The sequence below is a fragment of the Antennarius striatus genome, chromosome 19, assembly GCF_040054535.1.
Source record: "Antennarius striatus isolate MH-2024 chromosome 19, ASM4005453v1, whole genome shotgun sequence".
NCBI classification, from domain to species: domain Eukaryota; kingdom Metazoa; phylum Chordata; class Actinopteri; order Lophiiformes; family Antennariidae; genus Antennarius; species Antennarius striatus.
The window spans coordinates 8,584,767-8,649,252 of NC_090794.1; the positions used below are offsets into that span (position 1 = coordinate 8,584,767).

Consider the following 64,486-nt stretch of genomic DNA (forward strand, 5'->3'; position numbering starts at 1 on the left):
TGCATGTCCCAACAACACACACATCCTTTTTTTTCCCTCAAAAAAAAACCCTCCCACAAAGTCCAAGCAAAGATCAGCATTTAGATTTGTGATTAGTCGTGATTAGTTATGCCCATTATTGTGATTAACTCAATAACCTTTTTAAACCAATTGACACTACTAATGGGAGTACCTGTGACGATCTTGAAATTAACAAAAGGAATAGCAGACATCAGAGCAGAATGCTTATTATTTAACTAGAGTTTGTGAGTTCAGTTTTTACAGCACAAACTGTTTTTGTGCATAACAGAGGATTTTTTTCAGTTTAAATCTAATCTCTCAAATGGCCTGGACAGTTTTTGTTTTGGAGTTGCATCAGGCTATTCTTCTCCTTTCGGCTTTTCCCTTCAGGGGTCGCCACAGCAAATCAGTTGCCTCCATCTAACCCTGTCTTCTGAATCTTCTTCTCTCACAACAACTACCTTCATGTCCTCCCTCATTACATCCATAAACCTCCTCTTTGGTCTTCCTCTAGGCCTCCTGCCTGGCAGTTCAAAACTCAACATCCTTCTACCAATATATATATATCTCTCCTCTGGACATGTCCAAACCATCTCAGTCTGCTTCTCTGACTTTATTTCCAAAACCTCCAACATGTTCTGTCCCTCTGATGTACTCATTCCTGATCCTATCCTTCCTGGTCACTCCCAGAGAGAACCTCAGCATCTTCATCTCTGCTACCTCCAGCTCTGTCTCCTGTCTTCTCCTCAGTGACACTGTCTGTAGACTAAACAACATCGCTGGTCTCACCACAGTTTTGTACACCTTTCCTTTCATTTTAGCTGAAACTCTTCTATCACACATCACACCTGACACTTTCCTCCACCCGTTCCATCCTGCCTGGACACACTTCTTCACCTCTTTTCCACACTCTCCATTGCTCTGGACTGTTGACCCTAAGTACTTAAAATCCTCCACCTTCTTGAACTCTTCTCCCTGTCACTTCACTCTTCCACTTGGGTTCCTCTCATTCACACACATGTACTCTGTCTTACTGCGGCTAACCTTCATCCCTCTCCTTTCCAGGACAAACCTCCACCTCTGTAGCTTCTCCTCCACCTGTTCCCTGCTCTCACTACAGATCACAATGTCATCTGCAAACATCATAGTCCATGGAGATTCCTGTCTAACCTCGTCTGTCAGCCTGTCCATCACCATAGCGAACAAGAAGGGGCTCAGAGCTGATCCCTGATGCAGTCCCACCTCCACCTTGAACTCCTCTGTCACACCTACACACACCTCACCACTGTCTTACAGTCCTCATACATGTCCTGCACTGCTCTAACATACTTCTCTGCTACTCCAGACTTCCTCATACAATACCACAGTTCCTCTCTGGGCACCCTGTCATAAGCTTTCTCCAGATCTACAAAAACACAAGGCAGCTCCCTCTGGCCTTCTCTGTACTTTTCTATCAGGAGGCGCATCAGATGCCCAAATGAAACTCATAGCAGAGCGTCCCTTCTCCCTTTATGTCCATTTTCCATGTTCTGGGAGGGGAGGACTCACATAAACATTCAATTTTATTCAGTTTCACTTGTCATCTGTGAATCATCCAGACACATAATTGAGAAACAGTATCTTTTTTGACTGAGGTTTTGCAATGTTATACAACAATGCAAACTCACTCCTCAATGATACTTCCAATGGTACGTTTTATTTCTTATAAGCAAGTTAAACAAGCAAGGGCACACTATCAACTGGTGTGCGTGGTGAGGTTCTTTCTTGGTCATCTGCAATGTGCACCCAAACCCTCTGGCAATGAATGCAAGCATTAAGATGGGGGAGGGCAGGAGGGCAGGTTAACACCTGTGCAGCTCATGTTAACCTTGAGATGTTTTCAACAAAGATAAGTGGTACGGCTTGCCATGGCACCACCACAAAACGTAAAGCTCAGCAACCAACTAGAGAAAATGTGATGAAGTCCAAATCCCCCCAAAAATAACATATTACACTTACCAATACTGGTGACCTGTCGGGGGAATGAACCTTCAGCTCCACTAGGATTTCCTCGGAATTTCTTGAAGGTGTAGATCAAAAAACCTTGAGGCTGCTATTATGTTATGAAGAGTCAGACATGCTCTAAACTCTGTGTTGACCCATGTCAGTCTATTCATCAGAGAGATCATCCACTCCATCTCACATGACTGAAAGCCTGACTGTGAAATAATGTAAGACAGTCAATAAAAAAAATTTGCTTCAGTGTGCAAGCTGGGGATATTTAAATATTCGTTGCTGATCTTATCGTGTACTGAGTTTTTAACTTCATGCTGTCAGTTGTCTATTCTACTCATTCCATTCTAAACATTATAACTTGCACACACATGTTCCAAACAACTCCACCTGCTGAAAATACATACTCCTACACACATGCGACACCACTCAAATCTCGCACAATCTTAGTTAAAGTTATAAACATTTTTTGGATTTGTGTTTTTAAGTAATTTCTAACCAGCCTCGTTTAATTATTTGAGCTGCTTACTCTTAATTATGTATTACAGTAATTATCAAGTGAGAAGGACATGGAGTATCTGTCAGCTCGACGTGTCACAGGTACGCTCTCACGTTGACATGGGGAAAGTGGAGGGGGTCTTGTTCTTCCCCTGATGAGACACACAATGGCAATCTCAACTCAATTAACACTTTCTATATATACAACTGTGCATGCATGCAGACACGGGCGCACACACAAACAGCAGGGAAGGTAGTGAAGAGGATGTTTTTAAGTCTTTTTATTGATCCTGTGAGTTTGACAGCTACACCTATTGTCGGACCTGTGAAATTAGACAGAAACGCCTTTTCGACTTGAGGGGTTTGATGCCAATTAGTTAAATGTTTTTCCTTCTCCTTGTACTTCGCTGAAGTTTAACTGGAGAGAACAAGAACATAAGTTTAATTTGAGGGGAGAGGAGAAGTGAGAAGACAGTATGTCTTTTCACACAAGGATCAGAAAAAAAACATTATCGGAAACACTTTTCATGATCAAATTACAAAATGGCTGTAAGAATGAATGAAAACAAAATGAGTTTGGATGATTGTCAACTGTCAAAACTGAATTATTTAATGCTTGAATTGCACATTTTCTGCATTACTGTACACATGTATAAATCTGCTCAGTCTGGCTGATATTTCATTTCTAAATTTCCTACATGGCTACACAGTTGGCCTTCCTTTATGCCACACCTGATCTACTTTTACAGGGGCCAGTCAAAGAAATCCATCTGAAGTTATTTCTAGTACTTTGTCCTTCTGCTCCCCATATGCCAATCTGCTTTTTTCTCCTTCTTTTTTTCTCCTCTTCCCTCTCCGTACCTCTTTCACCGTCTGAACTTGCTTTCCTTGATGAGTTCTAGCAGGGAATCACAGGCTTGGAAAAAAGGTAGGGGCTTGACAGAGATTGATGTCTGAGCGCTCCCCCTGATTCGCTGATTAAACCCATCAATCAATATGCAGAGGAGGTGTCCAATGCAAATGGATCCAATCAGGCGGAACGGAGGGGTATTGTCTGTGTGTTGTGGCTAGTGGTAAAGTTAGAGGTGGAGGACAGGCGCACTAGACCCGTTTGTCTCTCTAGGACAAGGAATAAAAATGGACCCTGCTCCCAAAAGCTGAAGTGGGACGACAATTTGAGATAGTTAAGCGAGAGACAGGATGATTGCTGTTAATTGTATTCCAGCAGAGATTCAATGACGCCATGATCGTGGCAGACGTTCACTCAAAAGAATTACATTGTGGAGCGCGTGATTACTGACTCTCCTGTTCTCTGATATCACAAACACATGCATACTCCCTCTCCTCTTGTGTAAACAGAAGAAAAATGGGCTCATCCAACTACAGCTGCTAATTTCGCGGCACACGAAAGCACACACCAACTCACAACCCGCACAGGCTTGTGTGCATACATCATCAGGGCAGCATTCTCCTTGCGCTGTCCCCATCAGCTCACACACACTATCATATTTTCCGTGTCTCCATCTTCATCCAATCTTTCTGTAATGGTACAGCAGGGACTGCGCCTGGATCTCCCCTCTGGGCCCGGCTGCTCCCTGAAGTATCTGCCTGGCTCTCACTTCAACCCTCATTTGAATACAAGTAGCATCCTTGGTCATTATAGTGGGAGTGTGTGTCCTGCTTGCTTGTCATTGAGATTGGTGTGTGTGAGAGTCTAGATGATTGTGAAAGTGACACAGTCGGGATGGATACCATTGTACCCACGGGTCATGTTGGCCTCTGAGAGCAGCATGCAGATGTTTCGACTTGTCAAAAAAACGTAACGTCTGTCTCATTCAAACCAATGAGCTTTTATTTCTGTCCGGTCCAAGTTCATTATTCATGATTGTTCCATCAGTGTTCCATCGCTATCATTGGGCAGACTCGCCCTCCTCATTCAAACCCCACAGAAGGAGAAGGCTGGTCATTTGTTTCAGTAAATGACACAGATGCCTCTCACTCTGCTTATAGACTTATTCCTCCCCTTTTTTTGGGTAAGGGGTGGGGGTGAAGCGGTGGCGCATGTGAGGGAATGATACCATGACACACTCTTCCCTTCTTCTCCTCCTCCTCCTTTCTCACTCCTATCCAGCACTCTATCCACACACACACCCCCCACACACACCCCCCGATTCTCCTCCTTCACCATCCCCGGCTCCAGTAGGAGACAACGATCCCCCAAAATGGCTGCCTTGGTGCCAGGGGGACCACAGGCTGCTCTCCCATCTCCCATAATCACCGGGGCGATGCTCGGATGCCTCCCCCATTTGCATAATGCCATCCTGACACTTTCACTTCCGCCATCCATCACCGGCGGCGTGAGTCCCGCGGCCTGCTCCGTCGCTCCGTCTCCCCCTGATTGCGTCCTGTGTTTATCTGCCCAAGCACAAAAGATTGATTCCCCGCTGTCTCTCGGCCTTATGTTCAGCAGATAGGGATTTTCGCCGAATGATGAAGCACCCAGTCAGCTAATGATAAACAGAAAACACATATTCAAAAGGACGGTCTCCCCCCTCTCTCCAGCTTTACTGTGGCTGCCGCTTGCCTCGCCTTCTCCTCTACCATGTGTGGGGAAGGGAGGGATGTCAGGTTAAGGAAGTGAACACACTCTGCAGGGAGTTCAATTTGAAACGCAATTGTTTTCCTGTCAGTCCTTTTACATTTTTTCTGTTGATTTGCTCCAGGGGTAAGGGAAAATGAAGGACCGGGAGGAAAGGGAGATAGCAATTAAAATAAAACTGTCGTCTTGATGGCTGCTCTTGTTCTTCTACACACCACAGTGCAGGCGGATCTGACAGACCGTGCTTTAAGAACATATCCTGGCTGAAAGATAAAAGCATACATGAGTGCAGCCCAGTAGCTTTTAAAAGGATGGAATTGGTACAAGAGGGTCCTTATACCACAACTGAAAAGGGTACAAACCAGAGTCAGGAAGTGTATTATTCATTTAATTACTAAGCATCTAACATGATACTGAATTTAACCTTTGAGAGACACCGTAACATCCAATGAGTGCATGTTATAACAGAGGCACGTTACATTAATACATCCATTAAACCAGTAAATAAGATGTTTCCCTCTAATGAAGTGGGCTGGATTCACATTTCTTTAAATGTACTTGTGCAACATTCACTATACAAAAAGCATGCCTTAGTATGAAGACAATGCTGCGGTGTGCTGCTGCTACTGAATGCCAATGCATTTCAGCAAGTGTGCCAAGTCTGCAAAGTTTCACTCCACGATAACAAAATACTATTAGCTGCTGTCACGTACAGGAGAAGAGAGATTATTTTATTTATTGAAATGAGATTGAAATGATAAATCTCTCTCCCCATGATAAAACACTGGGACTCATAAGCCAAGTGTGGGGGATAGGGATTAGAAAAAGATGGAGGCGAGGAGGCGAGAGAGAGAGAGAGAGAGAGAGAGAGAGAGAGAGAGAGAGAGAGAGAGAGAGAGAGAGAGAGAGAGAGAGGGAGAGGGGATGGAGAGAGAGGGAGGAGTGAGAGGGGAAGAAATTCATAATGCATAATAAAACAAAAGGTGTCGTGGGAAACATCACTGATATTAAAATCAGAGGCAGACAGATCTATATGAAAAATGCAGATTTGAAAATGTAAATAACCATGGCCCAAGGGGGGAGGGGGAGTGATTCAAAGATAGGATGACAACATGAAGAGAAAGGCATTTATATGGGAGCTTTGATGTTTCTCACATCCAAATTTATGCTGCTGACGACCAAAATAATGCCACTGAAGGGGATTTTACACAGTGCACTGCTGGCCCTGTTTCATACCATGATGATATAAAACACATTATGCTTCACATTATCTCAGTGTGAGAATGCCTGGTAATGAGATGATTCACATTCAAGAGGGATACTTAAGACTGCTTTTCAACATTCCAAACAACAACATGTTATCTTCACATTAGCACACTTTTTCCAAAATAACGGCGTTTGATCCATGCTCAAATGTGTGTTCCTGCACGGAAAGATCCTCGTGGCTTGCCTAACCTCAGCCTTTGTGAATGGCCCTTTCGCTTCGACACATATGCACCACAGATTACTTTGATTTTCTGCTGGAGGAGAGCTGTCAATCAAAATCAGGAGGAGAATGAACCCCCGTGTCTGAAATATCCCTGCAGCGAAGCTGACTTTGTCGCTAAAGGGTCAAGAGAAGGTCCTTTCTATTCTAGTGACAGTGCAGTTAAGCCTAATATGAAGGTGTTGTAGTGTTGCTGTAACATTTGTGCTGTCATTTTGTTGTGCATCCTCTGCAGATTCAATAGCTCCACAAATGATCCTCTCCAGCGCTTCTTCCTCCTATGGCATCGTTGCATTGCCAGAAGGTTTGTGGGAGTGTGAGAAAACTATACCAGGACACCGTTTTGACTATTCCACATCTTTTATGTGAAGAAATGCCAACTAAACCCCCTTCCCACCCATATTGTGAGGTAAAGTGTAGGAGTTTTTGGCCATTTCCCCACGTACATCCACTGCCCAAGTCTAGCCTTGTCGTGATGCTTTATAATACATAGCATTACCATTCGGGAGTTCTCTCACAGTCATTATTTTGAGTATATCATTATTCTGGCAGCGCTATCACATCCAGCTCATCACCATTTTTCTCTTTTCTTTGTTTTGAATAGATAAAAGCTTCATGAGAAAAGAGAATCAAGTCGGCTGAAACACTGAAGCCTCAATAGCCAGATTTATTGGCTCTTGCGCTTTAGAATATGTTGTTGAATGCCAATCTACATCTTACTCGCTTCAAAATGAAGGATCTAATTTAGTGCAATTGTGCCATTTTAAGAGAAAACATAACAGTATATGTTAGTCCTTTACATTTTGTGAAGGTGCAGTGCTGTAAAACAGAACATACATATTGATTAGTTCAGATTTATCACAAGTTACGTCTGACTTTGGTGGCATTATTAATATTGCTTATTGTGATGTTATTCTATTCATGTGTATACCTGGTTAACTTTAGTTTTACATAGTATTTGAAGCAAAACAGTAACTTAATAATTAGTGTTGTTTACAGGTTGAGTAACAAATGAAGGAAAAGGGGAAAAATATTAAAGAATTGCTCATTTTTTAAATAATAGAACAAGCTTTAGTTGATTTGAGCGTGGATCACTTCCATTACTAAAATGTTTACTGCTCACCAATTCCATTGCTCTGTCAAGTTAGCATGACAGTTAGAGATTTTCAAATGCTCTTTTACTGCTATTTGTGTGCAACTAGCTTACTTTGGAAACATATCCACCCAGCTTTCTGTGAAACTGCAGGTATGTTCAGTGTGAGCATATACATGATTTTGTAATAACCTGTGTTATGCAGGCTGTTATTCTGATGTTCTCCTGAGCCGTAGGCTGTGCATGTGTTGGGCTGTGGGGAAGTTGGAGAGATTTGGGAAAAGAAAACAAGAGTTAGTGAGTTAGTGATGAGCAGGAGTTGTGTCTCTGTTTGGAGTTTCTGTGTAGAGATAAATAAAGCCAGATAAATATTGTCAATGAGTTCCACCTCTACTGCAGTTATAATTAACACCCGGATTATTACAGTGTTATGTGCTTCAAATGGTTTTCTAGTGATTTTCCAATATTTGTGGAAAACAGACGTGAAGTCGAGTGAAATAACTTAAAATAGATTTTTATTTTTTCATGCTTTTTTTAAAAGTGATATAGTCAAGCATTACTTAACTGCAAACGACCTGTATTTGTATTTTATTTTACAATGTGTTGTTTTTATGTCCTGTCATTGTTTCTGGTAAGTCTTAGGAGATAGTACTTTTGTATGTAGAGTAGTAATGGCATTTAAATGGCCCCAAATGGTAATTATAGATTTTAATTTAATGACTCACCAACAATTCAGTTTATGCACAAACTCTCTGAATAAATTGTGTTCATAGGTTGAGGACTACCCACGTTTCTTTACTCACAATTTTTTTTAATATAAGACTTACTGCTAACATACTCCTTTGTAGAAAGTGACAGAAACAATATGAAAGCCAGCAGTGATATTATTGGGTAACCCCACAATTACAGTAATTGTCCCACCAAATTTCCATCATCTTACAATTCATTAGGTACTTATGAGGGATACGAATGGACAACAAACAAAAAGCAGAATACAGTGCGCCCTCAAAACTCGCTACTTCACCTCATTGCAGATTTTTCGTAGGCAGTCATGTGATACCGTACATGCATTCTATTGGCTGACGGCATCCGGAAGTGCGCTACGTCCCGTGAGTCTCGGACTTCTGTGATACACAGAAGTGCTTTAAACAGTCAATAAGAGTGTGGGAAAAGGTAATACAGGTAGAAGGTGGTTTAATATCAGTATAGGGAGGATTCAAAAACGTTTAAATTACCGTAAATAATAACATAAATAGTTTGTCGCTATATCGCTGAATTTGCGATTTGCGTGTGGTTCCTAGAACACATTAATCGTGATTGCGCACTGTATTTCCATTACTAAAATCCTTAACATTTTTTTGCATTTTCTACAAATACCGATTTACAGAGAACAGTTTCCAAATGAAGGCTATCCAGATTCTTTGACCACTTGCAAGTGTTTCCATGTCTGATCCTGTTTTAGAGATGCCGTCATGCTCGCTGACCTCACCAATTTCTTCAGTGAGCACAAGCTATAATGAAAACAATAGCCAAAACAACAAAAATAAAACCCAGTTTTTTTTTTAATGAATGGGAATTATCCTTTTAAAGTTTAATCCAACAAAGATTCATGGGAAGTATTAGAGGGATTAACCGTTGAGCTGTCAGCTTGCTAACGTGAATCTTAGCACTTCCACGTGTGACTCCGCTGAGGTCAGTCTTCCAGCTATTTTAAAGAATATTGGGCCTTCTCCCCCACCCACTCCACAGCTGCTTTTAGTCAGGGCCTGAGGTCCCTCCGTCCTCTCCCTCCTTTTCCTCATCCCTTTCCATCCCTCCTGCCCCTCAGCTTTCTGTTCTCTTGCCAGAGCTGTAATCAAGCCTTCAGCTTGTGGCTAGGGCTTACCCCCCTCCCAGCCCAAAAAAGCCACCAACAGACTAAACTATGAGAGAAATGAGTAAAGACAGAAGGAGGCAATCTGGGTGTGAGAGATAGTCATTAACACTGTGCCCTGTATGCTGACAACACAAGCATAATGTTTTAAATACAGGGATTGCTGCAGTTTGTTTGGGCCAACATTATTGTTGAAGGTTCTGGCACCATTAAGGATGGCAGAACAGGAAGAGTACACGAGTGAGCACTAATCGGAAACATGTGGACCTTAAATTCCTCTCATAGCATTGTTTGATTAAGGCCTTTGTCAGGTTTTTTTTTTGTTGGTGGCAGAGGAGTGAGAGTTATGAATGCTCTGTGCATAGTCAACATCTTTCAGAGGAATTAGGCGTTCGCCCTCCAGGGGCCACGTTGTAGAGCCTGACTGCAAATGCTTTTGTGTCCTTTCTACCTTTCCAGTGTCATTTTCCATGGCTGGAGGGGACGATGTACTCGCCATGGTCATGTCCAAACAAACCCCCATCATATTCTTCAACACAACACCCTCTCAAATGACAGAACTGCAACAGCAGCCCATTATTCTGGACAACCTTTGGGTTTGCTCAAGGATGTGATGTTGTCAGTGCTGTCTTTCAGGGCCTGCTCCATGTACGATCTGTCAAGGCCACAGACAAACAATGCTGAGGATCATTACACAGATATGCAGGGCCATTATCCATTTTTTTTGCATCCATGCATTTTGAATACCACATATTGCCTGGCTGAAAAGATGAAGATTGAGAATATAATCATAATAAAAGAATAATTTTTTCATAATAAAGACAAGATTTATTTGAGAAAAAGTAAATTCTAGAATGAAATATTTCACATTAAGTTCAGTTTCTACTTCAGAAGAACCCTCTTCAATATTTTTAGCATCTAAATATTTGTTTGCCTTCTTAAACCGAATTTAAATAAAATAGGTTCACTTTATTTTCTAAAGACATTTGTAAAGGAAAATCCATGGCAGGAAATCCGCCCAAATCCTTGGAAAATCCAATAATATTTGCATAGAGCTTAAAACATGCAAAGTCCCTGCGTATGAATTAAGCTGGAAAGGAAAGCCCTGCTGGTTATGCATTAAAATGGATTGGAAGCAGGGTTTGACTCCTACAGGTAAAAGCCCTGGAGTGACGACTGATTCTGCACTTTGAGGAGACATAAAAACAGAGATGTCCCATCGCTGCTGTCCAACTCCTCACTATGCCACTGGATAATCTGTTTGGCATCGCTACTTACTGCTCTGTGACCCTCTTCAGCTTTCACGTCTAGCTCTTGAAGAGGAAAGAAGAGCACAAAGAAATGTTGTGTAGCAGAAGGCCATTGATGATTGCAACAGCAACGAGATGAGAGACAAACTTGTGCACAATAGCCTGTGACTATGTTAAGTTTAAGAGAGGAGAACGTGGAAGGGTGTTCTTTAGTTGAAGTTCTTCCAAGGCCAGTGTTGATTACAGGACACAGTCTGACACAGTATGCCTGTGTGCTGTCAACTCAGAGAAAACAAACATGGAATTTATAGCACATTAAGAATTCAACAGGCAATCTATTCAAGCAATTAATGGCGTATGAAAATAAGCTCTGTTGGCGTTGAAAGCACTCCAACATGAATGTAGGCCACGACTGTTGTGTGCTTTTCTTTTCCGCTGATTCGCCCTTGAGGATCACAGTTCCAGAGCTCACACACTTCACAAAGCTTCCCTGCAAGTTGTTGTTCCCCCTTTTCATATTCTTGTGTTAAAGCATACAGCATATCTGCAATTACAGTTCCGGCTCTGTTTGCACACAATGCAGTCAAGGTGATTCTAATTATACTAAACAATGTATGACACTGTCAAGATATTCAGGACATGCTATCTTTTGTTATCTCAGAATTGGAAAATTACACTAGTTTGAGCAAGCTGTCATCTGACAGTTGAAATGGGCTAATGTGAGAAATGTAAATACGGCATTTGGATGTTATTGTAGTAAAACAGTAAAATCATTTAAACTGGAAAAAGTAAAATTACGGACATGTAGCTTTTAGCTTTAAAAGTATGTCATACTTATTTAATTAGGTGTACAGTGTTTACTTTCTACTGCGCTTATTATAAGCAACACAAGTGTAGCTGTTTAACTGTCCTTTTGCATATTCCACCAACAAAGGATATCTGAAATTAGGAGACAGTTTTTCTTAGGATTTTTTTTTTTTTCTTAGGTTTTTCTTAGGACAGGAATCCCGCATCAGGTTTTAATGAAATGTATATGTGAGAGGTTTTTGTGTGTGTGTGTGTGTGTGTGTGTGTGTGTGTGTGTGTGTGTGTGTGTGTGTGTGTGTGTGTGTGTGTGTGTGTGTGTGTGTGTGTGTGTGTGTGTGTGTGTGTGTGTGTGGGTGTGGGTGTGGGTGTGTGTGCGTGCATTTGTGTGTGTGTGTGTGTGTGTGTGTGTGTGTGTGTGTGTGTGTGTGTGTGTGTGTGTGTGTGTGTGTGTGTGTGTGTGTGTGTGTGTGTGGGTGTGGGTGTGGGTGTGTGTGCGTGCATTTGTGTGTGTGTGTGTGTGTGTGTGTGTGTGTGTGTGTGTGTGTGTGTGTGTGTGTGTGTGTGTGTGTGTGTGTGTGTGTGTGTGTGTTTGTGTGTGTTTTGTGTGTGCCGCCGCAAAACACAACAGCCATGAATGATTGGGACTTCTGAGCTCCACACATAAAACTTATCAGGTGATGCACAGAGTTAATGTCAAACACACAGTTGTCAGAGTATCTCCACTTATATATTTAGAATGTCTCAATTTGTATATGTACATTGAGAAAATAAATGTACATCTTAAGTCACCTCATCATTTGACGTGATTCATCGCATATCTGTGATGCCACCTCTGCATACGTGGACACACTAATGCTAAAGATCATATATATATAAATGTCTCAGAGTATCGAAGCACTTCACACATGCACAACATTAGTTTCACATGTTGTAACCTCATAAAATGATTCTCAAGGAGAGGCTGGTACAGATTAACAGAGTATACATTATAGACCACTGATGCCTCCCTGACATGTGACCAAAATTAATCAGATTTAGATTCAAGTGATCAAACTGTAATTAATCATGTGAAAAGGGAAATGATCCTTGACGCGGCTCCAGCTGCGAGATGCCTCTGTTTGGTCCCGTGTGCCCCTCTTACAGGGGGTCCACCGGGGCTACATTAAGAAGCTTTGTGCCAATGTCACCTAAATTACAGTCACTTAACACAACAGATGTACTGAATGTCGAGCAAATGATGTGCTCGGGTTGGGGTGGTACTTTCACATGCATGGAATAAATTTTACTCAGTGTATCAAACGTGTTTTTGTTGCATCCTCTCCCCCTCTCACTGAATTTGCATTTCGCTATATGCATAGCATGCTCCACTAACCCTCACTGTCTTGTATATCAATCTCCAAACAACTCCATCTATGCGTCTTTTATTTGCCGGCCTTTACTCCAATGCGGCTTCTGCATAGGTAAATTAAGCGTATTTATTTCAGTGCATCAGTTTGAGGAGATTTTCTCTGCTCTTATAGACTCAGCAGTGGATATGCCAGACAAGCTTAGTTCAGAAGATTATTTTTCTCTTTGTGTGTCAGACTCTTCAGCAGAGGCACAGGCAGATACAGGTATTGAGATGGGAGCCAACACGGACCGGGCCATTGTGCATTCCTCCACGCAGGAACAGAGCGTTCTGGCATTGCGAGTATAGAAGGGGGACAATAACCTGGGGTTGCAGGCACAAATTACATTCATCAACTTTATCAATAGCTAGTCGGGATTTAAGCCAATGAGCTCACCCTACCAACACCTCCTCCCCGCTCTCCATAAGTCTGGCTTTCAATGCACAAGTTAATTCTGCATACACTGAAAGAAATGATCTGCTCACAATTATGCCGTGGATGGATATTTTATGAAACTGACACAGCTTCTTCCTCTACTCTGGCAAGAATCTCTACACATAGGTTAAGATCTTATTTCTGTGTATAAATACTAAAAGCAATGCAACGATATTATCGCCCCTCTTCTCATATGACAGAGAGAGGTAGAGAAAGATTATAGGCAGTTTAAAAGATGACACCCTTCAACAGTCTGTAATTGTACTTCTGCTGGGAGAGAGAATAAAGTAAGAGGAGATATATTCTGAAAAAATCATAAGCCATTATGCTCCAAAAAGGGTTTGTGGGGCGGAGCATATATCCACATAAAGCATTGCTGAGAACCTCCAGCAAATTACCCCGCAGGCCCGTAAGGAGGGGGAAATATCGCTAATTGCCCTCCATTCTGTCAGGTCAATTGACTCTAATTGGAAAAATAATAAAAAGCGTACTACCCCGGGAGCAGCAAGCTATGAAAACGACAGGGTCCTTTTCGGAAAAGAGAGTGAAGGGAGAAAAAAGCTCAAATTCCTCAGTGCAAAAGTGGCATCTGAAATCTTTCTCTTCCTCTGCCATTCCTCCCTCAAAAACAATTACAGCGTGCCTTCCTCTTGCCACTTGGTGGCTTTAATTACAGGAAAAAGAGCATGGGTTACATACCAAGAGAATTTTAATAAAATGGCATGTGAATAGGAATTAATGTGCACAATCTGGCTCTTTATGTGTAACTTTATGTGTGATCTTTGATAGTATTGAGCATGTCTGCGGACATGTGTGTGTTTTCCTGTGACAGGGAGGGTGTCGTCTGGTCTGCTGCTGCTGAATTTCCTCCCTGGAGGGCTAAAAGCAATGCAATTTGGCAATTTGGAGTCAAACGAGTATCGTGGTGAGGCCAGGCCACCTACAACATTGAGAATATACATTAGAAGAACAAGGACTTTTTGAATATGAGCTATGCCCCAGGTGTTAGAGACAAGAGGGAATAGAGCTAATCTACTATCTATATTACTAAATTATTGGAGATGAATCGTTGTGCTAATATAATCTCCCACCCTGGGGGGATGATCCTAAGATTAAGGGTCTGACTCAGTATTCATTATGGCATTCGGGCCTTTGAATCACTGAAATTTATAATTTTATTTAAGCCCTTTACTTACTACAAACCAAACTAAAAGTCATTCAAGTCACCATCACTTTGGAAACTAAACAGTTCATAACTGTTTTTCACACTTCCTCTTTGCAGGTTCACGGTGGTCATATACACACTGGCTATTGTTACCAACTTCCTGCATTTGTCCAAATATGTTATTGTGATAACCTTTATTACCAAGGTGTTACATGCGTACTGTGGTTGATTTTATTGTTTAGTAAGTTTAGAATTTTTTTCTTTCCATTGTTGTGCTATTGTGGAACAGAAACTGACCTGAGCTGAACTAAAATGTGATCTCCTTACCAGTGACTTGAGTTTCCATTAAACCCTATCAAAACTTCTCTTAAAACAATTTTTTTTTGTGTGTGTCTTGATCTGGATTCGGTGCGATCGCAGGTCTTGGAAACCTTGTGATGAATTCACTGGCATGTAAGGCTTTCGGATGACAAAGACATTCTCCTGTGAGACCCGCTGGCACATCCCCCGCCAGCGACGTCTTGCCCCTAGAGACAAACGTAGGATAAAACAATGACAGGAGCCCAGCGGCACACAAGCCAGTGCCAAACCGCACACCCACCTGCTTATGATCAATGAAACCTCACCGTATACTATCTCTGCGTACCATGCCAGCCACTGATGAAAGGCCTCGTCGTTAGTGACCGTCTTTGATCGGCTCATCGCCTGTTTTGAAATGTAAATTGACGGGAAAAGGAAAGGGCTCCGTGAAGGAGTGGCAAGCAGAGGAGAAAAGGGGACCCCACCCTCTGGGGAGATTAACGCCACCCCAGTCAGACATGTGTCAAGTGGGGCTTGATGAATCCTGGGAAAATAAAAAAAAAAAGGTATAAAAAAATAAGACAGAGGAAAGGAAACCCTTTCTCTTCCCTTCTTGCCTCCTTTTGCTCATGTATGCCTCTCAGATCATCATCTCCCGCCCTTATTCTGTCAACGCCCTTCTTGATGGTTACTGTCAGAGGTGCGCATCTCTTTTGTAGTGTGGTGTTTTGCTCCTGCCACTGTGGAGATGCTTCCTTCTCTCTGCATATGCACAAGTAGGCATGGGCTGGGTGGGAGGGTGAGGAGTGGGTGTTGGATGAAGCAGGGTTGGCAAGGCAAGGATGTCAGTGGTATCTGCTGATCTTGATACACCTTTGGGAACAAGAAACCAAAGGACAGAGGGAATACTTCTCAAGAAACAGTGGGAGCACAATATCATAGAGGGATTTGGTTGCTGCTGAGGGTGTGGGCTGCTGCAAAAGACAAGGCATACTGTATGTCTGTGACATTGTGGATGGTAAGGTAGGAATGACAGCTAACAAATGTGGCAAAACCTTAACAAAGGGGGGAAGGATACAGACAGGATGCTTAAAAGTGTAATCACAAATCATATTTGGTCACTAGATGGAAAGAAAGACAGTGTAAGTCATGAAACGATGGGATTCCGCTTGTACATGTCCTCCGGTCAACCATTCTTGTGAAAAGGAATGTCTCTCTTGTCACATAAGGGTGGATGTGTCACCTTGTCTGTCTGCCTGTGCCTGAAAAGACGTTTGCATCATTTGAAGTGACGATGAAATAGAATAGCTAAATAACGTCCCAGCAGGAGGCTGCTTACAGAGGTGATACAATGCGCACGGCCTGCAAACTAATGGCCAGCTGTCTTATAATGAGCTCCGGCGATCCAGGCCTGCTGATTACTCCCCTCGCCCCTCTGCCGTCTTCACTGTGGGACATTACAGGCACAAGAGGGTATTGAGGAAAGGTGGAAGTGGAGCAGAAGAGCAGAAGTGGAAGATGAGGGTGGGACTGTCCCTCTCTAACACCTCACACCCCCCTAAGCCCTCCATCACTACTACTGAGCACCAAACCCTCTCAGTTAACGAACCAAGAGTTGTCTAATTAGAGCTCAAAAATTCATGAGGGTCCTCATTAATATTGAATATCTGTTGTGGGCCACGACTTCAAAATAAGTACTCGCATATGCAGATGGAAGGTGAGAGATAAGGAGGGTGCCACGGAGGGAAAGAGGGAAGGAGTGCATTGTGCACCACCAAAGTAAAGGGAGTGAGGTAAAGGTGGATGGAAGGCGGTAGCAAGGATCTAAGGGGATAGAGAGTGGGAAGTACATGAAAAGAAGGGCGATGGATTGGAAGGCAGATGAGGAGAGGAGAGTAGATGGAGGGAGAGCAGACGAGAGAAAAGGGAAAAGGATGAGAAAAAGTGAAGGACCCCAGAGAGCTGTACCTGCGGAGAAGAGTTGTAATGTTGGAGGACTCTCCTGGGAGAATATGCATGGTCTTTAATGAGGAGGGTGGAGCGCAATGGCGAAGAATAATAATAAAAAAAGAAAGAAAAAACATTCTGCTCTTAATCCCTCGCTGAGAGTGAAAACTCTTTCAAGCAGGTTTGCAGAGGTATCACTTTTTAAGTCCCTCACTCCTTCTGTTTTACTCTGGAAAGGGTACACAGATAAAAGATACTGTCATTTGAAGATTGTCTGCTACCAACAACCATCATTTGCCTTTGAGATAATTCTGGGTTTTCCACTTCAGATTTAGAGGCATATGGGTGATGCAGAGGAGGGAGGGATACACTACATTAATTATACGTCAGCCACTCTGGAAGACATCAAGAAAGTCATTTCATCGTCAAGAAGAAATAAAGCTGACATGAATAAACAATCTCTCCTAAAATTGCTGTACTAGTCTTGTCTCATTGCATCATGCAGGTACTGAACCAGTCCTCAGCCTGCAATAAGAACCAAAACCAGTAAGTGTCCAAATATAATATCTTATTAATATATCTTTGTACATGTCTTTGTTAGCCAGATATATATCTGCCAATCACATCATAAATGGGATGAGAGTCTATCTTGGGTTGGCTACATCCACCTGCTCCAGTATAAAGGGGTAGTTTCGCACCAGAATTTGTTCCAAAAATGACAACATAGATGCTAAAAAATTAAGGTTAGCCAACCAGCCAGTAGATAAAGTTAATATGAGTCAAGATGCCGCACATCAGTTTTTAAGATCTGATCAAAATCAATCTTTAACTAATTTTATTTCAGTCAAATGCATTTTCCTTTCTTCATATTGGCTAGCTGGCCTAACTGTGAAAGCTGTACATAGTACATAAATTAGTTAATATCAATAACTACTTGTGTACTATGGCATGAGTGGAAAAGGCCTGTGTGTGCGATCATCATATCAATAAGTACTGATTGATCCTAACACTTACAGAGAACTCCAGCTCCAGCAGTTCCTAGAAAACTCTGTAGCAGTCGGTTAGCTTATAATAAAGTTGAGAAACGGGGTGAAGCAACTTTGCAGGCTCTGTCAAAAAGTATTAAAATCTGCCAACCAGCATCTCTACAATGGAATTACTGCCACATTATATGTTAAACTGCATGGTGGGATATGTGTTGCATTACTTCTTATTTAGAGATTGAAACTTCCAGGAAGGCGGCATAGTGTCGAAGTGGGTAGCGCTGTTGCCACACAGTGAGGGCGGTTCCGGGTTCGAGTCCCGCTCTGTGCGGAGTTTGCATGTCCTCACCGTTTCTGCAGGGGTTCTTTCCGGGTTCTCTGGCTTCCTCCCACCTCCAAAAGCATGAGCCTCAGGTTAACTGGCCGTTTCAAATGTATGAGTGTGAGCGTGCGTGGTTGTCTGTCTTTGCATGTGGCTCCGCAGTGCACTGGCACACACAGCTCGCCATGACCCACTGCGACAGATAAAGCGGTGGAGGACAATTAATGAATAAACTTCCAGGAGTCCTGCTATCATGGTGATGCAAAAAAAAAAGGGCTGCATTTCTTCAAAAGTCTGATTATACCTTCTAGGTGTGTGCACTGTGTAGATGCATGCATATGTAAATGTACATGGACACATTAGTAGATGCATATCTGCACAAATGAATTTGTGTGAGGGCAAGTCTGTCAGCTCGAGCATCTGTTTACCCATGTGTGCTCAGCGCTTTTCTTGTGTCCATGTGTGTATGTATTTGTGGCCAAATGTACTGTGGTTGGGGCCATCCTGAGTGCTCTTCCTTAATGTGTCTGGGAGGTCCAGGGGAGTCGAGGGCTTTGAAGGGCGTGGATGTGTCTGTACCGAGAGATTTATAGGCTTCAGCCAGGATCACTCTCTTTCACTGGTGCCAAGTTAAGCAGTAGCATAATTAAAACCTCAGAGGAATCCTTTTGAAGTCAACAATGGGCTCTTAGACTAACCTTAACACAAACACATTCAGTACACACGCACACACACACACTCACACACACACGCACGCATGCACACACACACACACACACACATTAAATCATGCACCCACTTGCGCTCTCTCTTTGCTCACACACTTACACATATTCGACCACACACATGCGCTTTGTGTCCGTGTATCTTCACACACTCTGGAAAGATGCAGGGTAGATTAGATTAGAGCTCTATTTGTTGTCGAAGAGGAAATTCATTCCCACAGCCAGCCAGTTGCAGATACATTCATACAAGACAGTTATTACTCTGGCACATGATTTGACACAGACCAACACACCATCACAGGCAGAATGCACTCATAACAATGAGACATTTCACATAGAAAGTCTGGAGACTATTAAAGGTGGTGACAGAGTAAGAGGCAAAACTCAGGATCAGTAGTAAATGTAAGACTTAAAAAGTATGTGAGCCTATACGAAGAAATTACATACCCCTAAATGCTTTCCCTGACTGTGTACTTACTATATTTCTCTACACACACACACATGCATTCTGTACAGAAGAATTACTCACATTAAACACCAACAGATGCCATCTTGATTAAATTTGACCGTAGAAACACAAATGAAGGCGAGCGGGTCTGCGTCAAGGGTTCCCAGAGCATATGCCATGGGGGTCGCCAGGAGCCCAGGAAAGGGAAGGATCTAAGACCGCCTGCTGTTGTTGCCTTGCTGACAACATGCCGTGGAAAATATCCTCAGAGCCCAGACACCACACGGACCACGACCCACCACCCAGCCCCGCGACAAGATTTGGCTGAACTCTGAAAGATGTAAATAGGGGAGGAAGGACTTTGGTAAATGTTGGTAATGCACAGTGTGTGGAGGTCTTGACCTTGTTAAGTGAACAATAGAATGGCTGTGGAGACATAAGGTATAAATTGAGCATTTCAGAACATTTTCTATAATGAGCTATTTCTGTGTTTCGCAGCTCTTGGCTCCACATCAAAGTGAGAAATAATATAGCTTATGTGTCAAGGTTGCAAAGTCAAGTTAGATTCAGGCCCTGGACCCAGACACAGCCAAGATCAAAAGTATTGGGCCTTGTAATATGATCACAGTGGGAGTTCACAATGTGAGATAACTTCTTCTTCAGAGGTGGAGGGATGTAAATAAATGTGTGATCCTTATCTGTCGTTGCCCACAACCCATGCAGGCATGGTTGTGGTACGCATCGATAAACTCATAAACAAACCATAATTACTAGCCCATTAGAGTCAGACCCTCACCAACACAGGCTCATAATCTGCACACAGGAAGGATGGAGGCTTGTCGCTCATTTTCATGTAACCCACTGAGCTTAAAAGAAGTAGAGCAAAATACTTAATGATTTGTGACTGGGGACAAACAAAACCATTTTGATATAAGAAGCTTACACACTCTCAAAAGAGATGTAGCAACGTTGACGCTCATTATCGTACACGCTCCCCTTGTTTGAATTGGAGCTGAGCTTTATAGGGTTGTTGATCAGAGAATGGAAGGGAAATTTGTGTGTTATTTGAGGTGGATAAACACGCATTTGTCTGCAGGGAGCAATCAACAAAATAATCACTGCGGCCTCAAAGACAAATGTACTTGAGTGACTTTCGGCTTGATGTCTGATCTGGACCTCGTGGAGAGCAGAGTGATTTCTTCATATATCTAGACACCAAGTTCGTTGGTAGTACAGACCCTGCTTTCTCAGACATCCCTCAAGTCTGGGGGGATTGAAAGCAGGACCCCCAAGTTCATTCATTATACAAGACTTGTCTCTCTCTGGCTCTAGATGTCACTCTGCAAACCTAACAATTGTGTCTTGAATGATACAGTGCTTTTCAGTGACATTTTGGACATTGATATTGTTGGGATTTCTTAAAGCCCCTGTCCATACCCTATGTATTTTCATAGATTCCTTCAAAGGTGCTGGTCAGGTCCTTTAACCTGGGATATTCTGGGCTGTAAGACTTTCTCTTGCCTTCTCGTTGGACAGTACGGATATTCTATGATCTGCCAAGTGTGTTTTCATACTCACACTAAATCTCTCTTACGTCTAACCTTCAGTGGATGGAGTGATCAAGTAGATCAAGGCTGCATCTACCTCAGCTCTTCTTCGTGGTGACATTTTGCCAAACCTCAGACAAACCTTACCATCCTGATCCTCTCAGCCCATCTTTATTCAAGAGAGATAGGTCAACCTGAACCTGGACACAGGTTCAGGTTGATGACACAGACAAAGAAACATGACTTATGCTGTTATCAGTAAAGGTAGCGATGGGGCAGACAGTGTGCATAATTATTTAAGGCAAAGTTATATATGAGCTTGTATCCTCTGATGCAGGAAAAAAATGCAGATATGTAATTTTCAAATTTTTGTTGGGTCACTAAAAAAATTAATGATTTCCTCAAAGGAAAAAATAATTGTCTACTCATTTTAATTCCGTAAAAACCTTTTCTATATACTCTCACTACCGACTATAAATATGACAAGAATCTCTTCACGGCCGTGCCTTGAGCATTCAGTCTTTAATGCAATCTATTTTAATTATTGCCAAAACAATTAGCTGATTATAAGATTGATTTCTTACATTACCATTGAAACAATGATGTTCATCTTTCTACATTTGATCTTCTGAAGTTAGATGATTTTCTGTCAGGAAGTTTTTGTACTGCTTGTCAAACTAAAAGAGCAAATTGAAGATGTCACTACGGTCTTTAATATATAGATGAAGGTATTACTCTCATGAAACAAATGCATGAAACAAATCTAACATGTCAATTTTCCCAACGTATCACTAATTTCCCTGCGGGGATCAGTATATAAAATTTTAAGAAAAAAGCAAAGAGGGATGATATTTGGTCTTTATTTTTCTTGTTTTTGGGAACTATGTATAAATTTACAAATTGTAAATATTCCTCAAACATGGGCAGGGTGCCTTCTGTTATTTTGATTTATTTTTCTTTTTTTTTTGCTTTTCCATGGCAAAATCTGTTTCATCTGTTGATCTTTTCTCAAGAATAGATCTCTAACATGTTACTGAAAAGTTGTTTGTTAATTGAACGATACAATTTTCATTTAAGAATATTTAAAAACACTGAAACACTGCTAAGTTCTCACCTTTTCTTGAGCTGAAATTAGCTAGCAAAAGGGTAAAGCAACTGCATACAGCCATAAACCTCCTGAGGTTTATTAAACAAAATTAAAAATGATGCTAGCACTCTCCTCTTAGCAGGAATAAAATGCCTTTTGATCCCATGTAGTAAATAATAAGTTGTAATGCTTGAGAGGTAGTTATTAATTATAGTACCTGGTGATGTGTTCAAATGAAAGATATTAGCCTTAACGGGTTGCTAATGCGGTCGGTGTCTGACCGGCACTGAGCTCCCTAATATGTCTACAGGGACGCTAGAGGTTCTAATTAATCCTGAGCTGACAGCCAAGCCAGGACACCCCCTGGGACGCAATGAGGAAAGCAAGGAGTATCAGCACACTTATCCTCAGATTAGACTCAACACCCTCAGTGGGATGCTCAAAAGTGACGCTGGGCCAAAGGTGCTATTGTTCTTCTCTCACCTGGATAAGTGAAAAGACAATGCTTTGGTAATGTTTTTGAAGGAGGAAAAAAATTAAAACAATCCATGCTTGTGCTTACATCTTATCTGTCAGTCAAAGGAGAACCTGTCATCGGAGTGACGCGCTGATAAAAAGAGGAATATTCATGTCTTGTCTGTCTCTCTCAAAGTTTTCTCTCCTGAAAAGGTTGTCTGATAGAGGATGAATCTCATGCATGTTTGTCAATATAATTTGCTTTCTCCTTCACCCTTGAGGAACATGCCAGTCCCTTAAGGTTTCTGACTCAAATGCCAACATCTGTCTGGCAACAGAGCCAGAATGAGAGAGTCTAGGACCCCTTCATCAGAGGTATTCTCTGGATGACAGAAGCCACAAGGTGGAATTTCAGAGATGAAATAATGGACGAGCTGAAAGCGCCTTGGTTATGCAAATCCCCCACTGCACCCACCGCTGTCTTAAACAATCCATCTTGATTAATATTTCATGTAATGAAAATCTATTAGTCAGGAAAAAGCTGAAACTTATCAACCTCCCCAGATCAGTCCTTGTTTTTTGCTTTTTTTCAATACCTGTGTTTGATAACTTTTTCTGGGTGACAATCTTGGAAAAATTGAGACAAAACATCTTGTAATAATAGACCGAAAAGAACCAGCTTCTCTTTTCAGTCTGGAGCTCATGATAGTCTGAACAAACCAAAGCCAAATGTGCTGAAAGTCCAAAAGCATTGAGATCCACGAACAATTTGGCATGGCTGCTCACACTTATCCCCATTCACAAACCTTCTTTTATGTACGTTTTACTTGGCACCATCAGCCTACCCTCCTCCTGCCCGCGCCCGCCCGACCCACCGAACGGAGTGGGTGAGAGTAGCACATCACGCTGCCACACTGCTCTCTACCACACCACTTTCATTAAATTGTCGTTTTGAATTATCTGCAGCGATGGACTGGCAGGGATGACTGACACATTCCTGCGAGCAGAGCAGCTACAGCCTGGCTCTCCAGCATGTCCTGGCAAGCCCCGCATCATGCCTTGCCAGACGAGAGGGGGTTAGCCAAGTTTCTGGCCAAGGGGCTGCACTAATACCGCATAAATACAGGGGGAATCCCCTGCCGCCACGCTGGCTGTAAACAATACATCTATGTTGAAATGGAAGGTGATATACCTGGGCAGACATGTGTTCATCCTATGATTAGATGTAATTGAGAACATAAAAAGGCTATGATGCAGAGATGGCAGGGTGATTACATTTTAATATCAGCACTGTATCCATTACCAAATGTCAATTTTGAGTCAAGTGATAGAAGTGAATAAAACAGATGTTCTCTTGCCAGAAAAACGAAGCACTATAACTAATGTGTCAGTAAAAATCTGAACCGAGGAGGGGTGACAGAAAAGATATCACTATAAAATGCGGTTTTAGCAGCAAATTAGATCGTGGAGCAACGGATTTCACCATGATTTGCATTTTGCATGTAAGCAGTGTTGAGCCAAAAATACTTGCCGCAACACCACTGCGGGAGTCTCAGAGGGCTTAACGGCACCGGCAGACATGGGGGAGAAAAAAAGAAATGTAGGAAGATGATGAAAATGAAGAGGAGGGGGCAAAAACAAAAGAAAAGACAGATAAAAATGCTTCCAATACAGCAGGGTGGTGTCCAGGATGAGATATCGCAGGGCATTACATTTCAGAATAGCCTGTGATCCACCATCAACCAGTTAGCAGTGGTTTTACAGCTATTACTCTGTTACTCTGTGGTGAAAACCACTTTGTTTCCTTGAATGTAAATTACGTGTTCATACAGAATCATGGGCTTTGACACCAAAAGGATCCAACACACTGATGGTCTATGTTTTTCACTCACCAGACAGCACTTCAGATTTGCTTTACACCCCCTCAAATAAAAAGGTACATGTGCGTCACACAACTAGAAAAGTCTGGGCACTGTTAAAGATTGTCTCGCCCAGTTATGTGGAGCTGAGACAATGAACATGAAGTAAGCGCAGCCTCACTCGTTGCTGCCCCGTATCTTTAAACTAGAGAGAAGAGGTTACTCACTGACTCTCTAGTTGTATTTTTATCAGGGCTCTTTAAAAAACAAAAACATAGTTAATCTGATCTCCTGTGGTTCACACAAAAATAGTTGTTAGTGAACTTCTAAACAGCCCTGTTTCTGTTGATTTGTCAAATAGATTTGAGGCAATTTGTTAGTTTGACAACCGAGACCAAAAGGTTAAGATGTGACAGCGTGAATTTGTTTGAATGATATTCTTAAAACCTGCAGCCTGATTTGTTAATTGGAAAAAAAAAACAGGCATAAATGAATAAAGGAGACATTTGGTGAACTAAATCAAGAGCTTCTGCTGAAAAGTGATTTTACCTTATCTTTCTCCGCTCCTTAGATATTCAAAGACATCCAAAATTGTGCTGATCTAAACATATCTGTTATCAGTGATCAGTATCCAATGGTGGTAGAGGCAGAAATATTTCCACCGCAAGCCACGCTTGCATCGGTTCCCTGCGCCCTCTGCAACGAATATTATGAAATCCTTTACTAATTTGTATCGGGGCAATGCTAGAGAGGGATTGGTTGCAGCTCATTCGATCCACATTATCTTTAACATATCTTAGCATGCAGACAAACGTGCACTGACTCACACACACACACACACACACACACACACACACACACACACACACACATACACACACAGAGTAAATAATAAGTAGATACCAGCCCTTGTAAAAGAGCTGCCGGGTCTTTTGCATCACTGTGTGATTCTCTCCAGGGCTAAGCCAGGCTCTCTTCGGCCTACAGGCGTGGAGTTGGACCCCAAATCAGAGACAAATACATTCACACAGTGTCGCAACTTTCCCTGCTTGTGTGTCTGTGCATGCTCGGACTTCTTCCTCATTGTTGGTAAGCTTTATTTTTTTGTTTTTGTTTTTTTGTAAATGTTGGCCCATCAACCTATCCTCACCTCTCTGAGATTCTTGGAAGCTAATCAGACTGGTGCCAAACTTCTTGGAACCAGGTTGAGGCAGATGGGAAGGGACAACCAGTCATTTATTCCATGTTCCCTAGGGCCTGTTGACTAAAAACATTATTCAGTGACGGAGTTAAATTAACTGCCCTTTGGTTTAGGTGTGAAAAGACTTTCTTTTCACCTACTTGAATTCAGTATTACAGAGATTACATGCTAAAGGCCACGACTAAAATGACGGAGAACTGGTTGCTTAAAGTAACTGCCCATAAACATCCTGACGCCAGTTAATTGCTGGTTTGAAGATCTCCCCCCACCTCCTTTCCCCCTCTCAACCTTTCTTTGTTTCCCTCACACCCTCTAAGGTTTTCACCTTTATTCATGTCAAACAATAGATGCAGTTTTTGAAAACTTGAGAGGGAGTGAAAGAGGCATATATATCCACATATTTAAATAGAGAGAGGGAGAGAGAAAGAGAGAGTGAGAATAAATGGGAGAGAGAGCAAAAGAGATTGCAGTCAGAAGTGGTGTGAGAAGGGGCGTATGGCACCCATTATCTTGTTTATTAAAAGCAAGTTTCTTTCCTTCTCTCCCTCCTCCCCATGGAGCTGACCGCAGATATTTCCAAAGGCCTTGCTCTGCTGTTTTGTGCCTACTTCACAGGCTGCTGAAGGGGTCACAGAAGTTGAAACCAGAGAGTGTCAATCGCCTGTTTCGCTTTCCTGAGCTGGCGGACTGGTTCCACAACAGCTATTCGGGCCTGGAGGAAGAGCATGCTTCATATAAAGCAACACAGTGTAATGCAACAACTTTTCAATTTAATTACACTCATACCAAACCAGCGTTGACAATGGTCGGAACTCCTCTAAGGGGAAAGGCAGTAATAAGAATCATGCATGCATGTATGAGCCGGCTGTGTGTGTGTGTGTGTGTGTGTGTGTGTGTGTGTGTGTGTGTGTGTGTGTTTTCATGTTTATAACGCAGTGTGAATCATGTGTATCTATGCACGTATTGATGAAGCCCCTATGAAATAAAATATCCCTGGTGTGTTGGTGTTAGCATTAAGGCTGCGTTCAGACAGAATTCCTTCCGTATCCGATTTTTAGGACTGATCGTCCACACTATTTTTAGCAATTGTCCAAATGTGGTCTTACTCCGTTCAGATTGGGCCACATTATTGGCCGACCTGGCAGGTGGCTGTAGCAAAGACGTCGGGGCGGAGGCGTTAGCCACGTGACACTCATTGGCTCTTGCAGCGCATACAGTGACGTCAACGGATAATCACTGTTCAGCCTGATACGCATCTGTCGAAATGCAATGAGAAACTACCCCCCGAATGTGGTTTCAATCCGTCCCTCAAAGATCGGATTTCATGTGGTATATTGTATGACTGCAAAATAGACATCTGATATCAATCTGGATGGGCTAAAAATCAGATTTTGGCAACCAGTTTGAACGCAGCCTAAGTTACAGTTCACATCTAATCGCTGGCTGAAGCAATCACAATCAAAGCAATGAGGCGTTTCCTTATAATTGTGTTGTTTGTGATGTCAAGGCTTGCATCACTTGATGTAATTGAGTACAAGGTTTTCCATTTGGCATGAATGTGTAGATAAGTTAATGCATTATTAACGCATGTTAAAGTGCTCCGCTTTAAACCTTCGAACATCAAGCTGTTAATTTATTTTTTTTTGAGGAAGGGGTGCAATCATCCTGACGTTTTTAAATCATATAACATCCACTTTTCATTTGTAAATGCTCAAATAAAGCATTCTTCTGGTAAATTTAGAATGAAATTTAGCAAATTTTTAAAAAAAGGAAAAAAAAGAATGCAAGCCCTGCCTCTGTCCTGGGCAGGTGACAGGTGACACACAGAAGCATTCTCTCAAGGGTGTCTGAGAAATTCCAGGATGCTCAGTCAGTTTGTTGTCTCTAATTAGCTTAGCCACTTACTGAGTTTGTGTAGACTCCAAACACATGAGTGACAGCACTGATATGTGGCTCTCCACATATGAGAACTGTGTCTCTTCACAGAGTTTCCTGTTGACAATCTATAGTACAATACAACAAAGTCTTAAAAGGTATACCGACATAAAAGCTTAAGAGTGTTTTATTGTTTTTCCCTCCCGATTTCTGTGTCTTACTTTTCTCTGAACCTCTGTTTTTTGTATTGTTTTGTATTCTTTTGTTTGTTTGTTTTTCCAAAAAATGCACACTTTTAGAATGATTTTATACGCAAAAGTTCTCAAGACTATAACATTTTTCTTTTGCGATTCCACTTATGTGCGATTAGATTTTCTCCCACATTAAGCATTAAACATACATTTACCTGTTCAACATTGCATGTGTTTATTTTAATAAACTCATTTCATTGACTATCATTTCAGAAGCATCTCACTTTTAACCCGGGGTCAGTTCATTTTTAATTGACATTTATTCATGTAATTGGCTCATAACGCAGCCCAGCAGTGTGATGGGATTTCTGGCTATTAAGGGTGTTGTAATATATCTACCTTTTGTGATTAGGATTTCAGCAGAAGCAGTCTACTTGGGCTCTAAAACAATTAAGAAATTAGTTGGGTTTTTTCCTCTCAGGGGGAGGCCATGATGTCATAATCAAATTGTATTTAATTTTGCACTTTGTCTGAGTTACTTGTGCACTATCAATAAAAAAAAATTACAGCAAGGCAAAAGAGCCCACCAAACACCCCTGATAATCCAATCAAGCTGTTCTGAAATGCGAACAATTGGCCCTTGACTGCTCGTCTCATCGTTCTTATGATTGACTTCAAACTTGGGGTGAGATTTGCAGAGGGTCATTAAAAGTGCATCTGTGGGGGTATGGAAGCATCTAAGAGAGGTGGCTGTACAGTTTTTGACTAGGTTGTTAAACAGAATTCTAGTAGGTGAAAAGATATTCGAGGAATGGAGGAATAGTGTGTTCATGTCCATTTTTGAGAAAAAAAGGTGATGTGCAGAGTTGTGGGAACTAAGAAGGAATAAAGTTGACGAGTCACAACGAGAAGGTCAGAATGAGTTCAAGGTACAGCCCCTTCCAGTGGTGATGGATCAGTTGACAGTTGAAGTTAGACTGGAAGCCCCATGGACCATGGTGTTCACAAATGACATCGTGATCTGCAGTGAAACAAGGGAGTAGTTGGAGGGACATTTAGAAAGGTGGTGGCATGCGTTGGAGAGGAGAGGAATGAAGATTAGTCTACATAAAACAGAATATTTGTGCATAAATGAGAGGATTACAGAAGTAAGAATGAGGCTACAAGGAGAAGAAATAGTGAAGGTTGATGACATTAAATATTTGGGGTCAACAGTCTAGGGTAACGGGGAATGTTGTAAGGAGGTGCAGCAACAGATCCAAGCAGGCTGAAACAGCTGAAGGAAAGTGTCAGATGTTTTATATGACAGGAAAATCTCTGCTAAAGGCAAGGTTTATAAGACAGTTGTGGCACCAGTCATGATGTACAAATTAGACACTGCAGATGAAAAGAAGACAAGACGCTGAGCTGGAGGTGTTAGAAATGTTGAGGTTCACTCCAAGAGTGACCAGGTTGGATATGATTAGAACTGAGTTCATCAGAAAAACAGCCAAGGTGAGATGTTTTGGAGACAGTTAGAGAGCAGACTTTGGTGGTTTGGACACGTCCAAGGAGAGATTGTCTCTACATATGAAATTTTCTACTTACGAAACACCTCAACAGAAATATATTGCCTCTAGTTACAAAAGAAATTTTGAGTTACGAAAGGTAAAAATACAGTATGGGCTGCTACTTGCAGTTCCCAACGGTTCCTGAACGCAACATTCTTATTACTGTAATTCACTCTGTTGTTCGGCATCGTGAGGCAAGAGGGCATGATCCAAAGAGGGCAAAAAACAATGACAGCAGTTAAAAGGTAAATGACCGTCATTTTTATTCTTTACTCTATTCTTTGTTTTTTTAAATTATGCACAACTCTCATTTATTGTGTAATAATCTAATTGTAACATGTATTTGTTACATGTTTTGATGCATTTTTATGCTTTATAAAACATTTATGTCAGAATTTTGGGGGGCTTGGAACGGATTAGGGCATTTGCATGGAAACTCGTCTCTACTTACGAAATTTTATACTTACGAAATTTCTTCCAGAACCAATTAATTTTGTAAGTAGAGGTACCACTGTATTGGTAAAACGGTGTGGAGGATAGAGCTACCAGGCAAGAGAGCAAGAAAAAGATGGAGATGGTTGATGAATGTAATGAGGGAAGACACGAAGGCGGTTAGTGTTAGAGAAGAGGATGCAGAAAATTGGCTGACATGGAAAAGGATGACACGCTGTGGCGACCCCTAATGGAACAAGCCGAAAGAAGAAGAAGAACAAGAAGAAGAAGAAGAGCAAGAAGAAGAAGAAGACGAAAAGAAGGAAAAGGAGACATGATGTTACTTTATTGTTTAACAAAGAGCTGTTTGGACACAAATGTAAAACACTAGAATGAATGCCGACAACTGAATTAATTGTCGTAAATTTAATCCATATCTGGAGGACTGTGATTTAAAACGTCTTATTAAATACGAGAGATTCATTGCTCTGCTGTTTAATTCAGTGATATCTATGTCTGATGACGAAACATGAAAGTGTTGAGGTTTAATCTTTGATTCAGTGAGGATGACTCGGGTATGTTGTCACCTGCAGATGGTCTTCAACGTGGTTTACCCCATGGCTCCAGACCAGCGGCGCCATGTCAGCATCAACTCTGCTCCCTGGCTGCCGGATCCGGGGATGGTTCTGGCCTACGGAACTGGATTTACTTCCTTTCATCTGCATCACATGATCTGTAGAGATGTATTTGAAAAAGAAGCTCCAGGACGGTGATTAAATGGACCTTTGGTTCAGACTGTCAGGTCTGTGTAAGCCTGTTGTCAGGAGGCTAAGAGAAAAAGGAGAAGAAGGAGAAGAACAAGACGAAGACAGTAAATTTCTAGAAATGCAAATGACCACTATCCAACAGTCAATAGACACATTTTATTTCTGAATTGCTGAAGCACAGAATCATCTTAGAGGGGAGAGCTTATGTCAATGTATTGAGTAAAAGAAAAGAAATGAAAGAAAAAGCTGTGATGGACTTAGCCTTGGTCTGTTTTATCTAGCAATGCCAAAGTCTACAAGTCTCATTAGTGTAAACGTGCTCTTCGGTCTTTCTGTTGTCTTGACACTTATTTTTCACTTGAAGTGCTCACAGATGTATTTGTAAGACAGGACATGTCCAGTTTGCAAAGCTCATAGAGCTGATACATCTTTTGGTCTCTGTCATAGCATATGTTTGTGTTTAGCAGTCTACATTAGTCTACCCCCCCCCCCGCCCCAACCAAGGTGGGACCCTACTGACCTGGTCTTTATTCAAAATCCTATTGTTTCTCCCGTATTAGAAAACATGCATAAATATGTAGGAAACCAATGCAGGGTATGGATGGAAAGCTTTTTCCTTACTTACTTATGCCTTTTTAACTTAAAGCAGTTTCTGTGAAATAAATATAGGTCCCAGAAAATAGCCTATTATTTCTGCCAAGGCCCTCTACTGAATGAATCTATCCGTGTAGGGAAATAATCATAGCTTAACATCAGACTGCTTCTCCAGCTGCTGCTTTAAAGGAAAGCAAAAATGTTAAATACGCTTGAGACATGTAGAGACAAGTATTTTCTTACTGTAGATATTCAATATGGTTCAGTTTCTGAAATCTGGCAGTAATCCTCACAATAAGTAATAATAAGTCTATCCATTCATTCTTGGAAAAATACTATCAGGAGCGAAGAGGTCAGATCTAATTGAAAATTAGCCGTCTCTGATAAAATCCTGTGTTGAATATGCATTTTTCAAACTTGTCTGGGACCTGTTCAGTTTACCATCAGTCTGGACTCTTTGTGTCCAGTGTGACTCATCTATTTAGAGGTTAACTCACATGTTATCCAAATGCTATCTTTATTGAGTACCCACATAGCGTCTTTGGTGGTGTTTTATTTTTTTTTTCCATACCGTATCAAGATGACCACATGTGACCCAGCAGATGCTGCATGTTACTACTGTATGTGAAGCGAGCTAATTTTACTGCTGGTAAAACTGTCTGTAAAACATCTGAGGCATTTCTCTATATCTTCCATCTTCTGTTACAATAAATGCAAGTAGAACTTCAACAGCAAGAATCCACCCTGAAACAAAGTTCATGTGTTTTTCATTGGCTGTGCTCAGTTCACAGGATGAACTGTGCTCATGAATGAGTTAATGCTGCAAATAAGGCGAGAGGCACTCGTGACGCCAATTGTATGTTCTGTGTAGATGAAGTGTCGACATTGGGTAGACAGTTCTCAGGGTGATTTTCTTGTATTGTGGGTTTCTTTTGAAAAACTGTTAACGCGACACAGACTACAATCATATTGTGAGCGATCAAATATGGTTCTGCCAGTCACTGCAGAGCATTCTTGCTATAAACATAGCAAATTAATTCTCATGTGTGTGGTTTAAAGTTTGTAGAGGCTTGGTCATGGTTGCACACACACAGATTTAAAGTGTCATGAGGAGATCATTAGAACGAGTATGGTTAAAGTCTTGTTTTCAAGACACAGTTGTACCCTAAACCCTGATGTTCTGGGCCATCATTTACAGCTGGGAAGCATTGTTTCTGTCTGCATTTGTCTATTTTTGTCTTCTTTATTAAATGAATGCAGAATGTGTCAGATAATATATTTCTTTATTTGTAAAATCTTTTTTTTTTTTTTTTTTTTACAAAAATAATGCGTAAATGTCCATGCAAAGTGAATTTATATTTATTTTATTAAAATGCAATGTGTGTTTCTTATTTTTATTTTTTTCTTCCCTTCACTTAATTTACTAGAAAATGAAAACTATTTCTCCAGTAGTCGTTGATACTGTGGGTTTCATTTTATTGAGATTAAAAAATATTTATATCATTTTCATTTTATTTCATCTTCCTGATCGTTGCATCCGCTTGTGCGGGTCACGGGGATCTGGAGCCTATCCCAGCTGTCTCAGGGCGTGAGGCGGGGCAAACGCCAGGTGCGACGCCAGTGAACCATGGATCTATACAGAGACATACAAACACACACACTCACTCCTACGGGCAATTTGGAACGGCCAATTAACCTGAAGCGCATGTTTTTGGAGGTGGGAAGAAGCCGGAGAACCTGGAGAGAACCCACGCAGACATGGTAGAACAAACAAACTCTGCACAGAGCGGGACTCAAACCTGGAACCGGACCTTGCTGTGCGGCGACAGCGCTACCCACTGCACGCCCAAATTTATGTCAATGGGGAAAACACTTAGTTTTTTATAACACGATGCTGTGGGGTCTGTATGACCCTGAAAGTTTTAATTTCAGGGTCCTACAGATCCTTTACTTTGAAATGATGACAAATTAAAGAAAATGGCACCCGATCACATACATTAATTATCTATTATCAATGAGGAAGGCAAATCCAAAGTCAACCAGGTACTGCTAAAATGCTCATGTCCTGGTTTTTGTGTAGTATCTAACACATCTACAGCAGGAAAACAGCCGTTATTCAATTTGCACCAAGTAACTCTCTAAGGCTGTACAAATCATCAGGACCAATTACTGATACAAAGTGCTGGAGGTTATCTCCACTCAGCCAGCACTGGACTCATTCAGACATAGAGCATCAGCTCTGTTATGAACCAGGGCGCTGCCTGTCTAGCTGCACAATGGCTTCATAGTGCAGCCAGAAACCGGGTGGTCCAACTATCTGACACTGCCCAGCACAGGCTGCGATGTAAGTACAGCAATGTTTAAGGGTGCTGATTTTAGATCAGCATGCCCCAAATGAAATCCATATTCATTCTGCAGTTGGAAAGTGATACAGATAAGAGATCAGCACCAGGAAAGGCGAACTTGCCGGCAGCCACAGCTCCACCAGGTCTGGTCTGTTGGGTTGTGTTTGCATGTCCTGCTTTGTGATCCCCTATAATTGGCCATCATTACACCCCACATTACCCTATCAGGGCATGGCTAGAGGGGGAAACAGACCATATTGGTGGATAGTACGCTTTGGTAAGTCGGAATTACACAACATCAGGGCCATGACTAATATTGGTGCAGTAGATAACTGCTAATGTAAGCAATGGAACAGATGCCCATGGTGGAATAACAACAAATATAGTCCAGTTAACCTTCTCGCAAGGCTGCCTTTGACCAGTCAGAAAGGCACGGGCTCGGTCAAGCGCACATGATGGCTCTCATTCAGCTGTGATTGTGTTTCACTCTGGTGTGTTAAGTGTTTATTAGTTTTAGGTGTTTGCTATTGTTTATCCAGCACTCAAATTGTGTGTGCGTGTGTGTGTGTGTGTGTGTGTGTGTGTGTGTGTGTGTGTGTGTGTGTGTGTGTGTGTGTGTGTGTGTGTGTGTGTGTGCGTGTGTGCGTGTGTGCGTGTGTGCGTGTGTGCGTGTGTGTGTGTGGCTGCAAATGCACTTGTTCTTTGTGGTCAATTGATGGGATTTAATTATGGCCAGTCTATGAAAGCATATCTCTCTCTCTCTCTCTCTCTCTCTCTCTCTCTCTCTCTCTCTCTCCCTCCCTCCCTCTCTCTCTCTCTCTCTCTCTCTCTCTCTCTCTCTGCCGCAGTATTAAAAACGGAAAAGCAATCCTCTGTGGTAATAATCCTCAGCCGAACAAACTCCAGTGTGTTTATACAAGTAAACGCACAACGAGGACCACTTGAGATGCTCCAAAAGTAAGATAAAGATGAATAACTACAAAGATTACTCCCATACTTTTTGTGACTCATGAGTTTGTTTGTTTTGTGTTTGGAGAGTCTGTTTATGTTAATTATGCTTTTCTCCGTTTGAGAGAAATTAGAATCAAAAATAGTTTTGAGCTCAAACACAAACACTTTGACAGAATGCAAACATGGGTGCATACACTCTCTCTCACACTCTCTCTCTCTCTCTCACACACACACACACACACACACACACACACACACACACACACACACACACACACACACACACACACACACACACACACACACACACACACACACACACACACACACACACACACACACACACAGACAGACACACACACATTCACACCTCTGAACTCTGCCACTCACACACACTGAACGATATTAAACATCTGTCTTTTCTTCTGCTTGCTTCTGCAAAATCTGGCATCTTTTAGTAATTTTTCTTTCTGCTTCTTTTTTTTTCCTGATCAGGTCTGGGATTCCCTTTCTACAGCCGAATTTAATTTACTTTTTTTTTTTTACTCCAACCCTAACCCAGTCCTTCTCATACAGCAGAAGCCAGGACTGAAGGCCTGGTCCAAACCGCTACAGGACGAGCCTCAGTCGTCTTTAGACCCGATAGATGAGTAGCCTTGACCCATGTGCTGAGCTGCTGGGTCGCTTGATTGAAGTACACCACACTTGAGAGCATCAGCGCCTTGCATCCATTGAAATAATAAGCTGACCCAGAGAGCTGCTCGCCTTTGAGCTGCAGCCAAACCATCTGAATCCACTCTGCCCAAATGAGGGCTTATTTTTCAAAGCGTCTTTCGCATGTGCTCCGACCGACCCTACACCCATGTTCTGTGTGTTATATGTGCGCACATTAGAGTGGAAGGATGGCGGAGGCCGCGTTGGAAGGGAGCAGATCACGTCTGTGGCTGAACGGTTTGTTCGGTGAGTCACATGTTCCTGGAAAGTTGTGTTTCCACAGTTTGGCTAAGTTTTTCTTTCCAGTCACATTTTGTTTGGTGTTTGTTCATAACCTTGGAATCATAAGGATACAACTATCCTTCAATGTCTTTTCTGTAAGGGCATACAGGGGACGTTCAGATGAAACAATTTGAAACATAATGCATTAAAAATATTCCAAAAGTTCACATTTGAAATACTGAATTTTGAGGAAATTATTAGATTTGCAACCAAAACTATGGCAATCACGCTGAATTAAGGGTTAAGGAGATTAAGAGTACATCTAAAAGATGATACAATGATCAATACTATTAAACTCCATAGAGTAACTATGTTGTCAAGGCGCTGGAGAAAAGAAGTAACCAATCTATAGAATAATGATGAAATCCAGTATCTGCAATTTGTAATTATATACAAAAATACCGTCTAGCATCAATAAGATATGACATGTATTGGTTTTTGATTTTTTTTTGTTGTTGTTGCTTTTTCTATTTATTCCAGTGAATGTATATTTTAGTTCTACTAGAATGACTATTGATACAAGGTGGGGGAGGGAGGGGGAGAGAAAAGCACAAACCAACAAAGAAGAGAGACTTTTAAGACTGCAGGAGCAGAGAAGAGCTCATTCCATGCCATTAATGGCCACTATGATGTGCATTAGAAGACAATATATGCATGCTTATATTAGAATACTTACATGTTCATATTTTGCATGGAGGGCTAAGGATTTGCATAAGGACACAAAATGTGAATGATTTGCCCTCCAGTTTTGGAGAGGGAAAAAAGCGTCTGGATGAAACATTAAAATACTGAAATATTAAATGATGTAAGATAACATTAGATGTGGAGGATTATTTTAAAAGACAAAACTCTTCTTTCCATCTTGTGACTGATGACCTGATGGCTCAGTTATGAATGCCTTAAGGTCACAAATACAGACTCAGCAGAAAAATTATCAGGAAATTTCATTATTAAGGAAAATTTCAGATTTGTTTACTTTGAGACTATGGGGGAAATTGTGTCTGTGTATTTTATATTCAATATTTGCTGGTGTGAACAAGCAAGAAAATAGAACAGGTGAAAATGTTCAAATCCTGTGGAAGATTTGATTAGACTGCCGGAGAAGATGAATGTGAGTGTTTTAACACTTAAATACATTCAAATATATACAATTCAAATATGTACAATATAGAAAACTTAGTATACATTTGTTTTAGAGGCCATACAAAGCTTTAAAAAAAATTCCTTCTATGCTCCCCTTTCTACAAAGCCAAGAATTTATTTTTTGTGAACCCATCAGGTTTGGGGACCTAAACTGGTCATTAAAGGTCTGTAATAGTTAATGTCTCCTTTCTCATCGAATTAAAATTCTCCATGATAAAGTCAGGGACAGATTTGGACTCAAAGATGTTCTGAATGGGTTCACAATGTGGTTTCCATTTTCAAATCAGTAACGATCACTAACCAATGTCTCCTTGTGTGTCTCGCGTTATCCCTCCCACTTTGTTGCGCCTTTATAATATTTGACGTGTTCAAATTCAAAAGGTCAGAAGAGAGTGATCTTTTTCATGTTCATCTACCTATTTTCATTGTTTCATGCTTTATTCTTTTTGATCACTCCCGATTAGATCTACTGGAGAGCCATTGGCCCTCTGCAGCCCATAGTCTGCCCCACCTACAGGTTGTGTCGGTCAGATTACATGAACGGCGATTACTTTGGTGAGAACTGCAAGACGAAGTACCAGATAGACTGAGATGCATGAAAGAAAAGAGAGACGTATCAGTCAGTGGTCATTTCCAACGGTAAAGAGGAATGAGAAAGAAGAAGAGCACAAGAGGAGGACAACTATGGAGAAAAGATGTCACAATGCAATCTGCTCCATCAGCACAGTGTCTCAGATGTGGTCTGGCACCTAGTTCACAAAGCCAACCAGATCCACACATTGCCTTAATATCTCTGAGTGGTGGTGTTGGGGGCCGTGATGAAGAGTGGGATAGTGGAGAGAGAGAGAGAGAGAGAGAGAGAGAGAGAGAGAGAGAGAGAGAGAGAGAGAGAGAGAGAGAGAGAGAGAGAAGCGAGAGAGAAAGAGAGAGAGAAAGAGAGAGAAAAAGAGAGAGAAGTGGGAGTGCATGATGGGGGAGAGGGTGATGGTGGTGTTGAAGAAGAAGAAAGGGAAGAGCAAGTCTTTTCTGTTTACTCACACCGAGTCGCTGCCAGAAACTTTAGACCACATAATCGATTCACTTTTGTCATCTTTGCAGTCCCATGTAAAAGATTGATGAGGGAGATGATGAACTAAAATAAACCAATCTCACAGTCAGTCACACAGACAGGCAGCCGGAGATGGTGGGGCAGACAGACAGGCCCAGATTCTCTGTGGCCGACACTTTTCTTTAAGAGGGTCTAGCTGGTCAGAAGCAGCCTGCTGCCCTCTTTTGTCAATGTTATGGTTGCACTGAATAGATATTAATTTAGAGAAAAATAAAACCTCATTCTGCTAAAGATTTGTGATACCAGGAGAATAAAAGAAATCATAAAATTATATTAGCAAAATCCCTTTTAAAGAGATATTTTTATTCAAGCACTAAACCTCATTCATTTTAAAAAGAATCATGTGGTTTATGTCAAACATTAAGTCTTTTTTTTTTAAATTTATAGTCTCTTCTCCTTACCAGAATAATAATGTCATATTAAATAAAAACACGTGACAGGATATATGGCACTGCTTTTTCCACCAGTGCTCCTCTGTTGCTTCGGCAGCATACAGAACTGCAGCTTTTATGCATCCATAAAGTGATGTCTTGCTTTAACGAGAAAAGAAATTCATTGCTACCGTAATTGGTAAGTGCCCAAATCATTAAGCCCTAATGTGGGGCATTTCCTTTGGAGGTAGTTTCCATTTAAGAGACAAGAGTCTAATTGGTGAGTTGTTGAAAAGCACCAGTACCTCCCCAGAGATTGTTTCTGAAATCATATAGAGGATAATTCCCTTTCAATTAAAAGCTACAGTATTCCTGGTTTTATTTAATTGAATGCATTTATTCAAATCATGGGGGGGTGGGGGTGCAGGCACCATGATTCCATTAAGGTTTGTGTAATATTACCAGGCCAGTGTGAAAATATCACTCTGTCTCAGGGAAATAGAGCAATACCAGGAATAGATTGCTGAAAAAACAGAACACTCCAAAGAAGACGGCGGCCGGCACGGGTGCAGATTGAATAAACAATGTTCAGTGCAGAAAGCATTACAGGGAATAAAGATGACCCGCTGCTGCCGCCACTGCCGCTGCCACTGTATTTGAATATTATGGGAATTGATTTGTCATCAGATAGTGAGCATCAACTATTTGTAAAGTAGGCTGAATAGATCTCCCACAGTTTTCAAAGTAATATATTTGCAGACTATAAAGCGGGGGAAATGTTTCTGTGTGAGTTCGGTGCTCCAGCTGGGATGAATCATGGTTTAAGCGACATGGGTGGCGACCAGTGAATAGTTCAGTGTGTCACCAAACACAAATTCAATCCTAACTTCGAGAATAGGACTAAAAGAGATTTGATGCTGAGTGAAATCGTGAATGTAGCCCCTTAAACTGAGGTGTTATCTCACTCTCATCTCTAGGTTCTTTTTACTTTCCTGCAGCAGCCCCCCCTCCTCTCCTCCTCCTCACCTCCGTCTGTCTCCCTGGCAGGTGTCACACCCACACTGTGGCCTCTGGGCCGCAGTAGCAGTGCAGTGCACTGAGATAAGGGCCGTACAGAGACAAGCACACATCCTGTATGAGGTTAGGGCCCATCAGCACAGCACTCCAGTGCAATGTAGATTTGTGCATGTGTGAATCTATGTGTGTGTGTGTGTGTGTGTGTGTGTGTGTGTGTGTGTGTGTGTGTGTGTGTGTGTGTGTGTGTGTGTGTGTGTGTGTGTGTGTGTGTGTGTGTGTGTGTGTGTGTGTGTGTAACCGCACCTCCTCACCATCTCCACGCCAATGAGGACAAAGCCTGCGGTTGCCAGACACAGGTGTGTGCGTGTGTGTGTACGTGTGTTTGTGTGTGTGCGTGTGTGCGCGTGTGGCGACAAAGAGTGAGAAACTCCGCCGTGTTGTGATCTCATGGTCGTTTTGATAAGTCTCTAAGCAAACAAGGTCAGAGAGGGTGAAGCGGCTCTGCCGTTATGACAGCGGTCTACAGATGTTATGAAGTCACTGTACTCACAGCTTTCAACTCCCCTCAGCAAGGCCTGTCTGCGGTTTGAGATTACCTTGTACAATACAAAGGTTTCTGTCTCTATTTCATTGTCAGATACCCTCACTGATCTTTTTTCCATGCTGTTTGGCACTTAGTCGGGGAGGAGGCCTGTGAAACGTGTTGGTGGTCCAGGATTGAAATTCAAATCGGAGTTGCAAACCCATTTGTCAAAGACAATGTGCAAATAAGCTGAACTTTGACAGTAAAAAAAAAAAAAAGCAAGTTTATTCACACTTTCTTCAGCACATCTGGGCCTGCAATGCCCTCTCATGGCTGCACAGACGCAGACACGGTGTGTGGTTTAAATGGAGAGGAAAAGTGAAAGCAGGCCTCATATGGCGCAAAGCAAGATATGGTGTCGGATGAGGTCGAACATGATCAAGTAGAAATATCACGTGTTGACAATACGGAGAGGATTTTTTTTTTTTTTAGCTTTGTGCTCTGAATTGTTCTGCATTCATCCAAGTCTCTCTATGAGGAAAAGGAAAACTAACATGTGCATCATTTCTGCCATTGACGTGTGTGTCCATAAAAATAAAAAAATAAAAAAAATAAAACACTGTGTGTTTACTGGCTTTGTGTGAACTTATGAATTTATGTATGTGCACATGTGATAACAAATTTTCCAATATTCTTAAAGCTGTGATATTGCTTGAAACTGCTGAAGTTTATGCATGCCTGGCACACACACTCACACACACTGCCTCACGTTCACACACCAGATATCATCCACAGGCCATCTCACAGGCCATCCCATCAAAGAAAGGACTATTTCTCCCGCTCCCTGCCTGGCTTTTTCTCTCTAAATCTGACACCGCTCTCATAATAAGCAGCCTTGCATATCAGCTCTTTGGAAAGAGATGCAACTGCTCAACTGAAGGGAAGAAGGCGGGAGGGGGGTGGAAAGGAAGAAGAGTGGTGGGGGTGGGAAGGAGGGAGGGAGGGTGGGGAAATCGCGAAGACTTCTGTCACTTCATGAAAAATAGCTTCCCCTTTGGACGGAACTTCACAGGCCACAATCAAGCAGTGCCAAGACGCTGCAATCGTGGCAAATCAAGTCAGCATCTATTAATAATATTTCTGGGGCTGCTGCGGTGAGTGTGTGCCGTGTCCTCCCGCTGTCATAGCCCCGTGATGGAGCGCTGCCTTTATCTCAACCCTGGCACGCTTCTGTCACCGTGATAAACAATTCACACACAAATATGAATAAGGATCCTCCCAGTAGGCCCCTACACACCCTGTCTTTTCCCCTCATTTTCTAGATGGGGGGAATGTAATCTTCGGGCTTGGTCTTTCTCTCTTTTTCTTTTTTTTTTCTCACCCTCTCCACTCTCTTTCTTTTCCATCCATCTCTCTTCCCCCTCTTTTCTCTCTCCACCCTCCCTCCTACCTCTCATGTTCCCTCCTTTCTCTTTCAATCTGTCTTTCAAAGATATGTAAATGACCTCGAGATGGGACCCCGGCGCGTAGGTGGTGTAGCGTGAATGTCAAAGCCCGGGCCTGTGAACCCTGCACACAAACGTGCACACAGGCACAGACCCACACACACACACACACACACACACACACACACACACACACACACACACACACACACACACACACACACACACACACACCTGCACTGTAAAGATGTCTGCTTTGCATGCTTATTCACAATCATATGTCAGAAATCTCAATACACACTCATTTACACACAGTCTCACAAACATAGACAGATGCACACTCTGACACACAAACACAGTGACATAAACATATTGAAGGATGTCACTTGCCTCATTGCTGAAAAGCAAAAGGGACCTTGTCCTCTGCAGTCATGTTTTAGTCCAGCTTCATTACAAGGAGAAAACCTATCAGTTATATTTCTTTTAGCTGATAATAAATCAATGAGTTTCACCGCCTCGCAGCTACAGTGATGGTCATATTGTTCTTCACCTCTAATGGTGTAATTATTCAAAGATTAGTCCATCTTAAATCACACACAACATCATTAAACTGGACTGATATTAATAGTTTGGATACCAAGTAGGAGATGGAGTGTATTTAGTGTTACATGTAGAAACACACACACACACACACACACACACACACACACACACACACACACACACACACACGCCTACACACACACACACACACACACACACACACACACACACACACACACACACACACACACACACAAAGTCCATCATCTAAAGCCGGGCTGGTTCAAAGATAAATTAATCAAATACAAATTCCTTTCAAGTACCTTCCTTCCTTCCTCATTGTTTCAATCTGGGATGTTTTGATCACTGCACGATTTCCCCTCTCTCAGGGTGTATAAAGGAAATTAGCAAAGTTTATTAATCTGTGTTCGATTTATTCCTTTCATTGAGGTTGCAATTTAATTTGAAACAGTTTGAATATTTGTGAAGAAAAAGCGGTAAACTTAATTTCGGGTTACGTATAGTTTTGGATTCTGTGCAGTGTATACCAGTTATTCAGTTCTGAAGAGAAAAATGTATTTTTATGTAATATTAGATAATATTTTACAGTGTGCAATATTTTAAACATGACAGATCTGTACAAAAAATATGCACATTTGATATTTAAATAGTTAGGAAGCTTTGTTACATGAAAATATAAATTCCAATCCACACCCCACATATCCATTTATCCCCATAGATGCTGCTTCTGTACTAGTTATGATCTGGATGGTCATTTTCCTAGGACACACAGGCTGTCATTTTCAAAATCCAAAAAGATGTGGACTCATCAGACCAAAGTGGACACATGTCCACTTTTTGACCGGACTATGTAAGGAGTGTTGGGCCCAAAACACATTTGTGGCACTTGTGGAATTGGTATTCTATAGTGTTCAGTGTCCGCAGAAAAGGCTTTACTTGCATCTACAGATGCTACAACGAACTGTTTACCGACAACACCTTCCAGAAGTGTTCTTTACCACAGTTCGCTCCTGGTCTGTTTGGCGTCTAATTGTCAGTGGCTGATCCCTGCCAGGCCCTGTCCCCCCATGTCTGTGATGTAATTGCGTATTTCCAGCGCAGTGAAACATCCAAAGAGGCCTAAATGAGATTTCACTCAGCAGGATGGAGCCTGCGGTGGGGTGCTGATGATGAATGTATTGTAAGATTGATTAGCGCCAGTAAGAAGTGTGGCGGATATGGCTACCAGAGGTGTGTGCGTGTGTGGGGAAGTGTGAGGAAAACAAGAGGTTGGTGGTAAATGTGTACGGTGTGTTTGACGAGCACGTATGTGTGAGTGCACACGTTTGACGCAACGTGTGTGTAAGTGTGCTAGGATGGACTGCAGAGAGTGTCACTCTGGTGAGAAATGACAAGTGGAAAACCGAAAGGTGAAAAAAAAAAAAGTGAAAAAAGAGAGTAAGAAAAAAACAAACAAACAAGATCCCAATTGTTCTGTGAATCCAACCAAATATTAAAGCAACATCCACCACAAAACCATCCTAACAAGCGGCTTCATTTAGTATTCATTCGTGTGTAAGACATATCAGAATGGCATGAGATACTTCAACAATTTGCAAACTTTCAATAATTGGGTATCACCTGTCATGTTCTATATGCTGTTGGAGAGCTGAGTGTGTTCAGCTATTTTTCAAGACAAAGATCTTTGTTGGGAAACAAAATCCTGTGCAGGAAAGACAAAAAAGTCAGAATGAATGTAAAAAGTATTTTTTAATGTATCACACAATTTAGATATAAAAAGACAAACAAATAAAAACAAATAAACACAAAATTCAGGTGTAAATGAATTTAGTTTAACTATATTTGTGAATATGTTTAAACATGTAAACGATGACACAGTACTTAGTTTTTGTTTGAAGTGACTCTTTTATGGCATGTGGTTTGCTTTTTCCCTCAAGTGTGCTATGTTAAAATCCTTTACATGACCGTTCATTTTGACATATTTTGTGTCAATAATATCAAAAACACTTTTATTTTGTAAAGCAAAACACACTCATCGTGATTATTGTATAAATAGATAGATAGATAGATAGATAGATAGATAGATAGATAGATAGATAGATAGATAGATAGATAGATAGATAGATAGATAGATAGATAGATAGATAGATAGATAGATAGATAGATAGATAGATAGATAGATAGATAGATAGACAGATAGACAGATAGATAGATAGATAGATAGATAGATAGATAGATAGATAGATAGATAGATAGATAGATAGATAGATAGATAGATAGATAGATAGATAGATAGATAGATAGATAGATAGATAGATAGATAGATAGACAGATAGATAGATAGATAGATAGATACTTTAATAATCCCAGAGGAAAATGCACAATGTATTATGAAATACATAATAAATGTATTATGATTAAACAACATAACACAGACAAAAGGCCATTCTGTTGGAATCAGTGTATAACTTCTGTGGTATTTTATCATTTATATAGTTTTACTGCTTTATAATCAGTTGTTATAGTGAAAAATGTGCCCTTCATGTCTCATTAAGTAATTGTATAATGTATATTACAATGTGTATTGTATAGTAGATCTTCATGTTTTTGTTGTTTCTTAGCAGTAGACACAGCAGCAGCAGTAGTCATTGTAGTATTGCTTAGTGTCAGAGGTTGTGGAAACATCGCAATGATAGTAATATAGAGTAAAAGCAGGAAATATTGATTTCATAAATACCACAAATGAAACCAGAAAGTAGAAAGAAAGTGAAAAACAAATGATGGCATTCAATGTATCATAACTGAATATGAGCATAAATGTTTAGCAGCTATTGACATTTCTTGACAATCTTTTCACTTGACTTCAGATTTAACACAAAAATACATGTTGCACTAACCGTTTGCACTTATCCATTTACTTGTTAAATCTCTGTAACAGCCCAGCACAGGCAGACCAACTGCTCTGGTGTGGATTCAAACCCTCAGTGATTGCAGGTGACACCTGCTCCTACACTTCCGCATTAAAGCAAATTTCAAGTTATTGCAAGCCCCAAATAAGGCGTTATAATTTAGACTGTACCTCTGTCATTCTCTGCAGCGTTAAAACTTGGAAGGAAATACGTTGATTCTGCAGAGCTCTAAGTCTTTGTTGTCTCTTCAAACACAACAAACGTATTTTTGTGTTTCTAAAAGCGAACAGATTCTGTTTAAGCTAGGCTGTGCCATGGTAGGACACAGGCCTTTAGGCTTTGGCTGGGGATCACTGTAACTCCTGCATAAGAGGGAAATGTCTGTTCAACCCTTCATACTGGAAGCTAGCCACCATGCAGAAAGCCAAAAGTGCCACACGGACAATTCCCCCACTCTGGCTTTTAATGGTGGTACACAGAAGCAATAATCATAAAAAGCCAGGGTCTCTTTCTGAATGGTAACATATTTGTCTCCTACAGTAACCACGGCCTCAATGCTGGGTAATTTTCCTTCAACATGCTAAACTATGGGGACAAAATGTGGGACCTGCCATTCTCCATGCATATTAAAGACACTTGTCATCAAGACGTCACCCAGGAGCTATGAGAACAAGAGGTACAGTTCCTCCGAGACAGACTCACTCACCATCAAAACCATGAAATTAGGCCCAGGAAAATATCCTTGTGATGGGAAAAATGCCACACTTTAGTGCATTTTGCATATAAAAAAAACCCAGAAACGGATGCATGTAAATTGCTGGTGCCACAAAGACAAATTGGTAATTCAGGTTTGGAATGAAAATGACACTAAAGTGCAAAACGGAAATGGTGCAGCGTGAAAGGAATAAGGGTTGTTAAAATGTCACATTTGAGATTCCGTGCCTTTAGGAATCGAGATGTATTGTTAGAGGAGAAGTGATAAACAGGAGCCAAATGTACATGCAGCAAATAAAGCTCCATGTATAGCACGTTTTCTTAGTCAACGTGCTCTGAGCGACGCCTGTAGAATAGACACAAACTGATGAATGCACAATTTGTGATTACATACTTCCCCACACCTTAGGAACTCATACTTTTTGTCTATAATAATAAAAATTGTAAAATGTACCTACCCAATGACATTCAAATTGTAATTTTGAGCAAATGAAAACCAGATGTTGATTTCCTCAGAGCTTTAACAGATTTGAGAAACACACATATGTACCTGCACTGAGAGGGGACTCACAGCAGTTTTCAAATGGTCTAAAATAAATTGAATCGTTGTTCATTTGCTGTTGAATCCGCATCCAGTGCTCCTGATAACATGTCACTCACTCAAGAACAAACAATAGGCTTGACTTTTTTTATTTATTTTTTTTAGTGTACATACAGTAGGTAGAGTGCATTGTTTCCCCCACATGGGCGCTAGTGACACAGCCCACCACCACCACCACCACCACCTTGCTTTGTCCCTGGGCTCCTCGGGGCCCAAGACCAGTGCCCTCCAGGATGACAAATGGCCTTAATGAAATTGGACAACTCAGCATACATGCATAAGAGGATGTTAAATATTGATAGTGAAGATCAACGTAGCGGTGCATATTCCACTCTTTAATATTTTAAGTGTCAGACAGGCCTATTGTCTATCTATTGGGGGGGTAAATCACTGTCTGTGTCCCCCAATTCTCTTTGAGACACATATGATAGCCAGCATGGCGTTCACTCAGCTATGGATGAGAGCATCCAGGTCTGCGCTTTGCATATATGCTGAACAAAAGCGACATGGCAGGACATCTTTTCATAAATTTTCATTCTGATCAAGTGGGTTTATTCATGTGAAAACCACACACGTATGCAAGTAAAGGAAGACCATATATTTATTTGCTACTGCAACAGTCAAAGGCTCCACAGATTCATTCAAAGGTGTTCTTGAAGCTGTTTTACTAATGTTGGAATGAACCTTTTCTTTTTCAGCTGAAAGACAACCCTTAAGATTTTCCATGAATCGGTGCCCTTGCTGGTTCTTTTCTTTTCTCTAATGTTATAATCATTCTACATTTTCTCAGGTTATGAAAGAATGTGTAATATCAAACCCTGCACACATGCCAACACTTGTGTATACAGAATACTTATCACAGTGGTGGCGCTGCACCTTGAGGGCGTGTCGTTGCGCAGCACAGTAGCGAAGGCAAAGATCACATGAATAACCATTATTCAAATCGATTCAAATTAGGGGGGCACTCAAAGTAATCGGCTAATATCCTACAAAAAATCAATTCCACTCCCATTTGGACACAATTGAATGCGTCTGAAGAGGGCAATTATTAAACACACAGATCAGATCCATAATTGGTAGGGGTGGTGTGGGGGGGGTAGCATTGTCATGAGGGCTAATGCACTTCCAGTGAGCCAAGAGCCAAAGCATACACTTAGCACAAGCTGGGTTGCATATCCGGCTCAAACAGAGCTGGCAATAGATAGGCTGAGGAACTGCCAGCAGTTTGGCGGGGTGAGGAGAGGAGGGGGTGGGGATGCTGGGGTGGGAGGGCACCTGGGAGACGTTGTCCAGTGGGAACCGTTCCCTTACAACCTCCCCCTTAGCTTCCCTCTCCCATCTTTTTCTTCTACATCCCCTGGAGGCTTCTTCACAACGGGTCCCTGACAGACCGAAGGGATGACCCTGGGAATCTCATTATGCATACAACCAAAGTGTGCCCCCCCCCCTCCACCACTACCACTGCCAGAACCGCCACCCTCAACCCCACCAACAGCCACCCCCCACTAATGCATTTGCATACAGAAGACGGTCCAAATAAGGTAATAAATCAGCAGCCTATATTCAAATGGTTTGCAGGGAGATTGAAACCCCTGCATTCACCACCAAGAGTAAATTCACCCTCATGCTGGGGAGTCAGATACCCATTTTCATCAGCGGACACAGGACTGTGTCCACTGGACACCTAGGTATAAATATATATCTCGCTTCATTGCATTGCCAAGGGACGAACTACCTCAATATATCAATATACATATGCTTATTTCTTATACGCCCCAGGCAAACTAACTACCTCGGTTATAAGGCTGGGCTTCATGGTACCCGAAGGTCACAGCTCATACTGGGAGAAGGGGACAATTGGAATATTACACTTAATGGACGTCTTTGGACAACACCTCTACCAAATCACTTTGCCTCATCAATAATGAAATTTCCATGAACATGGAAATCAAAGTAATTTCCTTAAGGTGGGATTATGGAGGGTTTCAATTTTCCCACACCAGGCCAACATGTAATCGAGCCTTGCTTTTGTGCCGGCAACAGAGTAATACTTTACTTTAACCTGATGTGAGTCCTATTATACGTTAAGGAAGTGTGTAAGAGCTTTGTACATACTTGATACGGCTGATTATAACAGTCTGAGAATAAATAAATAAGAGTGTCTGCTGTGCATGCTTGAATAGGACACAGTGAGATGGAATAATAAAATCAAATCCTAAACAGAGTAAGATGTATCTGCGTGTGTGTGAGTGTGTATGTGCAGACTGGCACAATAAAGCAGGCCAACTATGATTGCATTATGATCTGGTGGAAAATGAATTCTGCTTAACAAGCTGAACCCCCCCCCCCCCCGCACCACCACCACCACCCCAAAACACACACGCACGCACGCACACACACACACACACACACACAAATGCAGAAACACTTACAACCATTTCATTTATGTTGGTAAAAAATGGAGAGAAAAAAGATGCATTTTAAGATACATGCAAATAGCTATCCATCAATCAATTTGTTGGTCCCAAAACTACCATCAAAAGGGCAGAGGCTGTGAAGTATGCAATTCCCCATCAACAAATGGAGGATTGAAACTGAATCCTTCAAGCTTAATTAATGGGAAGTCTGCCACTATTACTTGGTTTGTTTAACGCGCCTCACACAGAGGGCAAGTTGTCCTTTTTTGAATCACTGCACCGAATTCCTCTTGTTCAACATGACTGAACTGCTTTTCATGCAAAAAAACAATCCATCTCATTTTTAATCCTTTCCTCTCATGGGTCGACATGTCATTATTTTGAACCCCACATACAATGGCTTTTCACATTCATGTTGCATCACTCTCACTCAGGGTGTGTGGCAGTAATTATCATGAGGTAGAGATTTCTATTTGTAGAATAACTACCAGCACTTAGACAGAGGCACTGAGGCAGTAATTTCTGTTTCATCCAGAAGTTCAGCCCCACACCAAATACCTCTGTGTTCTAGATAGCCAATTATATCTTGGTAAACAGTGAATGGGAATCATATTTTTACTGAATCACTGTGAATCTATAATAAAAGCTAATAAGAAGAAATACAAAAGTTTATTCAAAAATGTCAAGCCAGAACTTTCTGTAGGGAACCAAAATGAAAATGAGTCAATGTAAATAATGGTTTAATAAAATCCCCTCTAGTGTAAATCCAATGTGAAATTCACCAAAATATGGGAAACTTTTCACCCTCTTCAGCTAATAACTGGTGACAAGAAGAGGGCTTAAACAAAAGATCAGTCAAGCGTTCATTTGAATATTCAAATCCTTTTAATAAAACTCGGCTTGATTCATTTCCCATAGATTTGCCAAAAACACTCATTTTGCATTGGAGAGAACATGATTTGAATTTTTTGCAGGAAAAAAGGAGACTGTAGTATTCATCTGCTTAAGGTCTTACTGGTACATACTCCATGTTTAAATGGTAAATACAGTACTATGCTCCAACATACAAATATGAACATGAGTAAGCTCTCCAGATCTACATTTTGTCAAAGCATCAGTTCAACATCTGATGTGTTGTCATGTTTTTTAGACTTGGATGAGAAAAAAAAATCTTTGAAGATTTTAAACCCATTTTCCATAACACTACACTTTTTAATATCGTTTTGGCTATTATTTCTCTGCGAAATGATAACAGTTAACACTGAGTTAATTTAGACCAGATGAATAACAAAATGCCAATAAGAGCACAGACCTGCACAGACAATTATTTTTACCTAAATTGCAACCTGAATTCAAGATATTTCTTTAAAATTATTTCAAAGCGGTATTTCAGTGGTTTATTATTCACTTTCATTTAAAAATATGTATAGTTAACACAACAGAGGCCATAGATTATCATAGATTGGGCAGCAGTGGCTCAGCGGTAGAGCAGACGTCTTCCAACCGGACGTCACCCAGACACCAGCGGTTCGATTCCCGCTCCCGCCAGACATCCGACATCGGAGTGTGAGCTGACTGTGGGAGGTGTCAGCTCACCTCCTGTCCACTGCCGAGGCGCCCTTGAGCAAGGCGTCGTCCCCTTACAAGTTGCTCAGTTGGGGCGCTACCTGAAGCGGCTGCCCTTCACTCTCTACCTCCCCATGTACTGTTGTGCTGTGATACTAACTGCATGCTCACAGGCCCCTTGTGTGGTGTGTGTTTCAGGGGCCTGCACAAATACTGTATATCCTGCATGTAACACAAAAATTATTTAAAATAGTGAAAATAGTAATTTCCCCGTAAAGGGGATCAATAAAGTTCTTCTTCTTCCTCTTCTTCATTATCTTTTTTTGGTTCCCACTGCTACAGCCTACATTTCCCATCATGCAACAAGAAAGCAACTTTTTTAAGACTATAATGCAAATGCAGGTAAATACCTGCATCTTTCAGCTAGTGTGCCCTGTGCTTGTAATGGAGCCTTAAGGTCGACTCTGGCCCCGTCCACACGATGACGGATTTTTTTAAAAGGCAACTTTTTTTTTGCGTTTACGCCTTCCGTCCACACGACAACGCAGTTATCCGGAACGAAAACACAACTTTTCGAAAACGCTGGCCGAGGTGGATTTTTAAAAAAACGCTGGGTCTGCGTTGTCGTGTGGACGGTGTATCCGCAACTTTTAAAAAACGCTGATGTCTTGCCTGCGACGAAAACCTCTGTGAAGTCATATTTATGGGCCCGTGTGTTGTGACAACAAAATACGAAGGATTCCTATTGGATAAAATTTGACTCAATACTGCCACCACATGGTTTGGCATGCTTATAGCCGTCTTTGAAAACGCACTGCTGCGTTTACGTGTGGACGGAGATTTTTTGAAAACGATGTCGTGTGGACACGAATCGTTTTCAATGCGTTTTTAAAAAGTTGCGTTTTTAAAAAAATCCATCATCGTGTGTACGGGGCCTCTGTGGTCTCTAGGCCCATGTTAAATCAATAGTGATGACATCATCAGGAATCCCATTTATTCTCTGCAATTAAAAAGTGTCCCAGGCTTCCCCGGGCTTCTGCATTTTAATGCTAATAGAGCACACACATTACAGTCCTGCTCCGACAGAACCAGCTGACTTTCTGCTGACTCCTCAAAAGAATAAAAGCATAAAACAATTTACTGATAAGACTCTGTCAGACATTTTCTACTGGTCTTATGCTAGGCTCAAACTGCAGGAGTTTCAGCACAATGTAATCCAGATTTAAAGGAGAAATCCCATATAGTCAGAGACTGGCATTATTGCACTTTAAAACCCAACTTTTAAAGACAGAAAATCCGATCAAAATCTGTAACACAGTCGATCTAACTTTAAGCTTTTCTACTTCCTGAAAAAATAATCGTCTTTTATACTTGTGGCTTCAGTAAACAAAGACAAATATTTTATTTAAAATTGTATCTCAGTACAAAATCAATGTCATAACAGCAATAAGGTTTTCAGAAATATGTGTGTCTAATTGAATGAATTCCATGAAGTTAAGCTAAATCTCAGGAGTAACTGTGACCAATCTTCTAATGCGTGGCTCTAGTGAATAAATGAACCGGGTTTCTGTTGGTGACTTACTTACCTGAACCGGCAGCCAAGGGGTTAAAAGTGAATCTGCAGGGAGAAGAAGACCCAGATGAACTCAATACTCCTATCGTTTTGTTTATTTACTCATTGAGGTGGTTTATTGGCGTACCTTTCAGTTGAACTTCAAAATAAAAATTAAAAAAACAAAATAAAAAAAAGGTATTTTTAGAAGAAAACAAAATAATTCATATGTTGAACAATAACTTTAAGTACCGAGCGATAAAATAAAAGAATGAGACACAATTAACATTTATGTTTGCCTAAATTGTAATTGAAATCATTATTGTTGAATAAAATTAAGTTTACCGTTGTTCTTCTTCAAGTTTCCTGAGCATTAGTTCCATCCCTACAAATAAAAAAAATAAAAAAATCCAGACTCAACTTAAATATTTCATATTTACAAATCCATACATGTGATTGATTTCAGTTTTACCTCCCATTAAAGCTGCATAAATAAGGATGTGATGTTACCCTTTGGATCATGTTAGTGATACTCCCACACACATTTGCAATCACTTACAATGTCTTTAAAATAAATAGAAGTAACTACAAAAATTAGATCAAGCTGTATCAAACCAAAATTATCTTCCACATGAGATAGTGTTTAAACATCAAAATCAAACTGTTCACTTCCACAGTGCTGTAGCAAAAACCACAGTGGGATTTTTTCCCCCCTTTTTGGCATGATATGATGAGGGCTTCCTTTTGACACCCCTGTTCTCAAGGCCTCGACACCCATAAACAAAGTGATTTATTCTAACTTTCCACATCACAATTCTGCTATCTAATTACTTCAGGGGGACAGCATATTCCACTCTCCTATGAGTTATGGAGATCCTTCTTTATGAGTGAAGTTGATGGAGGATAAGGCGAGGAGCTCATCATAAATCCTCAATAATGCAAACGTTTGAGGAATATCTCAAAATAAAAATGCAAATGTGATTAAGAATGGGTTAGCCTGTGCTGATATGGCAGCTTGTATCATCTAAAGAGATGCAGAGCACCTACGGGGAAAAAGTGCCATGTACTTAAGAGGCACTCAAATAAATAAATAACATTCACTTGCATAGATGCTGTATGCTAATATCTCCTTTGCCGCACGCACAGATGCACGTGTGCCCTGCACATGTAGACACACAAGCAAAAAGCAACCGCTCACACATGCAGTCAGTACACTTATGAAAATGGAAGTGCACCCAACATTTTTAATCTCACACCTACGTGGCCCTAACGAGAAGGTATAAACTTTTAGGAGGGAGGATGGAGTAGAGGCATGCACATGCAAATGGAGCGCATGGAAAATGGCGGTGGTACAATGCAGAAGCTTGTTAGTGACTGAGAGGCGAACAGTGAGGATGATCGCGACACCTCGTCACTCGCCTTTTATCTCTCGTCACCGGCAGATGAAAAATCACTGTGAATCTGCCACATCCGTCTGCATTAACATAACAAAGCCTCAGAGGAGAGTGGAAGAGAGAGGTAGACGAGGGGAGAGGGAGGAAGAGGCCGTAGCGACCGTCCATCCCTAAGTCTGCCCAAAGTCCGACCGGCATCCAGATCGGATAAATTCTCCACTCGTTATGGCCGTTATTATTTACTCCTTTTATTCTGGATGATTTGTGTCTTCCTTTCTCTCACTCTATCTTTCACACACACTCACACACATTTAAGACAGAATATAGACAGTGAGAACAGATGTCAAGCAGCCACCTGAAGAAGATCGTTCCCAACTTCAGCATCATCTCACCCCTCAGCTGGCATCGTCAGCACAATGGAAAGGACAGAATTACAGGAAGGCCTCTTTCTAGGTAGAAAAAGAGAGGGACTCATCACCTTCCTCTCTTCTGCATTTCGCTATTCCCTCTTCATCATCACCTCTCTCCCCCATCTCTCCATACAAAGCTCATTGGGTGGAAAGAGAAAGAGCAATGGGAAGAAGCAGGAGGAGGGGGTTGAAAGACATTATGCATATGAAAATGTCCTGAAAGAGGTGTGATTTATGTATGCATTAGATGCAGATTCCATTACGGGCCAGTGGCTCAAGTGAGATCTTTCCTAGAACACCGAGGCGACCTGATCAAACTCAGTCTCATTACTGGCCGTACGGGCAGCAGGGAAAGGGTGCAGCAGAGGGAGAAAAGAAAAAAAAAAGAGATAGAGGAGGCATATTTACAACCTGGACACACACACCTCACCCACAGGGAGAGAGTAAATTGCAATCTGCCCTCCAAGACCGCAGCGAATCACAGCCAGGCATTCACCTGAAAGACGAGTGGGAGCGCAAGGGAGGATCGGGGAGAATGGATGGCGAGAAAAGTGTGAATATATGTTTGTGGATAACTGTGGTCAGTTTTGAGCATCTCTGGATCATGTGTCTCAGTCTACCTGCCAAAAGCATTGTTTTACAAAACATTCTACTACTATATACTGTATGTGTTCAAGCCATATGCATTATTGTAAAATATACATGCAGGTGCATGCCTATAGAAGGAGGAGGAGGGTTGTTTGCCTTGATAATCACGTGCCAGCTCCAGATAAGGAAAAAGTGTTTTGTGAAAAGAAAACATGGGCGGCAGTCCTCCATTCTGTCTGACCCTGGCACTGTAGCCCCTGTGATTGGGGTCAGTCTTGAGATTCCTCTCTGGCCAGCTAATGTGATTGCATCGGAGCAATCCCCTTAAACGCCATCAGCTCTGATCTGCATAGTAATTGGCTCGACTCTCCTTGGACGTGACCTTGGAAAGGGGCGCGCTGTCACTCCTGCCTCTCTCTCCTGTAACGCCAATCATACACACACACACACGTGCAAACTCTCTCGTACACCCACATAGACACATACATAACATGGCCATAGAAACAGACATGGATGGACAAGGTTAAGAACAGGTGCCCTACATGGTTTGCTGGGTAGCGAGTGTGTAAAAGGAGAAATAAATCCAGGTGACAGGTGTTAATAAACTACCAGAAAGTAGGTGATATCTCACAATCAACACACTCAAAAACTTAAGGACAAGCTGAGTGTTGCACGTGAGTTGCTGCGGTGGGAAACCTTGATGAAAGGCGGCATTTTAGGTGAATTAGCAGGGGTAGAGACAAAAACCATCTGCATTATAGCCTAAGAAGATGTAAAAATAGTGTGGAGAATGCCCTTAAAGTTGTTTTAAAAATAAATGAATCTCTTTTCATGATTAACTGTAATTTATAAAGATAGAACAGTTAGATAGGGGTTAAGTCATGCTGCTGCAATTCCATTTTTCAAACACCCCGTAACCTTCTCTCTTTTTGTCCTTCTTGCATCAGCACTATTTGTTGAAGATCTTAACGAAAGACAAAGGAGCAAATGTATATTTTATGAATGTATGCCTCTGGTTTATCTTCCTTTGTGGGGCTTGTGTATACAATCGAAACCAGCTCTCGAAGAGAAAAGTGCTTTTTCTTCTCCTGTCCCCCGATGTCAACGACAAGGTAAGTTGTGGCTTTGGCTGGCTTTTTGATATGCATTTCAAACGCGGGAAAACTTCACAGCCATAGAGGCTAATTTGCAATGGAGATTTTTTTTTTTATTATTATTATCTCTCTGCTTCGGAAAGCAAAACAGTCAAGGGTGTCAAGCGAGTGACAAGTTTGTTTTCCTGTAATGATTTCCGCAAACTTGAGGTCTGTTCTGTTTTGTTCCTTAGACAGTTTGACCTAGTTGGAGTACGAACACGTCCCCTCTCTCTTTCCCTCACTCATGCATTGTTAAAGCCGTGGGCCCATATTAGGCACTCTCAAGTCATCACATGTCAGAAGAAGCTAATATAAATGGTGTGTTTGTGAGCACAAATGCAGTATTTTATTTTCACATTATGGGTTCTTTAGCATTTTTTTTCTAAGGGTTGGGAAAAGAAAAGATCATCAAGAATTTTACAAAATTACCTCTAAACAAAATCGACTGTCACGCTGTGCAGCTTGGTACAACAAATGAAGTGACACTCCCTCAGCTGTAAGTGTGACATTAAACAGCCATCTATCCTCGCTCCCCAAGTAACCCTCTGCATGGCCGCAGCAGCAGTGCATTATTCATTTGAAACATCAGCACTGAAACAGGCCCAATGTCTCAGAGAAAAAGTTTCTGAGGCATCCTCAAATGGTTGTGGGGGAAGACTGAGGCCCAAAGGATTTGACTGGAGCGCACCCAGCAATACTCAAGAAAAAAACAAAAAAGGCACAAAAAAAAAAAAAAAAAGAAGTGCTTTGTTAGAAGAGCGAGAGGCATCCCTTGGGCTGTCTCTTTGAATAAGCCAGGAGTAAAGAATCCACCAGCACCAACCTCACACACCCTCCACTTCTCCTCTCACTCACTCACTCCCGCTCTGTACCAACCATCTCCTCCCCCCACTACCCACCCCTCTCCCTACAGAGAGACAGAGGTATAATTGTGCCACAGGGTTTTAGGTGGTGTGACATATGTGTCACCTGGAGATGAGCCGTACCACGCTCTGCGGCGGAGCCTCGCCTTCCTGTTGGGCGCTGTGGCAAGAGGGAGAGAGAGTGAGAGAGACAGACAGAGAGGGAGAGGGATGCTGGCTGCGTCTATTTGTTGACTTTTGTCATTGCTCTGACGCTTTGTTAACTTTCCACCGTCCCAAAGTTTTGTTTCCACAGCGCGAGCCGTCACGAGCGGTCACATCCTCCCTCTGTGGTGAGGGCTCTTTTTGAGTGTCATTAAATCTAATAAACAGTCACGGGTGTCTCTGCACGCTTTCTTGAACTTAGAGAACACCAGGTATCGTTGCAGAAACACGTCACGCTCCTTAACGCATGCCAGACAACATGGTTCCGGCTGCTGTCCCTCCTCAGAGGATAGTCGCCGGGTTTTAAATGAAAAGTCCCGTTTTTACATAAATGATGAGACGTTCGTGGTCCTGAGCCGTCTCCCTCAAACAGGACTTCACTGTCTTTTCTTTCGGCCTCTCACTTCAGAGCCAAATCAAGAATTCTGTTGGCAGTGAAATATATTGAATTTGACAACTCCAAGAAAGACTTTCTGGAGGATAGCGTTTTATTTTGGGTGACCTAATTGTACGCTCCCCATGGCTGCTCCTTGTGCGGTATCTCACTCACTCCTGAAACAGCTTCATTTCTACATTGAAATTATTCATCATTGCCTGGATTTATTTCCTCCTTTCTTCACTTTTCATACCTTTGGTGTTCTCTGCGGGGATTTGAGATGAGGAGGGAGGAAAAAGAGTGCTCCTTTGTTTTTTTTCGCAAGCTATTGTTGAAACACCTTAAGTCTCTGGTGTATGGCAGAAACTGAAGTGATAGACAGGGCTGCCCTATTTACAGCCAGATTAAAAAGAATCACACAGGAAGACAGTGTTAAATGATGATTGTCTATGACATTTAACAATTGATTAAAGAAAGATAAGTTTTAATAGGTGGTGGTGATGTGGGTGTTGGGGGAAGGACGGGAGGAGTTCTTCTCAGCGGCAATATTTTTTTATGCATGCTATATTCTGCTGCTTGTAACAATAAAATGATAAATTTAACATAAAACATCTAAAGGGTATCAGCAGTAGCATAGGTGTCGAATCAAAATGAGATTCTTTTTTTTTTACTTGCACAAACATAGTGGTACTTTTTTTGACATTGTTGCATGTAGGTATTTAATTAGCTTTGTATATCAAATAAGTGTAATTAGATATGCCATAATTTTCTTTTTCTCAATCACTTTCAGATGTCACTTGTTTTTTCTGCATATGACGTTTAGTTACTTTCCAAAGGTGTGAATGTGATGATATCTTTCATTTATGGGAAACCACATCCGTCCTCACAATAAACCCTTTTATATTGATGCTAACGTTTGTTTTAACACATGTCGACGCCTCACTTCCTGTAAAAATGCATCAAATCTGTTTTTATTGGGCTTCAATGAAACAGATTACTAAGAATTGTGAACTTAATATATATTTTGCTTGAGCGATTTCTCTCTTTATGAAAAAAAAAAAAGTAATGGTTGTTGAAACAGCAGCACAATTTTTGTGTTTTTCCATTTTTCACTTTGGCGAATATTTTCAAAAATTATTATCTACTTGTGTTTTAGTGATGTCTTTTAGTGTTGTTAAACATGATGCCAGTTTGTGCCACAGCACATGCTAATTACACGTATAAGACTAGAACATTGGAACAAGATTTGATAGCATGAACACCTGACCTGATAGAAGCACTGAGACAACCAGGCAGACACGTGAGCTGACACAGAGGCAGTTAGACTGAAAAACGGTGAGACATTGATGGAGAAGTTCCGTGGCTAACTGAAACCTCATTGTTTTCTCAACTAAGAGGACAAAAATAGTGTGGGTTGTTTGCATTTTGAGAAATAGTGTCAAAGAGTTCGTCAGCAGAGGGTTGTAGGTAAATGTCTCGGTCAGTCGTAATCAAAGTCTGCCTCTCACAGGAAAGATGTGTAAGAATGATAGGAGTAGGCACAGTATTTTTAGATTTTTTTTTTGTATGATAAACATTACCTTCAAACACACTTGCGTGTTAGTGTGAATAATACACTCTAAGAGGTTGTTTGACGTGATAAATTTTTGATGTGTGAGCCCACACACACCATGAAAATATCTGAAAATTGGGCACAAGGAGGTCTGATGACAAAATAAAAGTCATTTTTAAGGTGACGGAGTCACAAAATGCCGTTAAATTAAATTTAAATCCTGCTGTGATCCAAACAGGATAAAATACAGACTGTAAGGATGCTTCTCACAGTTTAAATTGACCCTGGTTAATTCTTATTTCTTCTTGCCTGATAGCTAAGTGTATGCTCACTGAAAATATTTCCTCCCCAAACTTTTTATAACAAAACAGATGTAGGAATTGTACGAAAACGAGTGAAAGCTTCCCACTAAGAGCGAACACTGACAAATACAACTTCATCTGAGAGTTTAATGAGTTGAATTGCATTGTGCTGTAAATAGTCTATCTCTCCATAGGGCACTGCATTGGCCTGCGGACGATTCCTGGCATGTCTGTGAAGTGTGGCGGTGCCCTGTGGGGATGTGAAGACACACACACACACACACACACACACACACACACACACACACACACACACACACACAGACACACACACACACACACACACACACACACACACAGGCACCAGCCCCAACAGCATTCCCCCTCGCAACAGCTGCCGTGCTGCAGGAGGCAGCCGTACCCCTCGCTGATCAAATCTTGTCCGTCACATTTCCCCTAATTGAGGGGCATCTGCTTCTCCCATTTTCCCTACATGGCTTCACACTTCCCCTCTGTAGATTCAATCATTTGATCATCATGACCTTTAACCTCACCCAAGCTCATCTACCTGTCCGTGTTCAGAACGACCACCCACTTCCTCACCACACAGGAGATGTAAAAGCAAAAAAACCCCCACACATATCATTGAAGCAGTGCTCACCTGGAGGACAGCATCACATTTCCATCTTATTCCTGCCAAATGAATGCACAATTCACTTTCTTCTTTTGCTCAAAATTAAACTGAAGTAAAATTTGAAACTTACAGCATGCTGACAACTTTTCTTTTCTTTTTTTTTTCCTCTGCTCAAAACACATTTCTCATTTTGGTGAGAAAAGCTTGCCTTACAGTTCTGTTCTGATTTTAATTTCACTAAGAAGAATGACATAATTAAAGTGTGGTTAAAGCCAGGATTAACACCAGTCACTCAGACCCCACAGCCAGCCACCACTGCGAGGAAATCTCTTTTGTTGTAGGGTTTAAATGTTATTGCAGGGACAGTGGAGGATGATGTGTGTTTGCATATGTGCATGTGTGTGTGTGTGTGTGTGTGTGTGTGTGTGTGTGTGTGTGTGTGTGTGTGTGTGTGTGTGTGTGTGTGTGTGTGTGTGTGTGTGTGTGTGTGTGTGTGTGTGAGCATTCCGTCATTCACAACACAGAAGCACCTGAGCAAGCACCAGCTGGCAATGTGAGAGGTGCGCTCTAATTTAAAATGCATCTCATTAGAAACAACCCATAGCCTGTCACTATATTCTTCCTCTGTATAAAGACACAGTGTGGAATTAATTATTTCCTCAAAAATATTTGCTGAAATATTTCTTTCAATGAATGTGTTCCATTGGAAAGCATTATACCTAATAGTTCTATTTAAAAAATATCTGTGTTAACCAATAGGAGTTTTACATAGATTTTTTTGTTGAAGTTTGACCTTGAATTACGTGCATTTCTACTGAGCAGAGATTGAAGGCTTTTGTTTGTTTGTTTGTTGCTATTGTTTAAAACCCATTTCCCATTTGCAGGGAGAAATATACTTAAGAGAAGTGTTTATTCATTTGTGGAGATGGCTCCACTGCCAAGGAGAGGAGACTTGATGGAAGCTCAGATTCATTAAAACTTAATTAATATGCATCATTATGTAAATGAGGGTGCAGTTAATGAGTTTTTAAAAGAAGCATTCCTTAATTAGTTCACTTTTAATGGCATCATCATTTATCTTTTTCTTCTTTGAAGCAGAATGATGCACTAGATGCAGACAGTTCTGAAATGCTAATCTACGTTTTATCATCTTATTTTTCTGATTTCCATGTGATAGCAATGACAACTCGAATCTTGTCTCTAATGAGGGACGTTTACACATTTTAATGTCAGTTATTTCAATTCAAGACTCTGTAACATTTCTGAAAAAGGTGGGAGGATCCTAAACAAACACAGAAGGTTTATCACATATTAAAAAAAAAAAGATAATTAAAAATGTATCGACCACGAGAAGTTAAACCCAGACCCTTAGGCTACTCACAAATGCAGTCTCTTTTTTTCCATCCCGTTTTGGGTTAGAAAAAAATCTCAACAGTTCCATTTCCCAGAGAACAACACTGGCAGGGTGTCGGAAGACTTGACAAAACCTACAGACTTCTGACAACGTCACACTTCTGGATAATTGGTTCACTTCCTCTAAGAAGCGGGCAAACTTCCTCCTTTACAGAGGTCCCAATAAAACTTTCTTCACAGTGTTGCACCTTTACTAACACCGCATTTTTGTATTCATTGCTATGCTTGCCACACTGCTTTTTAAACCATAGCTTAAACTGCATAGGAAGTGCTATTTTTTTTATTATTCAATTTTTGTCATATTTCAGTCAGCGCTGTGAAAGCATGAGAGAACAGGATGTCAAGTGAGAGTGTGAGTCTTAATTGTCTCTGTTTTCAATGCTGATCTGGTAGAATTCTGCCCGAGTGGATTATTATTTCTGTCAAATGTAATTTTCTGGACATTTGAAATTAATAAAAAAAAACAAATGTCTCAAAGTATTTAATTAGGTATTTTACAAATTAAAAACATTTCATTTGTACTGCACTCACATTCACACACGCACATGTGCATGCAACGCATGTGCTCGTGAGCGTGCACGCACACATACACACACACACATGCACACACACACACACACACACACATACACACACACACACACACACACACACACACACACACACACACACACACACACACACACACACACACACACATACACAAACAAAAACATATCTCCACCCTTTCACATCTTCTCCTCTGATGAACATTTTGATTGTTCTGCCTCAGAAGGAATCAGTTGCATCATTTCTCCGAAGGCATCGGCATTGGGCGGTACAAGCCTTTTGCATTAACAGTAAATTTGTCATGCATGAGTGTGGCCCTCTCCTGCGAATTGATAAGTGAATGTGAGGAGGAAAATGCTGTGTACTGGCCTGCGAGTGAAAGAGGGGTGAACTAACATTAGGAGGTCCAAATATGCCAATTTTATGTCCAAATTCACTTGATAGTTAATGGATGAAGTTCTTATTACTTTACAGTTACATATTAACTTAATTAAATCTGCAGCAATGGGAAAAATCATTGCTTAATTTATTATTATTATTATTATTATTATTATTATTATTATTATTATTATTATTATTATTATTATTATTATTATTATTATTATTATTATTATTATTATTATTATTGCTGCTAGTGTTGTTGTTGTTGTCGAAATGCCTTTGTTTCGCTATTATTATCCCTCCGCTTCCTCTTATAGATGAAATGCAGCCGTTTCTCTCATTATTTAGATGTGCATTCTGGTGGAATCAATTCTCATAGACACATATAAATTATTGTTTAACGAGAAGCTGTATCCTATAAATTATTCAAAGCACCTGGGATTACAATACGAGATCAAATGATAGGAAAGAAAGAGCACTCTGCTGGAGGCAGCCCGCACACGAGCCATCACATCCCCAGTTTGATGTTCCACACAATCTGCTTATGCAGGAATAATTGGGGAGTAACAGACACCATGTGTACAAATACGCCGGTCGTGTTATTGTACACCATATTTGGAGAGAGGTAATTGGGCCGCTGGACATGGTCAGCAATGTCACCCCGACTCATGTACATGTTTGTCCTCTGTGCAGCCAAAGTTTGTGAAGTGAGCTCGGGAATAACAAGAAAAAAATAATCAGCTTGTTTTTTCTCCCTCCTGCTGGAATCCTTACAAAATGAGAAAAAAGAATGAAAGTTTGGGAGGAGCTACTGGTTTTTACAACCATCGCACCAACATACGGCGGAGCAAACTGTAATAATTTTTTTCATTGCCACCTTTTCTCATCTGGGTGAATTTAAACCTCAGATGTCAGTAGGTAAGAATACGGAAAGCGTAGAATTTATTGGTGTGTTATGATACCCTGATGTGTTGTAAAAAGGACACTCCAGTAGATAAGGAGAAAGCCATTGTGTGGCATGTGACTGATGGAGAAAGGGGATTTAAATTGAGTCCTCAGTCATAAAATAAATAATGTGTGTGTCACCACAGAGAGGAGGATATAGAAAGAGAAAAGAGAAAGATGACAATGATCTGTTCTCACAGGAACCCAGGGTGTTGTAGGCCGCTAGACTGAGGGCATTGTGGGACTGTTAGAAACATGAGGGATGCAGGTGCACTGAGGGATGAATGTGGTTTCGCAGAGCTGCGTCGGGATAGGGGGTGGGGGGTGGGCACATCATTGTGTTGTAAAGAGGCAAGAAGTGGGTGTGGGGAAGAGGCAGGAAGCAAGTGTGTGCCATGGGTGCAAGAACTACTGTACGTACATCTACTTTGCTTTGCAAAAACCTCAACCAAATAAGTTATTCAGTGTTAAAAAAAATGTTACTGAAATATTCAAACTTTTGCAAGCACTGGAGAAACAGTTGAAGAGAGGATAAGGAGAGTGTGTGTATGTGTCCAAAACAAGCACAAAGCATAAAAGATGTGAATTAGCCTGCTCTTTCTACAAAGTGCAGCGAGTTTAAACAGGTACTGCAATACCCACAACAGGACTACTTCTTCTTTCCTCATGATTCTGAAACTCACCTCTCATAAAACAGGAAAATAAAAAAGAAACAGTGACTAGAAAACTGAAGGAAGAAGAGGGACTGAGATGAAGGCAGGACGTGCCGTGGGGAAAGAGAGGGTGAGAGAAACAAAGATAGAGGGAAGCATAGAGGGAGCGAGCAAGAGAGTGGGAGGGAATCAGGAAAGAAGGAGATCATAGCGAGGGAAAAGACGAAGACCGAAAGATCATAAGAGATGGATGTGCATTTGCACAAGAGAGAGATGGAGAAAAGGAACGGGAGAGGGAGCAGGAGACCGTAGGGGACTGTCCCCATTCCTGCACCCCAGGCAGAGAGCTCCTCTCCTCGACCGTGCCACTTCCGATCAGCCACGCAGACGAGCCTCAGCCCCCATGACAGAACTGCCGAGACTGGAGGTGCCCACTAAAGGCTGGATCCCCTCTGAATATACTGACGAGAGAGCCAGAAGTTTGGGTTCTCAGTAGGCATGTTCCTCCCTCTCTTATTCATTTCAATTACAAGGCCCTTGTATTCCTGCAGGGCAAGGCCCTGTCGTGTGATCCACTGTAATGCAGCGAGAGTGACATGGAGAAGACACACTGCTGCACCGTTATCTGCATATTATATGGAGCTGGTTACATTAGCGTCTACAGGGCAGGCAAGGGAAAGGAAAGGAAGTCTGCCGAAAGGTGAAAGTGATAATGTAAACACATAAAGAGCACATTTAAAAAAAAGGTGCTCAATAAACACACTGGAAAATAAAATGCTTCATTTATTCTGTGCTACACTTGATGTATATAGTTTTGGCTTCAAGTACTGCCCAGTACAAATACTTATAATATATGAATCTATATGTGATGTTGAAAAACATTTTGATATAATCATATTACGGTTGCAAACACTTGAGATGTTATGAATTCTGTACGCTCCCATCAGAGCTCAGTGTCGTCGCACTGCTATTGTTCAAGTGTAACAAAAAAAGAATATGCCGTCGTGCCTCATACATTATATTGTAGCATATTGATTAATCTCAAACTCAGACAGGAGGAAAGAATTTATCTGGAGGTTCTCGTACCTGAAGTCCTTTACTTCTTATAATCTTTAGTTCAATTCCAGAGGAAGATGGGTGTTTTGTAGTATGACTTCCTTCTCAGGGAAGGTTCTCTTTGTGCAGGCAGAGAATGTGTTTTATTTGTATTTATGCATATGAATAGCATACGCTGAATGCCAATGATTAGATGGCTTAAGTTCCCCTTCAGAGTTCATATCCTCCATAAAACTGTCCAATTATCTGTTCATGAGCTGAGAGGAGGATATGTATGCATGTGACTGAAAGCATGCCCAACAGTGCCACCTAGCCCTTCAGAGCAGAGGGAAGCTATTATTAATATCTGCCTGTGTTTCTCAATTTCATTTTTATGACCCGTGAGCAATTTTCTGTTAAGTCAGCATTATTTTGCATCATAATTAAGAGTTTTGTCCAATTTTGGTGTCTTATTCTTGGCAGTTGTTTTAGAAAATATGTTGCATGCCAGTCAGTCTTTTAATTTAGGATTTAAAAAAAAAAAAAAAATCAGGTTGGTACTAATAATCTCCTCTCTGCACGAAATGGAAAATCAGAATGAGCTATTGTGAAATTTCTAATGAAATTCCAACATGGCATATAATATGCATACCTTGTCAGTGGTGCAATAGGATACCTCACTGTGAGTGAGTGAGTAATTTTTCGCTGCATGAGTCTGAGTCTGAGCAGGGGAGTTATTCTCTGCCTGATAACTGCCAAAATAACAGCAGATAATTAGGCCCTTTAGAGCGCTGGGTGTCTCTTAACAAAGGCACCTGCAATTCCTGTGGTGTTTGCCGTGCACCCCGAGTGATTGTCATTTTTAATCTAGCACTCCCACTGAGACTTCTTCTGCAGCAGCCTAGTCTGTCGGGTGCCCGTGCATGTGAAGCATGCCTGTGTGCGTGCACGTACATGCT

At 41.3% G+C, this 64,486-nt stretch overlaps 1 long non-coding RNA gene across 2 annotated transcripts; it reads right to left on the reverse strand.

Moving 5' to 3' along the window:
* Positions 1–27,891: 27,891 nt before the first annotated feature.
* LOC137613790 (uncharacterized) lies at positions 27,892–60,026 on the reverse strand. Of its 2 annotated transcripts, none has more exons than XR_011038992.1 (5): positions 59,933–60,026; positions 51,438–51,477; positions 51,127–51,158; positions 30,097–30,337; positions 27,892–28,548 (listed from the first exon to the last, which is right to left on the reverse strand). It is a non-coding gene; the product is annotated as an uncharacterized lncRNA (long non-coding RNA). The 2 variants fall into 2 exon arrangements; XR_011038993.1 differs by lacking the exon at positions 59,933–60,026 and adding an exon at positions 52,842–52,933.
* Positions 60,027–64,486: the final 4,460 nt, after the last annotated feature.